At 35.0% G+C, this 72089-nt stretch overlaps 1 long non-coding RNA gene and 4 other non-coding genes across 5 annotated transcripts; 4 read left to right on the forward strand and 1 right to left on the reverse strand.

Annotated features, from left to right (window-relative positions):
• Window positions 1–17728: 17728 nt before the first annotated feature.
• On the forward strand, window positions 17729–18134 carry LOC119189490. Its single transcript, XR_005112439.1, has 2 exons — window positions 17729–17787; window positions 17913–18134. It is a non-coding gene; the product is annotated as an uncharacterized LOC119189490 (long non-coding RNA).
• Window positions 18135–40490: 22356 nt separating this feature from the next.
• On the forward strand, window positions 40491–40562 carry Trnac-gca. Its single transcript has one exon. It is a non-coding gene; the product is annotated as a tRNA-Cys (tRNA).
• Window positions 40563–41799: 1237 nt separating this feature from the next.
• Window positions 41800–41871, forward strand: Trnac-gca. Its single transcript has one exon. It is a non-coding gene; the product is annotated as a tRNA-Cys (tRNA).
• Window positions 41872–44783: 2912 nt separating this feature from the next.
• Trnac-gca lies at window positions 44784–44855 on the forward strand. Its single transcript has one exon. It is a non-coding gene; the product is annotated as a tRNA-Cys (tRNA).
• Window positions 44856–47729: 2874 nt separating this feature from the next.
• Window positions 47730–47801, reverse strand: Trnac-gca. The gene has a single exon. It is a non-coding gene; the product is annotated as a tRNA-Cys (tRNA).
• Between the last annotated feature and the right edge of the window lie 24288 nt (window positions 47802–72089).

Genomic DNA, 72089 nt, shown 5'->3' on the forward strand with positions numbered 1-72089 from the left:
TTGGCTCCATCTACGGAACTTTATTTAGGGGATATAAGACTTGAATGATGATGATAATGTACATATATAGTTAGGTTAGTCGAGGGACTTGTATAAGAAGGGTATTCAATTCCATTCTCGTTCTAAATATACGATTCCTTTCTAACCGAATTTCGGCCAATCTCAACGGAGATCAGCCAAGTACGCAGGAAATATTATAGTGCACAAGTGTGTGCGCAATACACAGGTGCACCGGTTACCGGTTAGGCAGTGAAATAAAATGAATCAAGGAATTGATTTGAATATGCGTAATATTAAATATATTCACATTCAATATTACTCTAACCTCAGTTCGGAAAGAAGTTATTACAATGTTAACATTCGGGAATGTGAGTTTATCGTTCGCTTTAACGGTGAAGGAAAGCATCGTGAGGAAACCTGCACATCTGAGAAGTTCTCTATAGGAATTTCGAAAGTGTGTGAAGTCTACCAATCCGCACTAGGCCAGCGCGGTGGACTAAGGCCTAATCCCTCTCAGTAGTAGAGGAGGCCCAAGCTCAGCAGTGGGCAAGTATATAATACAGGGCTGATGCTATTATTATTATTAACATTCGGGTGGACGTCCGACGCTGCGCTTGCCAGTTTGCGACCTCCACTCCAGAACCTTCTTGCCCCATCGTGCCAGACACACTGCCACTTTAGCTTGCTAATCCGATAGGCTATGTCGATGAATTTCGTTTTTCAACGGATCTCCTCATTTCTGATTCGATCACGTAGAGAAATACTGTATATTGTATAAATAATCCACCTCGTGGGTGGACAGATGACCTCATAAACGTGGCAGGAGGTCGCTGGATGCGGGCCGCCTCCATTAGGGCGATCTGGAAACCTTTGGGAGAGGCCCATTATCAGCAGTGGACATGCTACGGCTGATGATGATGATGATGATGATAACATTCGCGTAATAAGAAATATTACGTAATGAATATTTTATATCGGAAGAAATTCTCACTCCAAACCGAGAACACCTAATATTCCATCAAATTTATAATCAAAACATTTGCCTGATACCTTAATCTATTTTGGTTCAAAAACTAATTAATATGTTCCACATCACGGCAGGCGTTGGACGAGACAATTAAATTTATGACATATTTTAATTAACGGCAAATTAACACAGCCATTTCTAATTACCAAGTAACGATAGGTTATTGATTGAAACTAGCAGGTATACGTATGGCTTCATGCGGAAGAGATGTTTTCCATAATTCAAATAATTATTCCGAGATTGTCAAAACAAATACGTATGACACCTTTAACCAAACAGTAGGCAGAGTAACTAGGGCATTCATTTCCGCCATACGTGTTTCTTCCCATGGTGTGACTGAGGGCAAGTCTATCGCCATTTCGGGCACAAATTTTAAACTACGAACTGATATTGAGCAGAAAATCCCAATAACACTGCTCGACCCGGGATCCGAACCCGAGCCCTCAGAGCTGTAGTCGCACTACAACTAAGCCACCGAGGAAATAATTAGAAGTGTTATTTATCCAGAACATGATCTTTCTATACGCCGAATTTCATTCAAATCCAGTAATTTTTTTACCGTTCATTAACTTTCAAGAAACATCCAAACATCAAACTTTCGGTATAATATTAAGATAGATAAGTCTAATAATACAGCTATATAATAAAACTAAATATCGACACTAATTCAATTATCTTAAAGTTTAAAGTCCTTCAAGGCAAGACCATTGGGTCTATAAACATCTTTATTACCTCCAGGGAGTCTGGCACTCCCACTCCATTTAGACTTGGCATTGGCTTAATGAACTATATAAACAAACAGCCTTCAAAGTTAGTCTGACTGTAACTATTTCAAATATCGAACAAAGACACGGTGTTTTGTTACAACGCAACGAAAGAAAAATACTGGTTGAATTGAGGACTTCCTTTTTTAAAGTCAATTAAAAAAGCTACGATTTTGAATTTTATGAAATTTGGAACAAGGATAAACCTTGCTGACATAATTGAAAATAACAGGCATTAAGGATAATAATTTGGGTTTTCTAATATCTTATTAGTGACAGATACTAATGATTGATCAATAATATGGTTATAGAAAACAGCAATTTGTTACTTCCTTTAATTGGCAGGTACTTCCGTCTAGCTAACAATCTGATCTGCGATCTCTAAAAAGAACTAGTTGTTACAATTTTCTTGTATCTAATGCTAGCCTTTATAGACAACTGAGAATGCATTCCGTTCCTTTGCCAGAGATGTAGCTTCGAGCACTACTGAGTAGCCTTATTGATGTCGGACACGCTACTCTTAAAGCGAAATCAGTATATAAAGGAAAAGGATTTATTGAAATTCAGCATCTATTTGTATATACTTTAAGCATGCAATGATAAATCAAAATAGATCTAAGACTGCAATTAGTGAGGTTTATATTAAAGTAGAAAGTAAACGGTGATAGCCTAGTTGAGTGTGGAACGGACTACCGAGACGAATGTCCGCAGATTCGAATCTCAAGGGCACATGCGACTTACTTTTCTAAAACGATGTGTGTATTCTTTGTGAAGTATCGCTTGCTTTAACGGCGAAGCAAATTATCGTGAGGTAACCTGCATACCTGAGAAGTTCTTTATAGGAATTTTGAGTGTATGTGAAGTTTACCAATCCGCAATAGACCAGCGTGGCGGCTAAGACCTTATCCTTCTAGTAGTAGAGGAGACCCGTATCCAGCAGTAGAACAGTATAAAATACAGTGCTGATATTATAATATATTATTATATTAAAGTACTAACTTTAGATCGCGACTCCGCCCTAAAAGGTTTTCCGGGATTAAAGTCCCGCTTTATACTTTCCCGGGATAAAAAGGAGCCTATATTTTAGGTTAGACCTCTAGCACTACATCGGTGAAAACTCCATCCAATTCCATGCAGTAGTTTTGCATGGAATATCTGAGTACAATGGAAATTTACCCGTGTATACAATCATAAATCTAATAATCGAAAAACAGAACTAAAGAAAAAGTAGCCCTTCTATCGATGGCACAATGTGCATTTAAAATTTAACTTTATTGTAAACTTTGACCTATAGATAATAACAAGACGATAAATATTTCAAAAGTTCATAGACATTATGATTGAATTTTCTACAAACAGAGACATAAAAATTCTAAAAACTGTTGTTTTGGCTTCTGTTGTTTTAATAAAGACCGCCATATTAGTTTTCTTTCAATATCTAAAATGTATAGACTTGATTGTTACAATTTTATTACATGACGTGTATATTTTATATGTTATTCTGTATGAACAAAATTTGTTGTAGCGCTGCAGTTGTATCGCAAGAGCATTAAGCTGAATGAGTCGACCATTGTCGGCACATTAATATAATTGTTTGTAAAAAATTACTTTATTTTTTATAACTGCATTTTGTCTATTATTTGTATTCTTTCTTTCTATTTTGAAAGAAAGATATATTGCTGGCGTGAAAACACAGAACAAAAGAACAATACGAATGGCTATATATAAATAAGTATTTATGTTTCTTTAAGTTACTTACAATAAAAATAAATAAACAAATACGGGGCGGAAAAGTTAATGCTATAATCTATTTTTGAATTTCATTGCGATACCAGTTTCAAAAGCCATTAAATACACAAATATTTAACACTAATGTATAAATATTGAATTAACTAGGTTAATAGTATTGCGTGCGCGGTACGACCTAAAGTCCTGGGTTCGAATCACAGATCGGGCAAAGTGAGATTCTATTTTTCTGCTCAGTTTGGGCTCGGGAATTTGTATCCAATATTGCGGTAGCCTCCTATCACATCATGGAACAGAACAGATACCGCGAAAAATGGGTGCCCTGTTTGCATCTCTCTCTTCCCCTTAAAGTCGTGATGTGCGTTTATTTTGTTTTCTTTGTATAAATCTGGTGCCGTTGGCTTATAAAACTTCCATACTGAGTCTCACACAACAAAGTAATGTTTGCACAATTTAAATTAGATAACCAACCCTTTTACCAACACAAATGTATCTGGTTTGCAAAAAAATAACGCAACAACTAAAAACTAATAAAAAATTATTACATAACTCCACTAGTGTTGTACATTATCGACTCGTATCGATATCTCACGCATCACTAGCCCAGCGGTGCACTAGTTGAAACCAATTACCTAACTTCGGTCAGTGCTTACTATGGCATGAAATTTCGGCTGATTCAAACCGAACTCCGGCTAGGTACGGTTTAAATTGAAATGTATTGATGGATGGATTTATTTCATGATATTCGTATCTGCAAATTTGTATTTGATATTAATTTGGATTATTTTTGTGTTTTTGGAAGATGCGATAGCCTAGTTAGTTATGGAACGGACTGCCGAGACGAATGTCCGCAGGTTCAAATCCTAAGGGCATACAACTCTGACTTTTCTAAAAAATTATGTGTGTATTCTTTGTGAATTATCGCTTGCTTTACTGGTGAAGGAAAACATCGTGAGGAAACCTGCATACTTGAGAAATTCTCTATAGGAATTTTCGTGGGTGTGTTAAGTCTACCGATCCTCTCAGTAGTAGAGTAAGCCCGTGCCCAGCAGTGGGTCAGTATATAATACAGGACTGATGATGATGATGATGATGATGATGATTTATGCATATTAGTACCTGTATGTTGTGTCTAGTTCCTTTCGCCACTGAAGAGATGTATGCTAAAAACATACTGATACCAAGTAATTGAAGCTTCATAATGTTTAAACTAATCAACTAACTTCGATCCCTAGAGATATGCTTAAGAATAATGACCCTACATTACTATCTCTACTAATATCATTAATAGATAAAGTTTTTAACTTTGTGTTTGTTGTAGTAAGCTTTGGAAGTACTGAATTGAAATTTTAAATTTTTCACTAATAGGAAGCTACATTACTGAGTGCTAGAAGCTACTTTTTGTACCGGGAAGACATAAAGCGGGATTTTTATCACTCAAAAACATTCTTAAGGTGTGCGAAGCTACGGGCAATAACTAGTAATTTTGCTCTACTAACAAAAAATGCTCAAAATGGCAACAATACAAATAGACATTATGTGGAGATCTACCGCCTAAATCTGTATTTAATTAAATCGGAATATAAGTACCACCAAACAACATAAAGACAAAATAATTTGCTCCACAATAAAAAACATTAGTAACCTTCGAATAGAAATCAAAAAGTTATAAGTCGACGACAAATCAAGCACCGCGAACACGATATTTCGCTATTGAATAAGTTTTATTAACTGAAACAGTATAGTGTACGTGCGACAGTTCTCTAAAAAGCTTGGGTGCACGCCACGTATAAAGTAGAGAGCCAGGATTTTCAGGCGAGATTGAAGCAAAGACTTGGCGTGAAACTACTGAAATTCTGGAAGCGACATACTTGCTAGTACTAATGCGAAAATAATCCCATATACATATAATACTAGCTTTTGCTCGCGGCTTCGCCCGCGTGCAGGAATTTTCCGGGATAAAAGTCCCACTATAAATTTTCCCGGGATAGTAGCCTATAACCTTCCCAGGGTCTTATACTATCTTCATACCAAATTTGCTTTCTTATACCACGTCTTATGTTACGTCCCGTTCCCGTGGGAACGGGATAAAAAGTATCATATGTCCGTCTCCTGGTTCTAAGCTACCTCTCCACCAATTTTCAGCTAAATCTGTTCATCCGTTCTTGAGTTATAAATAGTGTAAGTAACACCACTTTCTTATATATATATAGATTTGATGTATGATAACTTATGTATATACTAACACATTATACCATGTGTGTTACGTCCCATGATGTGATAGTAGCGAGTCTATCGACATATCGGCGATAGCCTAGTTGGGTGTGGAACGGACTGCCAAGACGAATGTCCGCAGGTTCAAATCCCAAGGGCACACACCTCTGACTTTAACGGTGAAGGAAAACATAGATAGTGAGTATATGAGATATGAGTCCAGGCTGATTGTGAGCAGATAAACCCAAATATCACTAACAAAAAACTTGTGACTGATACTAAAAAAAACACTGGAACATGATTTATCCGTGTGCCAAACATCACACAAATCCGTTCAGCTCTTTCGGGTTTTCTTCTAACAAACATACGAACATTTTCACAAACATTTTAAAATAATAATTAAGATAACCATAGATATCAGCATCCTCCAAAAACAAGCAGCAATTCATACGTCTATAAATTGAGCCAAGTGTTAGGGGACACGTTTTTCGTGCACGGGGAACAACAGGGAGACTGAATCACTACTTCCCTGAAGGTATCATTACAGATGGTCAATAAACCCGGGTAAAAAAGCTCAAGTCAGAGAAAACACTGAAAGTTGTGGTTTAAGATAACATAATAAAAATAGGTAAGACAAATTCAATATTAGGTATAACTAGGTTTAACCAAATCAAAGCAACTTTCTCACAAGTTTTAGCCGCTAGTCGTGACTTGATTTAAAATTATTAGTTATATTTTGTTGTTCATAAAGGCTGTGAACTGAGATTCAACATTTTTTATACATCTAAATAGTGAAGCGATGTCGCTCGCCTGATGGAGCGTAAGTGCTAGATTGTGGGGAAGTCTGAAATGATGATCGTAAGTCCGTTAAACGTTGCCGGGTCGTTAAATAAAATCAGTCCGTATTACGTTCACAAAAGAGTTTATTTTCCACAACACAAAAATAGAAGGAGAAGAGAGCGAATGTACAGATAGTAACAAATAGGAAAGAAGCGAACACAAAATTAAGCAGCTACGAATTAGCTGGGCACAAGAAAAATGTAAGGCGTCAAGCGATAAGCGTCTCGCGTCGGAACCGAATTAGCGCTGACTAATTGTTCCTTCCGAAAACGCATGCGCGTGCGCCGCGCTGGCCGTCGCTCGGCGCGGCGGGCCAGGCCCAGGAGCCGAACGGTGCCCGAAAGCGAACGTTCGGCCACGCTCGGCTACCGCTCAGCCGGTCGGGTCACTGCGTCATCCGCTAACTATCTAATATAAAAATTGCGTTGACCCGTTCGGCTGTTCGTTGACGCTAATTATTTTTACAATTATAAAATGCGAGATTACAAATATTATTTCAATATGATTATTGTTATTAAATATTAAGGTTTGTACATATGATTTTTAATTATGAATTTAGTATAAGACTAGATATAATTTATTTATAAGTTAAGATAAATTTAGATATAAGTTCCGAGAAAATTTAGACTAAGATTTTCTATTGTAATTTTAATCTCGCTGAATAAAAGTAGCTCCGCTACACCACCCCCCCCTTGAGACCGTCCTACGGGCGATAATAGTCGGGAAATCTTACCCTGCGTCCCGACCTCGTAGTTTTGATGTTGTCTTCGGTACCGGTGTGACGTTGATGTGGTGTGCATGGAGGAGTGTCACTGTTTGTGTGTGATGTAGTGACCTTTGTTTGTGAGGTGTGAGGTTGTGTGTTGTCGGTGTGTGAATGTGTATCGCGCAACAGATAGGCAGGTTTTAGTCTATCTATAGACACTGTGACAGTCTTACCGTTCAACACGATCTTAAACACCTTATCACCTCGCTGTAGGACTTCATGGGGTCCTGTGTAAGCAGGTTTTAGGGAACCAGGTTTTATGGAATATATTATATGACTGGCTGCAATGTCTTTTAAACCAGTGCATAAAATGTTTTTGTTATAATCGGTTATGCTGGACATAGGCATCCTCTAATATTCATCATTTCACCCGGTTTTTGTATTGTCGTATACAGTTTCTGTTAGCGAATTTTTGCAAATCATTACTCCACAGCTAGAAGGCACTCTACACTACGCTTGCCAAGAACTCTTTTACCCCAGCTACTTTCAGTTCTTTAACGGAGATCCAGTTCATTGCAATTCAGTACGGTTGCATCTTAACTATATAATTCGAAGTTCTACGGACTACCGTGTTAAAACGCGCCATACTGGTACACGTAAGCGTGTCGCGTTCCGGAATCAGCCTGTGTATATCCGGTTCCAACAGGCCGGCATAATTGTGTCGACTACCAAGTGGTAACCATCTCTCATTAGTCGACATTCTATTGCCATCAGGTGCAGTGAAGTAAAGCCGCGCTTGTATAATAAACTAACACTTCTTGCAAGCTCTATGTCGAAGGAAACTGAGGCTTTGTAGATGTAATAAGGTGCACATTGCATCTAGAAAGTATTTCTTTGAAAACACTATGACAATACTGCTTTCCTTTGCATTGATAGAATGTTCAGATTAAACTTGTTCCAATAAGCAATGCAGTTCAGTTCGGATTTTTAGTTTAAATTGAAATGCGAATATTTGGATGTTGAATAATTTCTTTGTTATCATCTCATCACGCATTTGTCACCGAAGGAGTATGTAGAGGCGCAATTTATTTCCGTCCCATGATGTGATGGGGGCCTATCGCCATATCGGACACGAATTACAGACTCCGGGCTGATACTGAGCCGAAAAACCTAGATATCACTTTTCCTGACCCGAGATTCGAACCCAGGACCTCAGAGCGCTGCCGTACCGCGCATGCAGTACAACTACGCCACCAAGGCAATCAAAATTTTTGTTGTGGGTAGATTAATCTTTATGCGAATTTGCAAATGCAAGTAAAATACGTATTTATATCTAAGTCACCGCGTAGACGTTGTCAACTTGTTATAGCAGACACAGGCTATCAATATTCGTGACAAATCTGACAGTAGTTCAACAAAATTGTTCAACTGATCAATATGCCATTTTTTTCTACTAAACTAATTAGTCTTCAACTGAAGCCGATAAATCAATTCCGCGAAGTGTCGCCATTGGTTGGGCTTCTGCCTATTTATTAATTGAGGTATAAACTTAAACAAGGTCATATTGACGTCGTTTTAATAAATGAAAATAAACGTATTTACCTCAGCTAACATTGTGCCAAAAATCATCCATGAGTAACGAATATTTTCACCATAAATCCCAGTTTTACTTTTCTGTTTTTTTTTTCATTTTGTAGTTTAGTGCGACTATGGCGTATGCGTGAGTGTATTTCTGACTGAAAGTGTGATGTTGCCGGTGCGACGAATTTAAATGGCTTTAAGACGCGTAAAATTAAAATAACTTTTAAATGATATTTATTTTGTTCAAAACAAGATAAACATATGTTTTTATTTAGTAACGCATATCAAAGTGACCCTATAAGGAATTAGTTACTATCTTTTATTCTAATGTTAAGATCCGTTTCCTATATATACTATAAAAATATGATTACAATATAATTTGTGTATTCTTTACAAATAATAGGTCATTTAATAAGACAGCCTACAATTACAACTAAATTTAATCATGCTATTATCTCCGGAGTTAGGCACATGTGCAACCAGTGCACAGACTTTACGCCTGCGTATTCTCTCCTATGAGTTAGGAGGAAACTTATCGAATACAAATGTCAGCTCGGGCTGATATTGAGAATAAGAACCTAATATCCCTGACCAAGGATTCGAACCTAGAACCTCTGGTACCGCGCATGCAGTTTACGCCAAGGCAACAAATTCTCACAACCAAATTCTCCGTAATAATATCTCGAACCGAGACAGTTGCATAATCCCCAAGCAGTTATAATCATAATGCACGGACGCCGTACAAGTTTAAGACGAAACGCTGAGGTTTCAATTAAAACTTCACAATTTTAGCAGAGTTCGGCGCCTACTTGCGGGCTAAAGTTCGCGGCGGATCGAAATATTTTCCACTCCTCGTGGCGAATGATACTTTTTGTTATTGTTTCGAGTTTAATTGCTATTTTAATGAATTTTTGAATGGATAGTTTTAGTGATTTAAACAATGAGAATGCTATTTATAAAAGTCATTTAAATTAATCTATTTTTTGGATTGTATCGCCGTTTTTATATTATAATGTTTTCCGACGTTTCGAAGACTGCCTTCATGATCTCTGGCCGAATTGATGTGTAGATCGTCCGAAAAGTCAAATGTAGGTAGATATTGTATCTTAGACTTGCCAGACGACCAACATCCCAATTTCCTCACTGACCATGCCTTTGTGGTTCGACGTTGACGACTGTAAAGTCTTCGAAACGGAAGATTTTTTTTTAAAACCGCTATAAAATCCAAAATATAGTTTAATGAAAAATATTTATGACATTACGTTCTATAATCAAAATAATAACTTTTTTTTCAATTTAAATTAAAAATAAATTATGGTTAATACAAGAACCCTAATTCATTTCCAAAGTTTCGTCCCAAATGTTAATTTTAAAAACGGTGCGAGTTGCTTTAAAATATATAGCCATTTACCATTTTATAGTTTTTGCACATAGTTTGCCTGAGTTTTCCCCTTTTTTCTCCAGAGAGTTTCCAAGCCAATTGCTAAAGCAAAAAATGTATTTTACAGAGTTCAACGCATAATATTTGGAGTAGTGACCCAGCTTTATTTGTTTTTAAACCGCCAAATAAGCTAGGGGTCACTGTTTTGTTTTCAGGTGGAAGTTACGTTGTTTACCACTATCTCTAAATTTTAGGGTCTGACTGGATGGTGATGGCTTCAACAGCCTTACCGAGGGTTGAGCCGCTCGATAAGACATAAAACTTCAACCACGGAGCCGTCTTCTAATACTAAACTCGCCAATAAATAAAAATAAAATAAAAAAAACCTTTTATTTCTTGCTAAAAAAAGTTACAATTGAAATTTTTAATTGCAATTACAATTTTATCAGAATATAAACATCACAGGAATTCATTATTTATTGTGTTATATAATCATTCTATGTGTATATAATTATTATTATTTTATTTTTGTTGAACTGCAATTCATTGTATGTAAATAATATTGCAGGAATCCCTCTCAGTCGAAGGTAAAGGCCTCCTCCAGAGACGACCAACGTCCTCTATCGTTTGCTATTTGCATCCAAGAACCTCCAACTATTCTTACTATGTCGTCTACCCAGCGTGCCAAAGGTCTTCCTCTATTTCTTTTTCCTAATGGGCCAGGCCACGACATCGTTTCCGTAGTCCAACGTTTGTCGTTTAATCTAGCTCGCTCTCTCTCTTTAAACTCGCCAATACCAACTAAAATTTCACGGCTGCCATAACGCATTAGGGTCAGCTGCAGGTTTCTCCGAACCTAGAGCTCATCTGATGTTAAATTCCGGCTGGTTAGCTCAACCTAGCTATCATTTGTATAAAACAAAAATATAAAATTCATCACTTCATTTTTCATCACCAATGACCTCACAAGAATAGTTGGTATACGCATGTGTTCTGTAAGTATATTATCCCCAATTTTGGTTAGAAGATTTAATTTTGTATAAGAGAAAAAAGTATTTCCTCTATCCAGTAGTTTTGATTTTTAGAGGTATTTTTTTATTACTTTTGAACTATTAAATTGATAGTAAATTATATAAAAAATATTTTTGATCAAATCATTAGTAATACAATTACAAAATACTTAAAAACATTGTTGAAATATTTAAGAGTCTAATGTAATAGAACAGTGAAGCGATAAAATTCAATAATGTATTCGGAAACAGAACAGTTTGAATAAATCGTGAACAAAACCTCAGCAGTTGGCGCCTACGGCTACTTCACGTAATGTATTGCAATTTTAGTAATAGCTTAGTGGAACTTTCTCGAAGGGTTCGGGAACTATTTTCAAGGTCTCGTGGAAGTATGGGAGTTTTTTAATTTACCCTCTTGTTTTGTAAATAGCTGATAGCGGGATTGATATGACGATATGCTCACTCACTATCACACATGGACGGTATGGGACATAACAGATATGAAAAATAGTAAATGCTCGAATTGTATCTCTGCTCACCCCTTCGGACTTAAAGACGTTGAGTTTGTTTTTAAAAGCCAGGATTCCGTAGTTTTAATCATTAAAAAATGGGATATAAATATATTAAATTTATTTACTTTGTCCACGTAAAGATCCATCCTCAGGTATAAAGAATCGTTAATCACCCAAGAATTTTGCAGCTGTTCATTGGTGAAATAAATAAAACAAATCGGAGTAATAGTTTTACAAATTAGCACGTTAAAAATAAGAAAATATTTAACATTTTATTACTTAAATCACTTTCAAAAAAATCTTCAATGTAATAAATATTAGTTAAAAACTAGCATTTGCTCGCGGCAACGCGCGTTTTAATTCTTTTCCTTGTTTAAAGAAGTGAGATTAACATAATTTTACTTCTCACTAATATGAAATTCACCAAAAAGAAGTCTCATATAAATGGAAGGAACAAGCTCTTTACATTTTCCTGTTGTTTTTACACTTCACTGTGTACGGTTGATAAAAAACAGCGCAAGAAATAAATTCAGTAACAAAACACACTTTACCATCTTGTTCATATTTTACAGCGGTCGTAATTTTGCATCGAAATTCTTTAATATTTCTTTATCAACCCTTTATGACAATATATTATTGAATATATTAGGACGTTAAGTATTTTTTTATCATTCTAGACACTATCAGTCTTACTTATAAACTTTTTCCAAAACTATGCTTCGTTGAAACACAAACTTACTCGATCAGCTGTAAATCAAAACCCGCCATCTAGCCTCTTATTAAGGTTTAAACTAGGTAATTTGGTGGTATTTTTGACAACTATTTACGCAATGCTTAATCACCTTTTAACGCTAAAACAAGTTAATAAGTAAAACTATAGATATGTAAACGCATTTATGACTGAAGTGATACATATACTCTAACTTTTTTTCGCCGGGAAAAAATGCGTTGTGGCTACCACCGCTGAGTGTAAGTAGAACGGTTATATTAGTTTCATCTTACGGCCCAATGTCGACACTCGGGAGTATAGCATCGTCAGAGCGACCGTTCGACGGCAAGCATGAGAAAAAATTTAAGTTGCATACTCCTAACCTATACAACTTACATTTCAATCTATGCAATTTATATTTTCCTCATTAGTGAGATTGAGTACGCATCCAATGTAAATAAGATATGCAAACTGATCTATCTAATATTTTTCTCCTTAAAGGAAGAATACTAATCCCGGACATACCTAAATTATTTTATAGTTTTTTTGTTTCACAAATTGTCTACCTTAATATCAGAACGTTTACGCTGCCGCCAACCGAAGGAAACTATCCTACCATTTCCAAAGCTATTTAAAAATAGACTACACGCCCCTATGCAATCATACATTTCAAAACTAATCAACTCTGGATCTAGAAATTGATATTCAAAGCAATAAGATATGAGAGACATGCCTGCAATAGCATTCTATCTGTCCCGGCGTGTCCACTGAACACAAAATTGGATACGTGCCTTCTCGCGTTTGAGGTTTTCATGTTTTATTTTCAATAGTCGTATTGAGTCCGTATCGTAACTTTACAATATGCGTTATGTAAATCTTTGCTGGTCGATTGAAATATATTTGGAAGGTAATATTTTTGTTTGGTTGCTGCTGTTTTGTTTAATAAGCCTAATTAACTGGCCGCCATTTCCAATCGCTTCTTAGTCGTGTACTTCATTATTGGAGGTCGCGTCCCTGAAAGGCCTTCGTGGTTTGATGTATAAGATCTTTCCATTTTGTTCGATTTTCGGCTTCTTTTAAAGCAGTCGCAACAGACAATCCAGTGAGGGCAGTCTTGATGTACCGAATGGCTGGGTGTTCGGACGCGAGTTATTCCTTCTTCTACTTTGCCCACCACAAATAACTTATCAAGGATAACCTTAGGCAGATAACTGCCTAACGGCAGGCAATATGTCCGAAATAACAAAGAATGCTTTGGCAATAGATCAGTGATAGTCTAGCCCTTACGCGCAGTTGCTCGAAGATGGATTTGTGCGTTCTCATCGCGATCCATGGTAGACGGAGCCATGTCCAAAATACGATTGCTTTTTTCGATCTATCTCAAAAATAAACCAATCGCAACAAAGGTTTTTTAAAATGTTTACAAATTAGTTATTTTGATTGGTTCATTCTCGGATTGGATTAAAATTTTAGATTGGGATCATTTATTGAAAACATGTTGTTAGTCAATATCACTGAAACTAAAATTAAGTTCAGATATTGAAGTTGCTTTGATATTGCAAATAAGATTACTAAAGCTCTAATAAATCTTCTTTCTTAATAAATACATCTATATTACTCTAAGTAAAATCTGAACTAAATTTCCAAGGGTGACCACGATATAACCATCAAGATAACCTGTTTATTTATCCATAAATAGTATATTACTCTGCAGTAAAACTAGATAAATCAAACCAAAAACTATACAACCCCAGTAAAACGAAGCAAAAATGTTAAAACAACCACGAAGCAAGTATTTTAAATGCATTCTGTCTATTGTAAAGTTATAAAGGCGGGTCATTGTTTCCACGCGAATGGGGCCCGCAGTGTATTCGCAACGGTAAGCACTCTAGATACCGACATGATAATCTATAATAAATAAAATAATGTCGCAGCGGTCAAACATTTCAATTAAAACTTGATCTTCTAGAGTAGGGTGACTATGCTTATTTAGTGAAGGAATACTTACTGTCAGCCGTATTAACACTGAACTGAATTCCTCCTAGTCGAGTTTCGGCCACGGCGGCCAATCTCAACGGAGATCAGCCAGGTGCGCAGGATATATTATAGTGCACAAGTGCGTGCGCAAAACACAGGTGCACTCTCTGTTCCTTTACTCTCATAGTACGGTGAGACGGCAATCCTACATGACCGGAGAGAGATCAGGCGCAGGACCAACAGCTTTACGTGCTTTCCGAGGCACGGGGGTATCCATACCGCCAACTTCCTGACTCCGAGCTGCGACTGAGTAATTTTTAAGATGGCAAAACCCAGTCACAATTATTTTGGCTCGACCTGGGATTCGAACCCAGGACCTCAGCGCGGTAGTCGTACTTGTACCATGTACAATTACAACTGCGTCACCGAGGCAGTCAATACTATAAGGATTTTCATACGTATTAACAAACAATACTATAAGGATCCACAGTGTACCCGAACGTATAGTGTCAATTTCATAGTTTTATTGGCTTTAACATTCAACTGAAGTAAAATTATATCGCGTTCGCCAATCGCAGTGCCTTATGCAACCCAGTCACAATTATTTTTGGCCAGACCCGGGATTCGAATCCAATACCTGAACGCGGTAATTATATTAATACCGCGTACGCATTACAACGCCATTGCGTCAATTCTAGTAATGATAGACTTAATATAAGTCAATTGTCGTGATTTGTTTAAAGTATAGAAAAGTTAACAGTCAACATATTCATCGAATTAATTAACAATTGATTTTTTATACATACACAAAACATTATCCCATTTCACCTGATGGTAAGTAGAGTGGGGTCCAATAGATGTCGGCTGACGAGAGAAGAATACCCTTCGGCAGTCGACACAATTATGCCGGCCTATTGGATCTGGATATACACATACTTACGCGGGCCACTATGGCAGGTTTTAACACCTTGTGTACTGTGGAAAATTGTATTCAATATCGTAATTAATGTAATCAAGTTACAATTTCGTCTTTACTAAGTTACAAACCCAATCCTATTAACCATGTGTTACAATTTAGGGTACAGAACTAAAATTGATGGCTTTGTTCGCCGCTCGGCTCATATGAAAATCTTTTCAAGAATTATTTTTCATTAAATATACTTAATAATTATCATTATCGTCCATACATATTATAAAACAAAGGTCCCCACAGCATATGTCTATAAACAATAAACTCAAAAACTATTCAGATGAAGTTTGACTTAGATAGTTTGAGACCGTTGGAGGGACAAGGTCTATTTTTGTCAAAAAAAAATATATAGTGGTCCTTTTATTCCCAAAAAACTCTTTCACGTAAGCAAAGCCGCGAGAAAAAGGTAGTTTTAAGTGTGACGCTCATTTTCTGTGAGCTAAAATATAGGTTTCTTAATTACATTTAATTTTAACAAATATACTATTTCTGCCTCGTAATAATATTGATATAATAATGGCGGCGATAGCCTAGTTGGGTGTGGAACGGACTGCCGAGACGAATGTCCGCAGGTTCAAATCCCAAAGGCTCTCACGCTCAAACCTCTGACTTTTCTAAAAAAATCATGTGTGTATTCTTTGTGAATTTATCGTTCGCTTTAACAGTGAAGGAAAACATCGTGAGGAAACCTGCACATCTGAGAAGTTCTCTATAGAAATTTCGAAGGTGTGTGAAGTCTACCAATCCCTCTCAGTAGTAGAGGAGACCCGTGCTCAGCAGTGGGCAAGTATATAATACAGGGCTGATATTATTAATATTATTATAATAATATTGAAACATTAAATGAGCCATTTATTGTCGTTTAATTACCATACGGCTGTCAGCAGCTATTTGAGAGCTATCTTTTAGGTATATAATAAAGGCTATTTTTGTTCTTTTTCTACAACTCGATCGTACATACGCAACAAACTTTATTATCCCAATATAGGACCCAACTAAAACGTCAACCCTCAAAATGAGTTAAAACGGAAGACATTTTTAATTCGCCCCTCGCCTTACCTTGGCTTACGCTATTTGCTTCAACTCATTGTCCCACATTCCCCAGTTGTTATCTCGGAAACCAGATGTGAGTAAAATGTAAAACAGTAGTGCTTTTTACACAAATAACAACACGTGCAAAATAGGCGAAATGTGCGTGGGACATGCAAATTGTAACTTTACCGTTTGCTGTTTTCGTGGCTTTTGTGCGCACGAAATTCTTTGGTGGGAATGTTGGTGTAACTCTTATGGTTTGCCGTAGGGATCTTTGACCCGGCTTTACTAAACAAATTACATTGTTCAAATTACACCTTATTAAAGTGTGTTATGAGTGAAATTATCGCGACAAGTTGTACCTTTAGCATTCCTTTGTCTACTGTCGTAATGTTGTTTTATCAAACGCTAGTCGCCACAGGATCTTACTTAACATTCTAAATACAAAAATTTGAATGTTCGGAGTAAACGCACGCAGAAATCACTGAACAGATTTGGATGAAAGGACAATGCCCAAAACCAGGCTATCTTTGCGTCAGTCATGCGTCTTAACCAAATAACCATGTAAAATCATAATTTTAATTATTACTTCATTTGTATTTATTTCAGTCATGAGCAAATAGGGGTTTTAAAGATATGAAAAAAAGTTGTTTAATTGTTGCAAATCAAACACCGGATAATTTACTGCCAATATGGCGAATTGATACCAATTTATAACAAATTCCCCTTTTAAATGGAATAAAAAAGTTTATATGCACAATAAATGTGGTTGTACTTGAATCTATAATATATGGATTAAATATATTATTCATTAAACAAAAATATTGTTATAAAAAAAATATATTTTACTTAATAATTATGATCAAACTCCAAATAGCTGGTAAAAAAAAAAAAATATTAATCCTTCTAAAAACAAACAAATGGCGACTTGTACTTGCATTGACAGAAATACTAAAGTCAGCTAAAACATGTCTGGACTTTATTTTTAATTAAATGAATATATGGGTACTGATTTTTATTACACTGGCAACTGAAATTAATGACATTTTGACACTTTAGATTTGTCTGAATGAAAATATTTTTTAGTGTTATTCTTATGTATTTTAATGTTGAGTCGAGAAATTCACTGTTTAGAAACAAGGTGTATAGTATGTGTTCCGAACTTTGAGACGGAAGGCTTTTAGTTAGCAGCACAATGTCGTCTAGACCCTAGACCCAGGACAGTTAATCGAGACGGCATATCCCGGCGGCGTATTAACTGCACCATTGCGATGCCACAGCAACGACTAGTATATTTCTTAGACAAGCTATCCAGTTTGTAAGTTATGTAGATTATTATTAACCTACCCGCAATGTGGGAAAAATCTTGCAAAAACTAAAGAAAACAGTTTAACAATAATAATAATCTGAACATGTTTACTCAACTTCTATATTCTATTTTAGGTTTCAAGGCTGGAATTAATTTGTGCTGCCTGCTGGAGATCAGTTAATAGAGAGGGTCACAGACAACAGCAACATGACATGATCCGACCAGCACTGCAAGAAGTCATTCACTCACTTCGGCAGTATTATAAGCGTGTTGCGGCCACATCAAGTTCTTGTTTGTTTTCTGGGAAGCCAAATCTATCAAAAATACACATCTATATAAAAATATACATCGGATTTCGTATTTCTTGTTTTATTTTTCTTTTCCTATGATAAGTAACTATTAGCCTAATCAGGCTGTGAAGTTAGTTCCTGGGTTCCTGTTCGATTTCCAGGCCAAGCAAGATTTTATCTCGGTGTTTCTAACATGACTTGCCTGGGATCGGAATCCTCCAAAGGGGGTTGGCGTCAGGCATAAGGCCGGTCATAAAAACTAAGGTGAATCTGTTCTACAATATGTGTTGACTCCATATTGAAATGAGATAATGGTAGGTGAAAATAAAGATTAAGTTAATCCACGTAATAGAATAAGTCATAAGTCAGAAAAATATGTACTTACACAAAGGGTCGGGTAGTATATGCTCAGTGGAAAAACTAATATTCTGCTATACTATCTTAGAAGTTTTATTGGAGCTTCGTCTCATCAGATATGTTAATACCTATCAGTTTCTTATAAGGGCGATTAAAGCTAAGTGAAAAGAATGTCCAATAATTGTTTATAGCATTATCAAGTAGCTACTGCAATATTGAACTTAATTAGGCACGTAGGTAATTTCTACCGTACATTATTGCACTCCATACTTAACCTCAAAATAACCGAGTTATTAAAATTCTGATTACTCCGAACTCCCATCGAATATCCAATTGTTTTCAATTTGTATAAGATTTAGGATATATTCCCTATAGTTTAGTGAAGGTTTTGTACAGACGCAAGCGTAGCCCAACTTTCATACAAAAATGGGCATTCTCCTTTAGTTTACGGTTAGACCATATCCTTGAGTAACATTTTATATACTTTCATCGCGCTTATTTGCTCCCTTAGGAAATACTTTGACATTTTATGTTATTAGGAATTTGAAATAGATGCCGCAGTCCAATAGCCCTAAAGTCATTCAAGGCCTTTTGCAGCAAACTTCACGCAACCAGAGCCGCGAGAGCCTAGTTACAAATAAACATCATCAAATAATAAATATTTATTCAAAAGAAAACAGATCTAAATAAATGCAGCATCAACCCCACTAAATTCTGATTCATTTACGTCCGATATCTGTTTTATAGCACGATCAAAGCAATGAATCTCTCGAAAGGTCTGAGCGTTTTATGGTGACCCTACCGATACCCACGGCTAGCCGTAAGCCGCTGTATTTGATTCCATTTACCGAACGAATAACACCTTACTTATCTCCTAATGGATGTAGTTAAATTAGTTTCTTTTAGTTAAAGTTCGCGTAATGATATTTCGTGGTAGATCTCTTTACGACATAGCTATTGTTTTATTATTTCAGCCGCAAAGGAATGTGGTAACTTACTGTATTTAAAGGCTATTATAGTTATTTTGGTAGTGTAATTATGAGCTTTATGAAATAAGGAATATGTTTGAACATTGCTTAGTTGGGAATGGAATAAATTGCAGAGAACAAAGTATGTATATTCAAAACCTAAAGCAGATAACTCTGACTTTTGAAGTTATATTTGTATAATGAATTAACTGTAAATAGTCCATTGAAATGTTACATTTTTTAGGCCTTACCTTGCGTTTTTTAGAGGACGCAATTTTATTTTTTAGAAGTGTAGGGGGGGTCTGTGTTAAGCTAAAACCAAGTTTGTGGGGTCGCCACCCTTGTCCCACGGCCGCCATCTTGGTTTGAAATGGTTTTTACGATGTATCTCTTAAACTATTTATCTGACAAAAAAAAATTATAAACATTTTTTGTTGCAAATTAAATTCTCTACAACTTTGGTCTAGTAACTTTTGTCGTAGAACTATAAATAAAAAAAGTTATAAGCGAAAATGTTAAGAAATTCAATGTTAAGCAATGTCCATTGCAACGTCATCAGAACGTGTGTTTATAAGGTTCATAATACGTACAACACAAACCCGCGGTTGTCGGCTTGTACGCGAATTACTTGGATCCTGAATCGCTTTGGGACAGATGAAGCAATTGCTTAACATTTTTGCTTATAACTTTTTATTTATAGTTCTACGACAAAAGTTACTGGACCAAAGTTGTAGAGAATTTAATTTGCAACAAAAATGTTTATAATTTTTTTGTTAGATAAATAGTTTAAGAGATACATCGTAAAACCATTTCAACCCAAGATGGCGGCCGTGGGACAAGGGTGGCGACCCCACAAACTTGGCTGTAGCTTTACACTGACCCCCCCTACACTTCTAAAAAATAAAATTGCGTCCTCTAAAAAACGCAACCCCAAATGTAACTTTTCAATGGACTAAAAGGAAAACATTGTAAAGAAACGTTACTACTATGAATTCTAAATTTGAATTTCGAAGGTATTTGAAGTCTGTCTACCCACACCAGGCCACCGTGATGGACTAAGACTTAACGTTCTTAGTAGTAGAGGAAGCCTGAGCCTAAGGCTTAACCTTCTCAATAGTAAAGGAGGCTCGTGCCCAGCAGGGGGATATATAATACTTGACTGGTATTATTATTATTTTTTTGAATGGCCAGTGCATAATATTTCTATGTGGCGTTGCTTTTTATAGGCAATCGTCGTGTCGTATTGTATTGTATTGTATTATACGTGAAGGTGGATTATATTAGCATTTTCCACCAATAGACCTGAGATAATACAGAGATAAGACATTTACTTAAATTAAAAACTAATTACGAACTGAAACTTCGTGTAATGAGTTTTGAACAGAAGTAAAATACCTGTTTTATAGTTTTATTGTTAGAAAGACTACAGATGTTTAGTTAGTAAAGCCTTTTATTGGATAGTTGTGCGTATTATGAAGTTATATTTTATTAGCTTGGCAAAATTATGAAAATAGACCTTTATATATAATAGTGGGTTACAACTAAATATAAGATTTTTAACGTATACTGAGCTGGAAACCCTTCTACCACACATAATAATAAATCCGTTTCATACCTAAAATTGTTAACTGTATTTTTTAGTTTATTTATTTTTGTTTTTATGAAAAATAATTAATTAAAAGTTTTAAATAATTTGTTAAATGGTTTTAAATAATTTTTTTAAATAATTTTAAATAAATTGTTTATATGGTTTAAAATAAATGCTTTAAATGGTATTAAATAAATTACTTAAATGGTTTTAAATAAATTGTTTGAATGATTTTAAATCCGCGAGCACACATAATTCAACAATCTAATTATTCACGTATTTCATTCAATGTCCACCTTTGAGTTAACGCAGCTTAATCACCAGCTACTAATCAATAGTATCGGTGGCATTAACTTGGTTCACGCCAGTTAATTCGCTACAATATCAAATAATCCGCTTAATTGCGTACAATCAGTAATTAAAGCGTTTTGATCGGTTTAGGTGGCTCTGTTATAGATGCACTGTTTGAAGGTGTCCTATGGGAGTATAGTGCTAGGATTTGGGTCCTGGGGCGTGTTGTGTCTTGAAGTCTTCGGATTTTTTGTATATTCTGAGTCTTAACTCCCGGGAATTTGAGATTGACGAAACGTCTCGAACACCAGCGCTCGGGCATTATCTATTTGCGACAAGCAACTGTGCTCAAATGTGTTTTAGTTTCAAGCAGATTTTAGTGTAATTTTTTGTAGTATAAGACTCGTTAAGTCTGAGGTTGATGAGCGCAAGTTAATGCCATTTTATAAACATAAGCTTTTGCTCGCACTCGAGTGATGGAGTTTTCTGTGATAAGAGTGCTGCTATATATATTCACGAGATAGCAAGTAGCCTATAATCTTCCCAAAGCCTTAAACTATCTCCATACCAAATTTCATTTATAATTTATATAGGTATATTTTCAAAGATCAGGATGGTGTTACTATTGGCATAAAGCCTTATTAAATATCGCACTTACCAAATTTTAAAGAACATTAATTAATATGTGTAATAGTGATCGAAATTCGACAGTCGAATTTAATATATTTGTATAATATCATCATCATCAGTCAAATAAAGTTCACAGCTGAACATAGGCCTTCCCCAAAGATTTCCAGACGGACCTGTTGAACATTTTGTAATACATATTGTTCATAAATTTTATTTTTCTACATTTCTCTATATGAACTTAAATCGTACCAAATGTCACATTCTTCCGCGCGCAATGTGCTTAATAAGGATTGCAAAGTTTTGTTCACGTATTAATATAAAGATTTGATATAATCCAAAAAATAATATTGGCATAAAATACCCAGGCATAAATTAGTTTTCACTCCTATCCCAGTGACAACTCAATAATAGACGTTAATGAATGGCAATAGAACTGCTTATAGATTAATCTACACCGGTCATTATACAGGATGTTGTGACCAATTAATTTAATTGAAGGCACATTTCGGGCACGGTTCGGATTTGTGCCGGTAATAAGATTATACGTATGTCAATTTATCATGCCAGTCTGGTTGGTTTATAAATTGTGTACTTCAGTCGATACAAGAAATTAAATTTTAATTGGCTTAATTACTACAAGTGTAAAGTTTAATTTGCTGTGACAAAAAAGGGTTGTTCGATTTACAAAAAAATATTACCGATTCCTATATTTTTATTATCAAATATAAATGATAAAGTTTATAATGTGTGGATTGTTAGAATTAAACACATAAAATGGTGAGCAAATTTGGATAAAAATTGGCACAAAGATAGAAATTACCCTTAATCAACTACCACTTTTTTACACATGCTAATCTACAAGCAATACTTAGTGTTTGATTAATCGAACCGCATAAGTACATAGTTATCACTATGTTTGATTGAAGAAAGACAGCAAACAAGTACCTATTTGCTAAAGTAAGATAGATTTTAAAAGTATATCCGCCCGGATAGCGTCCACCGTATACAAAGTGTTAAAACACGCCATAGTGGCCCACGTAAGTTTGTCGCGTTCCGAAATCGGTTTGTGTATATCCAGTTCTAACAGGCCGGCATAATTGTGGCGACTGCCGAGAGGTAATCATCTCTCGTCAGTCGATATTCTATTGGACCCCATTCCACTTACCATCAGTGGTTATTTTACCGTTCTCGTATAAAAAAAAGAACAACAAATCTAGTATCTATTTTCTGTAGCTGATTTTTATAAAACTTTTGGTACACTTATATTGTAATATTACTTTTAAATGTAGTCAATAGTAAATAACTAATACTAAATGAAAAACAAATAAAAGCTATTGTGAGTACATAAAACTCTGATACTAACCATGACTGTTACATAATTTGTTCCGTGCGTAAAGTTTACACCAACGCCATCTCTTATTCGATCCCCGTAACAAGCCATAAAACAAGGCAATTAATTTGTATTCAAATGTGCCCCGAATTCAGACGTACGACACAAGATACCAGCCTAATGAATTGTAACGTTAACTTATCGGAACAAACCGTACTGAATTCTAAAACGTTTTGAATAGTGAATCGATAGGTGTATTTACTCGGTTTCGAACAGGCATAATAGGTTATTGGGCTTATTTTTATTTATAACTTTTATAAAATAGATACGTCGATAAATTCTATAACAGAAGAAATCATTGAAATGTAGTGAAAAATCTACAATTTATAAGCCATTAAAATTAGGTAATAGGGGTGAGTGTCAAAAACAAAAAAAGGACGAAATACTTGCGTGTGACGTCAGCGGGCATTACGATTCCTGAAAGAAAGAGATGGAGCGATATTCCTACTCCATTCCCGTTCCTGCACGTAGGAATATTTGAAATATGAATTACTGCCTCATTTCGTATTGTATTTTAATGCTGTTTTCACAAAAGGATATTTTTGTAGGTACTAATTGCTGTTATGTATTAAAAAATGCACAAAACAAACATACCCATTGTGTGGGAGAGAGATGATCCCTATAATATATTTGGACATAGGTGTAGTGGCGTCACTTTGCTGTGTCCGCATATAAACCCTAAAAATTGGTTTAGAAGGAATTATTAAAGGTTTGGCGGTACAGTTAGTGCATATACCGCCATCTTGTCAACATCGCCGGAACTGCAAGAGGGGCCGCGGCCGGTCAGGCGCAACATCTGCCTGACTGGGAGTCTTCCCCTTCCATAGAGGAACGTAACCATCTGTTCCTCTACAGCGGCTTCAACCTTTACGCCGCTAAAAAGGCATGAATTAATTCGCCTATCTATGGCTCAAACTAACCACCGCTTTGTCTATGTCTAGTTATTTGTTTTGTTGTTCATGTACTAGATAACGTTAAGTAACAATTAAACACCGTTGTATTCGTGTTGTCATAACCTATAAGTTTTTAATTTGGTCACTTTACATATTATTGTCTATATTATTATTTACTTAAGAAACCTCATTAATCTTCTGGCAAAATAACTATAATCTGAGCACTATTTTATTTAGATTATTGGATTGTCATAAATATATGCTACCTATAAGTTTTTAATATTGTTCTCTTTGTCCCATATTATCATCTACTTTAGAAACCTCATTAATCCTCTAGCAAAATAACTATAATCTTCCTCATCCCCATATCTAGATTGTCTTTTAAAAGTCACAAAAACTTTATCCATTGAATCAATCAAAGTCCCAACCCGAAACTCTCAAACAAGCGTTCAATTATCTTCGACTGGAAACTAATTAAGATGAACAATTTCAGAAATAACTAAAGATAAATGTAAAATGAATGTTGACGTAGCCGAGTTTCGCAAAGTTTTGTGACAATCGACTTGTCTGGGCCTAACTTGTAATTTAATTAGGTATTTGTGTATAATTTTCATTAGTAAAGAGAAATGACTTTAATAGCTTAATGAATAAGAACTTAAGTCCTGTGTGTTGGTCACGGATCTTCTCTACTACGTGAGAGTTTAGGCCTCAGTCGACCACGCTGGCCCAGTGCAGGTTAAAAGACTTCATAAACCTTCAAGATTCTTGTGAGAAATTCTTACGCAACTTTTTTTCTTTATATCTATTTACCCAAAAACAGCTGAACCATTTGCAAGATTTTATTCCCTAATACGATTCTCACATAGTAATTTAAGCTATAAATAAATCAAGTAAAGGAAAAGCGAACAAATCTGCTATAACTTATAACGTAAATAAGAACCTAGTAAAACCGCCGTCAAACTCAATACTAGCGGAAGGCAAAAAACTTTATATTCTCATATAATCCAGCCAATTTCACCATATTAGCCATTCCATTCGCCATAAATGTCGGCAGTCTTAACATAAAATTACTGTTTAATTAGTTGGCGCCAGCTTTTGTCCTATTTAAGGCTCAAGGGGAGAATCTTCTGATCCAATTTTGTTTGAACAGGTATGACTGAAAAATGTTTTAATGAATCCTTGTCGCTCTCTTAATAAAATAATGACCTATTCAAAAATAAATAATTTGTGGGAATCATCAAAAAACTAATTTCTGTATGCGACCTTTTTTTTAAGTTGCTATAAAATTGAACTTGTTAAAGGAAAGTCAAAAATGAAACCGATAGCATGAAATAAAGGAAAAATAAAAAAGGGTCGCAAACAGAAATGACTTTTTGGACGATTCCCACAAATTATAAATTTTGGAATAGGTCATTTGTTATTAAGAGAGCGTTGTAGTCAGTATAAGAAGTCGCTGTAACCAGGAATACTTTAGAATGCGACTTAATATTGATGAAAGAGTTTCTTTAGTATTGGTTCAATATATAATAAATTACCCTAGGATATATAAAATAGGCCTTTGCTAAAATATAAAAAGTCATCTAAAGTATTAATTGAAGAGTGTTCAAATAATATAACTGCTTAATACTATTGTAACATAATGTAATACTTGTAATGACTGTAATTTTAGATATTAAATAATATCATTGAACAATCTAATATTTGTACGCCTTAATGGTAAATCATAGAGCTCTTATTCATGTTGTAATATGTACCTATGTTTAACTAATATATGAATAATCATTTAGAATAAGAAGAATCAGAAGATTTTGAAGAAAAATTATATCATCATGGGTACCTGTTTTGTATTACAGTGTAGTGTGAGTAAACGCTAATTAAGAGTATAATATGGGGCGACTAATGGTGCTAATAAGAGGTAATCGAAAGAGTAATATCTTATACTGATTTATTTGAACAATGTGAAACAGACCCTAGGAAAAATAAAGTCTAGCCCACAATACACAATTATGTCAAAAAATTCTTACTTTCATATAGTTGAACATTTCAGAAAGGCTTCTCGAATTCCGTCCATTTTAACATACCTAAAAGTCTAGAACTAAACGGTTTCAACCTAATGACCTACATTTTTGAAGTGTTTGAAATTTTACCAACTTATTAAAATATTACGGCTAGCTTTTTCTAAATTAGGCATCTGTCTGAATTCTGGATCGTTGGTAAAATAAGCGAAATAATGATGTTAGTAATTAAATATTTGAAATAATAATGTATGAATACAAAATAATATATAATGGAGGAGTTTATGACTGAAACGTAAACGAAGAACCCGCTGAATAGACTTGGATAAAATGTAACACAAGTGTTATTTTTTTCTAATAATTAACATAAACTTCTTTTTATTCGAATTGATTATGGAGTACTATTATTCTGAAAATGTATTTAAGGTAAATAACCATAAACAATAGACTGCTTTCAATAAGTCGATCTGGAAATCTTTGGGGGAGGGTGTTCAACAGTGGGCATGCTGCGGCTGATAGTGATGATGATGACGAATGTGCTGCCGCGGTGCAATGCTGAGGTCTCGGGCTCAAAACCCAGGTCGGGCCAAATTGATATTGGGTTTTTCTATTCACATCAGCCCGGGGTTTGGTATTTGTGGCCGATATGGTGATAGGCTCGCCCCTTATCACATCATGGGGCGGGACATACGGCGGAAAGTGGGTGCACTAATTGCGGCTCTATCAATCTCTTCAAAGATAAAAGGCGTGATTGATTAACATTATTAATAACCTGACTGCCTCGGTGGCGTAGTTGTATTGCACGTCCGGTACAATAGCGCTCTGAGGTCCTGGGTTCGAATCCCGGGTCGGGCAAAGTGATATTTGAGTTTTTCTGCTCAGTATCAGCCCGGAGTCTGGAATTTGTGCCCGATATGGCGATAGGCTCGCCCCCTATCACATCATGGGACGGAACATACTTGGCGAAAAGTGGGTGTCCTAGTTGCGCCTCTGCATACCCCTTCGGGGATAAAATGCGTGATGTTATGTATGTATTAATAACCAGAAGCTTTTTTATACGTCCACGTCATAGTGACCCCACTGCACCTGATGGTAAGTGGAGTGGAGTCCTATGTCGACTGACGAGAGATGATTACCCCGCGGCAGTCGACACAATTATGCCGGCCTGTTCGAACCGGATATACAGTATACACAGACTGATTCCGGAACGCGACACTCTTACGTGGACCACTATGATGGGTTTTAACACCTTGTGTACGGTGTTTGCTATCCGGGCTGATATTAAACATATCCTACCACCAACGAAATCTAGAGGCATAATTAAGATTTTTAAATTTACGAATCACCACACAAAACTCTATTAAAATTTTAATAACGTCGTGTGCGTAAGAGCCGATAGAGGTAAACCGCACTGAACCTTCGAATGTCAGATATCTGACATTCTTGGTAAAGGCCGGGTTAAAAGTACCCAGAACCGGGAGGAAATGCATGAAAAGATTGATGAAGGTAGAGGAAGCGAGAGAAGTATGCCAGAATTGTGCAGAGTGCCAATCCACACTCTCTGCCTAGCCCTATAGGATAGAGGTGTGATCCTATGTATGTATATGTGTGTGCGTTGACCCTTAGCAATAAACAAACAAACGCACATTACATGTCACGAGTAGATAATATTCCAACTTTTTGACAATAAAACCGTTACAGCGCCATTGTTAAACATCAAGCATTACCACGAGACACGGAATATCATTTACCACAATTATTTATTATTTTGTAAATTTGTAGCGGTTTTGTTTGCGGTGAGTTCGCCGATTTGGTTGTTGAAAATATGACTTACTACCAAAATGTATACGTACAAGCTCTCCTGATGCCAAAGAAAAAGGTGAAATTTTCTGAAAGGGAGCCCACACACATATCACGCATTTGTCTCTGAAGGGGTATGCAGAGGCGCAACCAGGGCACCCACTTTTCGCCAAGTGTGTTCCTTCCTATGATGTGATAGGGGACGAGCCTATCGCCATATCGGGCACAAATTCCAGATTCCGGGCTAATACTGAGCAGAAAAAGAAAAGGAGCCCGACAAAACATATGGGTACCAATATGAATGCGGTCTTCAAGTTGTTCTCATGATAGATTCTACATAAAGAGACCCTTCTCTACACTTTAATTAATCATACTATCAATTTCATCTTGCTATACGCAAATCTTCAACTTCGAATTCCATATAGCAACATTAAATTAGCCAACCCTAACACTTTAAAACTAAATAAAGCCTTTAGTTTGAACCATGACAGCTTACAAAAAACCGTATAGGCGGACCAAATTCCCTGGCCACAAAGGCTGCGAACCAGTCAGCCGGCGTAAAGTGAACTTCCAAACGTAATTTCTCCCGCTAATAGGTAAACAAGGCGAATTTTGAAGCGAGGTCACGACGCCACAACACTGACACAGTATATTGGTAACAGATAGTTTGATATTTAAATTATAAAAGATCTACTCACACTGATTTCGACTATGATCATCTATTGCTATGGCCTTCAGCTCAAACGTCAAAAAGTTTTCCAGAGTAAAAATTACCCTATAGCATTAAAAGAAATTAATATCAGTTTAGTATTTCCTGAGATTAAAGCTTTTGTAATTAAAATTCCACTAAAATTGTTAATTCCTGCCTCGTGTAGTTTATATAATTTTAATTTGAAACCTTCACTACCTTACCTTCTCTACACTATTAGACAATTTAATAAAAAATATTTTAGTTGTTCAAATTTTTCAAAAACACTTAAAATTTATTTTTTAAATAAATTATTCATAATTGTTTGCGTGTTCCTGTCCGCAAAAGGTCTCAAGCGCCATAAAGGTAGGAATCAAATGCTCATGGCTGTATGCTCGAGAGAGGGCCGTAAAATATCTAAACTGATCCATTGTCATCCATTAATGTATGATACGCTTGAAGCTGAAAATAATTCAAAATCGACAATATATCTTTTCAACATGTTATTAATGATTGTCAAACAATGTTTACCGTAATACTTTTTTGATACTTAAATCGTGAAAACATTTTATTGGTATTTAAAATAATTTTCGTGAATCTATTATGTTTTGTCTCTGCACATCAGGTTGACCAACAATTCCTTTGGTATTAAGTTCACCTTTAAATAATCTGTATAAAGTGAAATAAATAAATCCTTTTTATGGACTATAATTTATCATCACACGGAATGTATCTTGAAGAAACAACACAAATAATTACACTCATTCTTCTCTCCTCATTAAAACCTCCTCATAAGTGTAACAAAAAATTGAACACTCTCAAACCTCTTTTCTTGTACATCGTGGCCACGAAACACGCTCCTCTGAGTAATTAGTTTGTCGAGGGAATTTTGTGGACATTTTTAGACCGGCCTCGTTCGTTAATGCGTCGAAATGCGTTTTCCCTGTCCATGTAATATGATATAGGCTTAAGACTTAAGCCTTAAGTTCACATCCGATCCACTTAGAAGTTTCTTGGATTGCTAATGTCTCGCAAATGGTGGATGTTGTGACCGCCTTAAACAGTGCTTTTAAATATTTTTTTTGGAATTATTTATTATGTACTTAATATTGTAAATACTGGCTGTCGTAGAATAATAAATTAATTAATCAAATGATTCTTAAGGGCTTATTAATATGAAGTAGATCTTCTGTCTTAGAGTGTAAAGTTCATGTTATTTTGATAACATGATAGGAGGTTTTTGGTTACTCTTCTGATGGCTTTCTGGCTTATTCGCGACGTATTGTTTAATATAATAACTGTCAAATAATTTTATTTGAACTAGTGAAACAAGCTCTTGGTGTTTCTCAGCAACAAGTTTTATTTATTTATTTTTATTTATTTTATTTATACATATATTATAACACCGTAACAGTTGAAACTAATGCGATGTAAAGTTGGTAGCGTCTGCGCGACGCCTAAAGAAATATTTGAAATCCGCCCAATCTCAATTTCTCTTTCTATAGTTAATTTCGTGAACTTTTTGCTCAGTACAATCAACTTCTGCCGCTTTATACCCAAAGTTGTAACAAAATAAAAGATTTCGCAAAAAATGTTTGAACTTCAAATTGACCTGACAAAGAAACCTATATAGTATATACATCGTAATTGAATATTTCAAAGACCGCTGCACATTTCGTGCCGCCACGAAGGAAAATAGCCCCTGTTTAAATTTATTAGATTTTGTACTTTACAACAACGATTTAAAGTTTATTGTCGATTAAAGTGGAATTAAGGAAGACGTGGAGGTAGTGGCCGATGTAGATGGGACATTGTTTGTATACTTTATTAATAACAATGAAATTCTTTTGTTTAGTTTTGTTATAGCGTCACTTGATGCGAAATATACTTCCAAAATATATACAAAGCATGTATTGCCCAAAGCAAAGTATATATCGTGAGGAACCTGCACATCTGTGAAGTTCTCTATAGGAATTTCGGAGGTGTATGAAGTCTACCAATCCGCACTATACCATCGTGGTGGACTAAGGCCTAATCCCTCTCAGTAGTAGAGGAGGCCCGTGCTCAGCAGTGGGCAAGTATATAATACAGGCTTGATATTATATGTATTGCCCACAGCAAAGGTTCAATCTGGTGATGGATATATTTTATATTCACCCGAATAGCGACCACCATACACAAGGGGATAGAATCCTCTATATTGACCCTTGTAAGTGTGTCGTGTTCCGGGATCAGCCTGTATTTACCCGCTTCCAACAAGCCGGCATGATTGTGTCGACTGTCGAGGGGTAATCATCTCTCGTCAGTCGACATTCTATTGGACCCCACTCCACTTACCATCAGGTGCAGTGGGATCACTTTGACGTGTACGTATAAGAAAACGAGTTTTAGTTTTAATAATAATAGTAGTGAAAAGAAATACTTTTTTTACTTATTAGTTGCAGTGGTTAAAAAGCAGCGATAGCCTAGTTGGGTGTGGAACGGACTGCCAAGACGAATGTCCGCAGGTTCAAATCCCAAGGGCACACACCTCTGACTTTTCTAAAAAATCATGTGTGTTTTGTTTGTGAATTTATCGTTCGCTTTAACGGTGAAGGAAAACATCGAGAGGAAACCTGCACATCTGAGAAGTTCTCTATAGGAATTTCGAAGGTGTGTGAAGTCTACCAATCCGCACTAGGCCAGCGTGGTGGCCTAAGGCCTAATTCCTCTCAGTGGTAGAGGAGACCCGTGCTCAACAGTGGGCAAGTATATAATACAGGGCTGATATTATTATTTATCATTGTTATTAGTTGCAGTGGGGACATTTTGACAAGCACATATGAAGAAAAATGTGTTTGAGATTTGAGTTTTAATAATAACAATAGTGAAGTGTAATAATTTCAAAAGAAAAAACTTCCAACCCAAACCTTGCTACATCCAGCTACATTAACTCTACAGCACGAGAATTAAATTTACTCAAAGACAGGATTTCCAACGTTTCCTACGTGCACATTCTTTGATGCATGCGGCATGCTGATACAGTTTACCATAATGTGCTCGATGCAATTGCATTAGCTGAGTTAAGACATTTAGCTCGCACGAAGGATTACATCAAGGTGAGTAGCAATTGTGTTTTAAAGTTCAAAATAGCATGGCAAATTATTTTGATGTTTATTAGTTTAATTCTATTAGGGTTTTTTTTATTATAGTACCGTAACGTAATTGCATCGGTAGTGTAGTATTACGAGTACAGTCAGCCACAAAAGTAGTTGAACAATTCCAAAATTTCAAAACACTTCTACTTTTTAATTTTTCTTTATATAAAACTAAGTAAAGTTTTTGAAGTTTATTTTAGAGAAGAAAAAACTATTGTTGATATGGACGGCTTTTGCGGCTGACTGTACAGTTTATCACATAAAATACCTTCATGTTGAGGGAGTCGCGAACAGCCTAGTCTACAATGAATTACGAATTTAATTTAAATAAATCTATCCATATTAAAAAAGTCTTCTTTTCTGTATGTATGTTACCGATTTTTTCAAAATCTACTGAACGGATTTTTATGAAATTTGGTATGTCGATAGTTTAAGACCCTGGTAAGGTTATAGACTACTATCTATCCCGGGAATCACCATCACGCGAGAGAAGCCACGATCAAAAGCTAGTATTATCTAAATATATGGAGAGAGCAATCGTCTGAATTTATTTATCAGTGTTGAATAAAACACGAGAAGCCACATTTCTAGATGTCTTGTAAATTTATGCTGTAAGCAAAAAAGTGATAAAAATATAATATTTAAAGAAGAGCCGCGGGAGGAACCGGAGCATTCGTTTTATTTCTGAAACGACAGCGTCTTAGGGTTGGCGGGCTGAATATAGTTTTTATATGCATTGCAGATTTTTTTTTACTACTACTATCACTGGGTAGAAAAGTAATTAATTTATTTGTTGAGTTGTAGATGAGTTGAGTTTATCACTTAGATGTAATATGAAGGAGAATAACGCATCAACGGACGCCCTTTCCCAATCTAGGGTTGTCAAGTTTAAAAAACACGAATTTAATTTCCCTCATTTGTTGATCGAACCAAAATCTTTACTAGTTTTACAGTATATTCTATCAATAACCCAAAGGAAATATAGTCTTATAACGCTAGTAAATGAAAGAAAGTCATAAACACATCGGTGTATTATTCTAACAATTTACAAATACCTTAAAAGCACATAAAGCTAAATACTACCCAAATCCACCGGAAAGCTTTCGCGAAACCACTCGAGAAAATGGATACCTGGTTAGACAACAATGCGGGCGCAGTACACAACCTTTATAACATAAAGCTCAAATCGTATTGATGCCTAACGTGTCAGTGGCGTGTCAGTGTGCTGTCAAAAAAAATGCAAAAAAAAGACAATTGTAGCGCCTTTATAACATAAAGCTCAAGTCATATAGATACGTAACGTGTCAGTGGCAGGTCAGTGTGCTGTCAAAAAAAAATTGAAAAAAAGAAATTTGTAGCGATCGTTGATGAGGCCCGTTTACGGCCGATTACAATAAATTGTCGTAATGTTCATCATTGATCTGATTTTGAGAATAAATCAAATAAAATAAGTCATTTGTAAACTAACCTTGTTCTGATTGGTCCGTTTTTTCGATGGATTATACAATCATTTGGGACCGTTTATTAAACACGGCCGCTAATCAATGCCATATTTTAACTTAATTCGGGTAGAGTATAGAAGAATAAAGGGTTTCAAGATACTGTGACCACATTCTGCGTAAATCATAGTTCAGACCATCAACAGCAAAAAAAAATTGTATCATTGTATAATGTGGGTGACTAATATAACTTTGGCTTTTTGGACGACAAACACAGTCCATCCCGTGACCATGAAGGTTGCAAATCTTCGAAACGTCGAGAGAAAATTATATAAAAACCGTGATCCGAAAAATAATTTTATTTCGAAGAATAGGATCTGAATTCTAGGAAATAAACAATAGTAATTGGCTGCAATAGTGGCGAAAGGTAAAATTTTCAAAACGGGATCCCGCCACAACACATAGATACTAATATGCATAAATGTGTTCCGCAAATCATTCTAATGATAGTTCGATTTTACATAAATTACGAAAGGGAAGCCGACAGGAATCTGATTATATGGACCCTTCGCCACAGGGACGCATTTTCAATTTACTTCTCACTCTTGCATTCATTTATACAGACCAAATAAAATTTTAGTAACACATCTATATGTAATTAATGTGTTACTGTAGTTAGTCGAGATATGTGTATGTTGTAATTAAATACTTACTATCAATATTTTTATATGACACGGCCCGGCCCCTCTCCGGACCCTACGAGCGAACCTTTGTGCTGCATTCGTATGCTACTCGGTTTTCAAATATCGTGAACTACGGACGATTCGTACCTTTTGTTTGAATATTGAATAAAACACTGTCTGTCAAAGATTCAAAAAATCTCTGCAGTGAATTTGAATTCATTTTATTGAAAGCAAGTAAGATATCATATTTTTGTTTGTCTATTATGCCCGCGACTTCGCTTGGCTGAAAATTATTTCGACGTCAAAAAATCAAGAAATAATTATTTAACCCAATACCGATAATAAGCTGGATATACAAACCGACGTAATTTTATTAAAACCATATTTATGATTTACCATAATTGTTGAAATTAAATACATAAAATACATTTCGTATGAATAATTAATAAATGTAATACAAATAAATTCGTACAATAAATTTCGGCAAACAATCCTTAAAACATTTCAATTAAAAAAGGTTTCATACAACTGGATTTTAATTCGCTGTTACGTCAAAAGGACTTATAATCGTAAAACCAACAGAATTAATAAAGCAAACCGAAAATTGTCGATTCGAATAATAGATTTTTGTGTACCAGAGATTTGAAATTACAAACGTTCAGTCAAGCTCGTTGTTTGGTTCGTGCAAACAGAATAAAAATATGTTTGCGCTGAGCCTTATCACAGCGGTGCAGAACATTTGGTACAAGAATATAAATTAGGTATGGATATGGACATTGTTAATTAAATGTTTGTTAAAACAAAGATAAAAAAAAAGTTGGTAGGTGTCTTAAATCAAAGGCGGTTGAGTAGGCATCATCGCAATGTCTATTTGTGCCGAGCACCATTTAGCAAGCAGATATATGTTCTGGTTTGCAGAACAATATCTTTATATTTCCTGGTAGTAGGATATATTTTATATCGTATAATGGAATAAAATGTATCTTCCTTTAATTACCGTTAGCTTAAATTCAAATCGGCTTTGCCTACGGCGTAGCGTCGTAGGCATTCGTAGCGTAAACAGCTCGAGCATGTTCATGCGATTTTGAACTGTGATACAACTATATAGACGTATGTTATTGTTTTAGCGAGTTTCGAATAATTTAAGACATGTTTTAAATCTATGCAATAAAATTCTATGCCTACATTATCTATTATAATTCCGTAAAAAATAATATAAAAAATAGAGAACTTAAAATCAGTAACTTTATCCACAACTTTATTATGATTTTTTTTCTTTCCTTCTGGTCAACTTAATAAGTATTGCTTTACTTCTCAATGATTTCCACCTAAAAAACTGAGTTTTAGGCGCCTTCAGGTTTTAATCAACCTGTTATTAGAATTTGTAGCCAGTGTAACTACTGAAGATAATAAGATTTAACATCTCATGTCTCAGGGATGGAGAGCGCAGTGGAATATCAAACAATACTTTATAATTCGAGGTGTTGGATGGTGTTTCTACTATTTATGGACGGTTGTATCGCCATCAGGCGAATGGAAAGCTCATCTCATCATTCAAAGCAATAAAAAAACCGACTCTAAACTCTAAAGATAAATTTACTTGACCATCACCTTTCAATGGCGAAGCGTTCCACAAAACCTGATTCCTATCGGCTTTCCTTTTAGTTTAATTTACTTTTTGTTTCCTGTTAATCAATTTAACATAATATTATATTAATAATAATAAATAATAATAATATCAGCCCTGTATTATATGCTTGCCCACTGCTGAGCACGGGCCTCCTCTACTACTGAGAGGGATTAGGCCTTAGTCCACCACGCTGGACTAGTGCGGATTGGTAGACTTCACACACCTTCGAAATTCCTATAAAGAACTTCTCAGATGTGCAGGTTTCCTCACGATGTTTTCCTTCACCGTTAAAGCGAACGATAAATTTACAAAGAATACACACATGATTTTTTAGAAAAGTCAGAGGTGTGTGCCCTTGGGATTTGAACCTGCGGACATTCGTCTTGGCAGTCCGTTCCACACCCAACTAGGCTATCGCCGCTTAAGCCGCTTTTAATATTATATTAACTAATCCATTTTTTTTTGCCTCGGATTACCGTTTGAAAAATGTCACCCTTCGCAACTGTCACCTTTAATTAATCAGATCCATTCAACAAAATAAGCCCAATTTAAAAAACGATTCGTATGCAGTACGAATTCAAACCACAAAAGTGACGAAAAGTGTTCACTATACAAAAGCATGCGTGCGGCGAAACGTGTACAGTTTTGTAATTGTGTACAGCGGCGTGCGGAACGCTGCAAACAATAGGGTTCCGTCAGATTACGTCTGAGCTCTGCGCTTACGTGTTGGGAATTGTGGATTGTTGATCGTCAGGTGCGGATTTGTATGTAGGTGTATCTTCATATAATGTGAATTCTAAGCAATTAGAGCCTGTATTCACAAACACCGGTAGCGGAGGGTGAAGTTTACCAAAAACCCTACAAAACATATAGGTACACACATAGGAAACTTACATCTCTTATGACAACTCAATAAAATAAAGAAATATAGATTAAACCTATACTAATGCATAAACCTGAAGAGTTTATTTGTTTATTTGAACTCGGTTATCTCAGGAACTATTGAACTAATTTTAATATTTTTTCCAATAATTGGAAGCTGCCTTACACCTAAATGCTACAGGCTGTTTATCTTTGGAAAATATAAAGCGAGACTTTTATCCCGGAAAAACTTTTTCACGTTGGCAGAGCCGCTGGCAAAAGCTATCAATTATAATGTGAGCTTTAAAATAATCATGATATAGCTTTGATTTTCATATACCTGCTCGCATATCTATGCGGGGTTATCATAATTACATTTTTCACACATAGTCAATTTTTTATCGCTTTCCCATGACGCAACGAGCATGCCTCTTGCCTGAGAGAAATAAAAACGGCCACCCAAAAGCAGTAGCAAAATTATACAGAATTAAATTAAAAAGTACTATATTGTTGAATTGCTTTAAAACATCTAATTATAGTACTGTCGACGAAATATTTTGTTAAAAGTGCGTAAAGTCATCAAACGCGCAACCAGCTCGTCTCGTTTAAACGAATCCATATTCTGTACGCATCGTCCATAAAAACGCAATATTTTCCGTCCCATTCAGCGATATTACTCAGCAAATAAACAACGGATCATCCAATGAGAATTCCGCGGGAGAGCGTCATAAATTTCTTTGCGGGTTTTAAAAATATCAACACTTTTTTCAACAAAAGTACCAATTTTACGTTTGTGCGTTTCATCTTTTGTATCACGTTTAGCGTTACAAAACAGCCTAACTTCACCTAAATTGACGCGATAACCTGCCTTACTACACTCATATTAAAGAATATAATCGTAGACAGTGTTCTTAAAATAAGGGTGTTTTTACACACGCCGGCTGGCGTAACAGATAAAGAAAGTTTCACGCATAATTTTCGAGTTTCAAGGTCCGAGATTTAGGTGATACGTAAGGAATGCCGGCTGATTGTACCTTTCATTGTTGCCGTTTTATATTTAACGTGGGATGTTATTTGAATTTGGAATCGTGGTTTGAATGTTTGATCCAACGTTGGACTTAAACAATGGCACAGGATTTATAGAATTAACGTATTATCAGTAAGGCGATAAGATTCCTAAATTCTACAACAAATATGGCTATTGCTATACAACAAAAGGAGCATAGTATGCTAAACAATGTAGTCACAGCTCAAATATATCAGGAACACAAGCTCAGTTGGGATGCAAGGCTTTATTATTCAGTCTTGGGTAGGTTTGCAACAATTTATAGAGTCGGGGCGTTTTCAATCACGTTTGTCTTGTTAAAGTGTAATAAAAAAGTGGTGGCATATTATTGGGTGATTTTATCGCTTCCTTGATGTTGTCTGTGTATATGGACTGAAGACCGATTTAGAGTTTGATTATGAAGTCAAAATTTAGTGAAGCTGTTTAAAATTGTCTACGATTGGATACTTCTGAGGATGTTGGCTGGTGGTTAGGCAAGTAGCTGGTTTTAAAAACTAAATCAAGTTTTCCCATGCTAGGCATGGAAATAATTGGTAGAAGATATTAGGCAATTTCTAGGACGTTGATTGTATATTCATTATTACATACATAACATCACGCATTTTATCCCCGAAGGGATATGCAGAGGCGCAACTAGGGCACCCACTTTTCGCCAAATATGTTCCGTCCCATGATGTGATAGGGGGCGAGCCTATCGCCATATCAGGCACAAATTCCAGACTCCGGGCTGATACTGAGCAAAAAAACCCAAATATCACTTTGCCCGACCCAGGATTCGAACCCAGGACCTCAGAGCGCTATTGTACCGGACGTGCAATACAACTACGCCACCGAGGCAGTCGGTTATATTCATTATTAATCTTATGAAATTAAATTTGGTCTTCACAACAACAATAACTACTGCGGCATCTAATGTCAAGTGGAGTGGGGTCCAATAGAATGTCCACTGACGAGAGATGGTAACCCTTCGATAGTCGACACAATTATGCCGGCCCGTTGGAATTGGATATACAGAGCGGCCTCTGATCTTCAGTATCCCAGAACGCGACATACTTACGTGTACCACTATGACTGGTTTTAACACCTTGTGTACGGTGGTCGCTATCCAGGCGGAAAATAAAATATATCCTACCACCAGCCAGAAACAGATCGGATTGATGACCTCATCCAATCTTTAAAGTCGGTTAAAGACAAATACTACTACTATACAAGACTACACCCTAGAATCTATTTCAGTTCTAGTATAAATTATACAAGTTAAATGAACGAACATTTAATTGTTTTGATATAAAATACTTAAAACAATAACTAAAACAAACTAAAACGCTTTGTGTTGCAATAAAACGTGATATATTGCTTTAAAATTTAAATACTAGCATGACTACGTTAGGCGAAATAGGCGGAATTTAGACTGCAAGGCGGGTGTTTTGTAAAACAATTTTTATTGGGTAGCAATATGGTTTATATTCGGAAATTTCTTCAAATACCTATCTCTTATGAGTAATAAGGTATTCGACGTTAAGCAAAATAAGCAGTATTTAAACTGCAAGACGTAAAACAGCTTTTATTGAGTAGCCACAAGGTTTATATTTTTTAATTTCTTTAAATACTTGTCCGTAGTAAGTTATTCGATATACCTGCTTAGTGACCGTACGCGTGAATACCACATGATATAGTCAAGGGGCCCTATTCCGTCTACGGGGGCATATCCTTCTTTTTGCAATTATAGTCAAGGGGGTCTATTCCGTCTACGGGTACATATCCGTCTTTTTGCAGTTATAGTCAAGGGGCCCTATTCCGTCTACGGGGGCATATCCGTCTTTTTGCAATTACGAGTGTTCTAATTAGGGAGAGCTTTGATAGCCATACCTATATAGGTAAAAGAGTAAAAAATTCCCTTATCTATATGGCTATAAAGTATAAACCATGAGTATAAACCTGTTCACGATTAGAAAAAGAAATTATACACACCCGGATTTGAAACGGGGACTTATCGATCTGCAGTCGATTGCTCTGCCACTGAGCTATATCCCCGATGATGTTGTATGCTTAGTTGGAGCATATTTTCGACTTAGACTTCAATCTGGCAGCTTCAACTAACTTTTAAAAGAATACTCAGAATAATTTATAAACAACCTTCTAGATAAACCTATTCGACCTTCTAGAAAATCCTTTAACATTAAAATTAAAATATTTTTAGGATTTTATTGCGGTTTTAATATTTTGGTTTTCTCCCGACGTTTCGAAGACTCTGCAGTCTTCATGGTCACGGGACTGAGGTCAGCCTTCCGTGGGGGGGTCAAGCTTCCACGAAGGCTGCAAAGTCTTCGAAACATCGGGAGAAAACCAAAATATTAAAACCACGATAATATCCGAAAAATAGTTTAATTTTAATGTCTAACATTCGCGTAAACATTAGAAATCCTCTAACATTAGCTATAAGACAAAATAATTTATCATTTCACTACATTTTACGCATTAAAACAATAACAAATATATGAATTTAAAAACACATTTCTGTTTTAAAGATTAATCAGATCTAACTAGTTTCTCACCATGCTATACTATTGAGCAAATGGCAGATGTACTAAAATATGGATTCAGAGAATATCTACTCTACCACTAGTTTCGAAAGTAATTTCCACCTCAGAAGAACGAGCAAGAAACTCTAATACCCTTTGTTTAGTGTATTTAACTTAGTGTATACTTCAAATAGCCCTGGTGTTTAGTATATTTAACTTAGTCTATATTTTATATAGGCCTGGTCCGATGTTATCATGTTCCAATTCACCCCATGTTACGTTTGCTAAAAAATATTTCAAAACATTTAAGGATCATTAAATATATATGGTAATTTATGAAACCCAGTTTGGATATTAAATATTATTAGAAACAGCTTCAAACCACGGTGCGTTCCAGAAAAAATAAGGATAAAATAGGAAAGAAAACAATAAACTTATCCAGTAAATACGTTTAAACATCTGTCGGGGACATAGCTCAGTGGCAGAGCAATCGACTGCAGATCGATAGGTCCCCGGTTCAAATCCGGGTGTCCCCTCTACAATATCCATATACTCGCTTCTTTTTATTATTTTTAATAATGTTTAACGGCATGTTTTTTCTTATTAAAATCAGCATGCGTACTTTATATAAACTTTCTAGTTTTCCTTGTATATCAGTGTATAATAGTTTTTGGTAGACAAAATCAACTCGCCATAGTGGTCCACATCAGTCTGCGTATATTCGGTTCCAACAGGCCGGCATAATTGTGTCGACTGCCAAGCGGTAATCATCTCTCGTCACTCGATATTCCATGAAGTGCAGAAGGGATAACTTGCCGTAGCGTATAAAAAATAAAAATAAATCCGCTGTCGCCTTATTAGGCACATGCAGAACCGCCATGGGATATTTTGTGGCACCAAGATAGCTACAAATAAGAGTTCCTGACAGAACTATAACTGTATCCTTCTTAGCCGAATTTCAGCAACGACAGCCAATCTCAATGTAGATCAGTCAGTTACGCAGGAGATATTATAGTGCACAAGTATGTGTGCAATAACCAGATGCACTCTCTGTTCCTTCACTCTCATAGGCCGGTGAGACATCCGACATTACCGGAGAGAGAACACTATTGTTACTACCACAAGCAGTATAGTTTCTGTTTGTACTGATACAATTACAAATTGGGGATTAAATATTTGCTTGAATAAGAAATTCAAACACGCCTGACTGCATTAGGATGATGTTAAAAATATATGCCGAAATATATTTTTATAAAATATTTATTTTCCCCTTGTGACTGAAGGATTCACAGCATTAAATTCTGATTAAATTACGAAATTATTTCTTTGCATTAAACTTTTATTTTTGCGCAGCGATATATACGTACTAGATTTAGCATTACGAACATTCACTGTGTTCAACTGAATTGAACTGTAATCCATTCAAACTGATTTTAGTATGGTGTCAATATTGATCCTTGTGGTTGTGTACGGAGTGGCGCTCATAATATAAAACACGAGTCTTAGTGCAAACCTGGATGTGAATAAAAAATATTAGTCAAATAAGTAAAATTATTTGTTGTTCAAGTGAATAAATAAGTTTAACAGTGACGTTTTGCTTGCCATTTTAGTTTAGATTTTGAACAAATAGTTTATATGGACGTTCGTGTCTATAGAATATAAGTCAATGTTTTTGCCAGACTTGATGCATCATACAAAGAGAACGTATGTTATAAATAATAAAGGGTGTTTATCCCAGAAAATATATATATTAAATAAGTAAAACTAGATATCGGGGATATAGCTCAGTGGTAGAGCAACCGGCTGCAGTCCGGTAGGTCCTTGGTTCAAGTCCGAGTGTCCCCTTTTTTCGTAAAATCGTTGTTTTATATTGTTACCATAAACAGTTTATTTTTATATTAACAAAATGACAATTAGATTTTGTTGTAAATTAGGACAAACTTATGTGTGTTACGATATAGCCAGTTTTATCTAGGGAATAACCCAGCTCGACCGAGGTGATACCACTGTCTTAAAGACTTGAGGGTAATATTCGATCAGATTATACAGGACCCTTTTAAATATATACCTGCTCCCCATTTCATTGTACTAGTTTTAATTCCATAAAAGATCTAGCATCGCATAACAATTTGTTTTAATTATTTAATGGAGTCTGAAATAAATTGCGAACAGAGCTGTCTGTTGTGAATGACTGTAGACTACAATTTTATGAACTACAAACGATAAACATACTTATTTACATGATCTTGTTGACCAAATTGTAGACTTTCTTTGTTTTATTAATACTATAATCTTTTGGCGACACGTGTCCAAAATAAATTTAATTAACAATAATTACTGAAAAAAAAATTGTTTTTGAATCTGGTAAGTACTCTGTTAAATCTTATTTATCTCTGTACCATCCTAAGGTTGACTGCGAAAGAATGCCTTTGGTATTAAGATCGCCGATATATTATGTATATAAAATGCATAAACAAATAAATAAATCTTGTTAACAACCTCAGGCATAGTCTATCACTTCTTACTAATATTATAAATGCAAAAGTATTTGAAAATGTTTGGATGTTGGTTAAAAGTAAATAGAAAAACGGCTGAACGGATTTGGATGAAATTTGGCACACATAGAACTTGTTTCCTTGAAGACTAAACTTTTAAGTCTGATTTTGATTAGATGGTGCTGGCGTCGTGTAGATGATGTTGTGTATCAGATCAGTAATTTCGGGACTTTTGCTGTAGGAAAGTCTTTTAACACGGACCGTGAGCAAACTAGTGTAATATAAATGATACATTATTTTATACTTTATCAATGCTGTTATCATAAAACTTTATTTTTTTATTAACAAACCTATACACTTATTATCTAGTTGGTTCACTATTACTAGGTTCTATGCTATAACTAACTGAATTATATTTTTCGAAAAAATTTATACCGTTTATATAAATAAAGGAGGAACACTAAATTGTCGTATTTTTCAAATTTTACCAACATGAAAATTAACAAACCATTTTACTGAAACTTCTGTTGCTATTAAATTGTAGCAAATCCCTTAAAATTTAAAAAAAAAACAACGCCAGCTAAAATATGTAAAACCAAAGCTCTTAAACATCTAAGCAATAGGGCACTACAAAGCTCTGAAGTATTTCGTGAAAGCTCGTACAAACATTCTGGGCGGTTACAAAAAAGCTCACTTTCATCATGAAATTAATTTTTGCGAAAAATTATATGAGTTTAGATTATTAAAAAGCTTTTCAGTCTAGTTCAGACTAATAAAAATATAACATTTACTGAGTACATTTTAATAATACTTATAATACGAAGCTTTACTCCTAGCTTTACCTGCGTAAAAACCTGCCTCTGGAACAGGATTTATTATAATAATAATATCAGCTCTATATTATATACTGTCCCACTGTTGGGCACGGGCCTACTCTACTACTGAGAGGGAATAAGCCTTAGTCCACCACGCTGGCCTAGTGCGGGTTGGTAGACTTCACACACCCTCGAAAATTCCTAATAGAGAATTTCTCAGGATTTATTGATTATTCTAAATTAAAATTAACTAAGAATATTAATTCTAAGCTTAGCTTATGTCTATAAAATTCCACCTAAAACCATTCAATAATTAATGCATTTGTGTCCGCGCGATACTGTTGTGGTTTCAGTTTCGCTTCCAAGGTCGAAAAATAATTTAGGATGATGTTTCGGGTTCGCTTCTAAGGTCTAAAAATAATTTTAAGAGCCTTTTTTATATATAAATGTAACATTTTTTACCTTTTATAAACCGAAAAAAGTTTTTTTTTAATGTGAAGTTTTAAATTACACACAATCACTCAGAAAGCTCTAGTATTATATTATAAGTTATCCTATTTTTATCTTTAAACTTTACTATGAAGTTTACATTATCAAGTTGGCGTTTTTTTTATTCCCTAATAGTCAAATGAGCAAGCGGTCCGCCTGATGGTAAGCATAACTATATAAACTATATAAATCATATATTATATAGTTCTTCTGTACTTGTATATGACTTACTGAACTCCTAAAGCGTTTAACCGATTATGATGAATTTTTATGTTATTGTGGGGCGCTGTACTCGGGTCCTAGGCTTTTATTTCCTTCTTAGACAGGCAGGATAACGTCTTTTGGTACCGCTGGTAGTAATACAATGTACGTCTTGCTTCCTCTAACGTTAAATGTCATTAAACTTATCAACACACAAGATTTTCTTAAATCTATATTGCTGCATCCACCGCCGATAAATTAAAGCAATGCCAGAAGCGCAGGCAAGTTAATTGCGGATATTGATTATAAAACATTAGCTTTTTCTTGCAGCTTCGATCGCGTGAAGCAGTTTTCCGGGATAAAAGTCCCGCTATATGTCCCGGGATAGAAAGTAGCCTATAACCTTCCCAGGGTCTTAAATTATCTCCATACCAAATTTCATAGAAATTCGTTCGGTCAATTTTGAGTTAATCGATAAACAACAGACTGACAGAAAAGGGGACTTTGTTTTATAATATTATGTACAGATAGTAATTTCAATTAAATGTATTTAAATTAACAAATTACCTGTCCAACACATTAACTAACATTCACTTGAATATTGTGGAGCTAGCGATTGTTCTAGCAATTTAAAGCAAAATTTAATAACATGAACAGTATATGCTTCACGAGATTGATCCTTATTATCTAAAACTTAAAGTTCTAACAGTCATTACATTGTTTTATACTATACAGTAAATATCTCAAGTTCTGTATCGGGGATATAGCTCAGTGGCAGAGCAATCGACTGCAGATCGATAGGTCCCCGGTTCAAATCCGGGTGTCCCCTCTACAATATCCATATACTCGCTTCCTTTTGCTGTTTTTAGATATTTTTTTAGCATCAGATTTTACAATGTAACAATTTTTTTACAACTAAATACATGAGACGAATATGCTTTTTCTTTCTTGTTCTTATGGCTGTAAGCGTTCTCTTTCAAAAACCGTAGATACGTTATATTATTGGTTTAAAACTTAAAAACGATAATGCAACTGATATTAGTACTTACTTTTGTATGATTAGTTACTACACTGGTTACTATGTGTTGAGATCTCCACTACAGTTATACACTGTTGCCGAGCGCCAGAAATTTATTTTTCCATCTGCCTTCATAGCAAAACCCGTGAGCTTGGAAACAAATTAGTAATAAGTAAAATGCATATTTTTTTTTGTACAGGCTGGGCAAAGTGACCCCACCGAAGGTCCAATAGAATGTCGAGTGACGAGAGATGATTACCCCTTGACAGTCGACACAATTATGCCGGCCTGTTGGAACTGGATATACACAGGTTTATCTCGGAACGCGACACACTTACGTGGGCCACTATGGCGGGTTTTAACACCTTTTGTACAATGGTCGGTATCTGGGCAGATATAAAATATATCCCACCCCCAACAAAAGGGTTATCTTAATAGGTAAGCTACTGAAGCTATTTTCTACAAACATAAATTTCTAGATACGAGGAAATACTAAGTTTTTTTTATCTTCTAAGTTGCTGTTACGTTAGTAGTTTATTCACTTAGTTTTTCACTTACTGGGGTTTATTATTACTGTTCTTAAGTAGGATTGAATAAAACAATTTATTTCAAATGAGTTTGCGCATAAAAAATATATTTTGTAATTAACTTTATTTATAAGATACTAGCGACCTGCCCCGGCTTCGCACGGGTGCAATGCTGACTATTTAATTGATGTTATTATTATGCATATAAACCTTCCTCTTGAATCACTCTATCTATTAAAAAAAAACCGCATCAAAATCCGTTGCGTAGTTTTAAAGATTTAAGCACACATAGAGATAGAGAAAGCGACTTTGTTTTATACTATGCAGTGATTATTTATAATACACAGAAGTTATTTAACTTTTTTTTTGTAAGTCATTTAAAATATTTTTTTGTAAGCACTAGTGGCGACGGGTGAAATTTTCCTTAAACCCGACACAATATATAGGTACTAATATGTATAAATGCAGTCTGCAAATCGTAATGATAATCAGATTTTACATCAATTATAAAAGAGAAGCCGGCATTAATCGGCTTCTATGTACCTTTCGCCACTGGTAAGTACGAATGACCATGGTAAATTTGCTTGATACAGACTACTTTATAAGTTCTAGCCGTTATACCGCTGTTATAGTAAATGAAACTCTATCGAAGTTCCTATTCTATTATCCGTGGTTTCATATCCAACTAGCTGACCCGATAGACGTTGTCTTATCTTACCTATGAATATTCAATTAGAACTGTGACTTTTCGTTTAGTTTCAACTCAAAACCATTTTGAACTGAAGTGATATTTTAAAATTCAAATTTTTCAAATGCGCGAAAAGAGCGCGAGGTTAAAATAGTCTAATATATGATAGCTTCTAATTTTCTGAGCATTTTTTTTTTATTTTTTCTCTCCGTAAGAACCTTCTACGAAGTATTAGAGAACTTCAACAAAGATGAATGAAATGGGGTAAGTCGTTCTAAATTTATGACGTGACCTAAGAAAAAAGAGATACATTTTTATTAATTCTGTATAAATGATGAAAACATAATAATATAAAATTCAATTTTCAAAAAAATATTTGAAATTCGAATAAAATATTTAAAACTTTTCGAAGACTTATTTTTCAATCTGGCCACAAAACTAGCACAGATAACACACAAGCGGCTCAGTCGACCAATGCGTTCGCTCGATGAATGGGTTTGCCAGAGCGAAATATTTACCGGTAGAGGCACAAAACGCACCGGTTTTGTCGATATATTTCGGCGTCATATTTATCATGGAGAAATATTTAAAAATTCTTGTTTTGTTGCTGTAATAAGCAAGGTTTTTATGTTATATTATTGCGACGGTATTAATAATGTAGCCGCAGAAAAAAATCTATATTCATAAATTATATGATGGACATAACATAATAATTTGTTACCTCAGAACTCGATAATTTCTGAATCGATTTGACTGCCTCGGTGGCGTAGTTGTACTGCATGAGCGGTACGGCAGCGCTCTGAGGTCCTGGGTTCGAATCTCGGGTCGGGCAAAGTGATATTTGGGTTTTTCTGCTCAATATTAGCCCGGAGTCTGGTATTTGTGCCCGATATGGCGATAGGCTCGCCCCCTATCACATCCTGGGACGGAACACACTCGGCGAAAAGTGGGTGCCTTGGTTGGGTGCCACTGCATACCCCTTCGGGGATAAATGCGTGATGATGTGATGTGTGCGATTTGAAAAATACTATTTTTATTTGAAAGAATATACCTCCAGATTGGACCCATATTTTTTTTTAATTTGCTTCAGTCGTTTGGTTTTAAAACAAAAATAACTAATGTCATCCAAGTAAACGAATTTTGAATTGCAAATTTTGCTTTCTTATGACGTTTTTAAGTTATGTTTTTCCGTTACACACGATTTTACGGGATTGATTTATACCTAGTCTTTAAATCGCCCTTTATTACGTCACAGGACGGAAATAAGCATCCTTGAGAACCCTTGATACGAGTCTACCTACTCCTTAAAGGATAAAGGGCGAAAGATTTCGGTTATTTGAAGAAAGAAGTTCAAAGTAAATTCAAGATGAACAAACAATTTATACAGAGAAATACTAAAACCGTGTAATTTTTTGTACATTTTTATTTCAGTATTTTTCTAATTTAAGTAAAAATAAACAGGATGTATGAAGGGGACACCCGGATTTGAACCGGGGGCCTATCGAACTGCAGTCGATTGCTCTACCACTGAGCTATATCCCCTACAATGGATGCTGCGTATCTATCGTTTATATTCAGGTTTATTGTGAAAATTGTTATTCAGCCAATTTGATCAAGTTATTTTCTTGTTGCCGCTTACAATAGGTTGATCTGGAAATCTTTGGAGGAAGCCCATCTTTAGCAGTGGACATCCTGCAGCTGATGATGATGATGATGTTTTTGTATCCCTTGTGTATTTCTGCATCCTTAATTTATGATTTATTAATTACCCATTAACAATTTTTCCTACCCTTATCCTATGTTTTTAGAATTTATGTAGCAATAATATTGAGGACTGATTTTTACTCCTACCCTAAGTTTATAGTACTTACTTCACAATATAACATTCTATATTAAGGGCAGTTTTTTTCCTTAATCATAAAATTTATAATTAGAAGAAAACGCAATACAAAAAAGGCAGCTGTGTGTATGAAGTTATCAATTTGTCTTTTATATTTTGTCAGGTCATAATTTATTTACTGGATGAATTATATCTGACAAATGAAAAATTAGTCCTTGAAAAATTTATGTGGTTATTAGGTACTATTTTAATTACCATATACATATTTCAAACTATAGTTTACGTTAAAAAAATAGCATACAGGCTGGTTGAACGCTGTTCCTTTTTCAAATATCGTGACGCATTTTCTTTCATCGAGTTTCAAATAACCAGAATCCTACTATCTACTTAGTCTGGCCATAAATACTGTTACACTTAATTATAAAAAAATATTACATTTGAATTTCGAATCTGTCATTTTTATACGATTGTTCATTGTGTTTTCTCATTTTGGCGCCAATACATTGTAAAATATTTTGCGATATTAAAATGGTGTGGGGTGATAAAGAGAACCGAATCGCTGTGATAGCATTACACAAAGTAGGTATGGAGCCAAATGCAATTTTTAAAACTCTCCATACACTTGGTATTAGTAAAATGTTTGTGTACCGGGCTATTAATAGGTACAATGAGACCTCCTCTGTTTGTGACAGAAAAGATCTGGCCGTCCACGTAGTGTTCGTACGAAAAAGGTGGTCAAAGCAGTAAGGGAAAGAATTCGAAGAAATCCTGTCCGAAAGCAAAAGATTTTATCTCGGGAAATGAAGATAGCACCTAGAACCATGTCGCGTATTTTAAAAGATGACTTAGGACTTGCAGCCTATAAGAGACGCACTGGCCATTTCTTAACTGATAATTTAAAGAAGAATAGGGTGGTAAAATCGAAACAACTACTGAAGCGGTACGCAAAGGGAGGTCACAGAAAAATTTTGTTTACGGATGAGAAAATTTTTACAATTGAGCAACATTTTAACAAACAAAATGACCGTATTTATGCTCAAAGCTCTAAGGAAGCTTCCCAATTAGTCGACAGAGTGCAACGTGGACATTATCCGACTTCAGTGATGGTTTGGTGGGGTGTTAGCTATGAAGGAGTGACTGAGCCATATTTTTGTGAAAAAGGTATCAAAACATCGGCACAAGTGTATCAAGATACCATTCTTGAGAAGGTAGTTAAGCCCCTTAACATCACCATGTTCAATAACCAAGTATGGTCCTTCCAGCAAGACTCGGCGCCGGGTCATAAAGCTCGGTCCACGCAGTCTTGGTTGGAATCGAACGTTTCGGACTTCATCAGAGCTGAAGACTGGCCGTCGTCTAGTCCCGATCTTAATCCGCTGGATTATGATTTGTGGTCAGTTTTAGAGAGTACAGCTTGCTCTAAACGCCATGATAATTTGGAGTCCCTAAAACAATCTATACGATTGGCAGTGAAGAATTTTCCCATGGAAAGAGTGCGTGCTTCTATTGATAACTGGCCTCATCGTTTAAAGGACTGTATTGCAGCCAATGGAGACCACTTCGAATAAGCTTTTTATATTTTTTAATTGTTTTATATTTATGTATTAAACTGACACACTGTAAAAGTAATAAATGTTATTTGCAGTTAACAATTTTCTTTTTTCTTTATTACAATATTTATGGCAAGACTAGGTATATATAAAAATGAATCCCTATTTCTCTTGGTCACGCCATCACGTGTGAAAGGCTGGACCGATTTCACTATTATTTTTTTTTGTTCTGTTTGTTATAGTCAGGAGAAGGATCTTATGAAATAAAAAATTAAGGAAGTTGAGCGGAACGTAAGAAAATTTAAGAAAAGTTAATTTCAGCGATTGACAGAATGCGCGCTGCAAATTCATTGTTAAGACGGGACAACGTCTGTCGAGTCAGCTAGTAATATTATAAATGCGAAAGTTTGTGAGGATGGATGTATGTATATTATTGAGCTTCTTTCACGAGAAAACGACTGAACGGATTTCGATGAAACTTTACAGTAATATTGTTTACACATCAGAATAACACAGAGGCTATAATTTATAATGATTGTGTTATTTGGTCATAATAATAACGATACATATTAAGTAAGTCGGAAAAAAAATATCCCGGAAAACTCCTTCACGCGGGCTAAGTCGCGAGCAAAAACTAGTTCTAAATAAGTTCTAAAAACTGACATCGAAGACCAGTTCAAATGCAAATTGTTTTTTCATTCTATACAACTAATTTGAATGTAACTTCAACTAAATCCAAGTATAAGGGATACGAACTGCATACATAACGCGTTGCTGTTAGTTTAATGCTCCACTACCGCAAACTAAGTGTATAACCGTTAGATGTTTACCATTAATATTATGAGATGCAAATTCATGTAGGAAACTTGATAACGAGCATTAGATTAGTAGTTTTGTAGGTAATTTTATGGGTTGTAAACGAATTTTGTAATACAGGAGTATTTCTCAAAACAAATGAGTTTAAGGAAAAGATTTTTAACATTGTTACGACATAGTTTGTACCTTTTTTTGCTCTTAGATATTTGTTATATTATTATTTTATTTAAACGCCAGATTTATAACGTGTCTCATGAACGTATCTATGCATAAAAATCAATCTGTTGTCTGTTTTGTACCTTGTAATAAAAATGAATAAATACATCGACAAAATTTAATATCTACGTAAAAATTTACTTTGTGTAAAACTTTTGCTACATTAAACCTAAATAGAACAATAGGGTCAGTATTTGACTTAGTTTATATATAATTTTTATAAAATTATACCTATGTACGTCTAAAGCAGAACAAAACGTTGAAATCTTGTGAAAAATCCATATTACAGGCCATGGAAATTAAGTAGTAGAGATGATTGTCAAAAAACAGAACAGGGACGAGATACTTGCATATGACGTCAGCGGGATTACGATGCGTGCGTAAGAAAGAGATGGGGCGATGTCCCCACTCCACGCCTACACGCAATAATATTTGAAATATAAACTACTGCCTCATTTCTTATCAAATTTTAATGCTGTTTTCTCAGAAGGACTTCTTCTTTGTACTAATTCCTGTGACATATAAAAAAATGCGCAAAATTAAACATAGTCAAATAGCCTATTCATTCCAGACCAGTCCTATTCCTATATACCTAGATTCTTATGAAGAAAAACCAGCAGAAACCGTAACAGAACTTTTGCTTCTAAACAAAACTATTCAACAAACAAAACTAATTCTTAATACCACAGAAATAGTGCCCATTAATCACTCAAGACCAAACGGCCACAATAAACTTTCATTTTGCACGTTATTAACCAGAGAATGAAAACATCGAGCGTCGATACTTGATTTAGTGTTATTGAGCTGTCATCCGCCAACCCGAGGGGCCCGTGCGGCCCCGAACAATGGTCGATTAACGCGTTAACATCCACGTGCATGGTGCAGCTACAAAATGTATCTGCTCTGGGTAATTGTATTTGGAACTTAATAATATCAGCCCTGTATTATGTGTCCCAATGTTGGGCACAGGCCGCCTCTACTACTGAGAGGAATTAGGCCTTAGTCCACTACGATGGCCTAGTGCGGATTGATAGACTTCACACACCCTCAAAATTCCTGTAGAGATCATCTCAGGTATCCAGGTACCCTTACAATATTTTTTCCTTCACCGTTAAAGTAAGCGAAAGAAAAAAGTAAGTAAAAAGTAAGTAAGTAAGTAAGCAAAGAATATACACATAATTTTATTACAAAAGTCAGAGCTATGTGCCTTTGGGATTTGAACCTGCAGACATTCATTTCAGCGGTCCATTTCACACCCAACTAAGCTAACGCCGCTTTCTATTTAGAACTTGATTGGTAAGATTACAAAAATTTTAGCCAGTGTACTGGATAAAATAAGCCTTAACATCTCATGTCTCAGGATGGCTAGCGCAGCAGAATACCAAACAATACTTTGTAATTCAAGGTGTTGGATGGTGTTCCTACTGCTTATGGGCGGTCGTATCGCTTACCATCAGGCGAACGGCTAGTCGTCGCGTCATTCAGTTTTAAAAATGAAAACTGAAATTGGAACGAAAAAGGCTGAAAGTGTGCGTTTATTTGGTGTTTAGTTTTATGTCCGCGCTTGTGTATGTATTATAATTTATGGATTCCGTGGCTAAAAGGAACCCTTTCGCTTTGTTGTCCTTCTGTCCGTCTGTATGTCAAAACCCTTTTTCTCGGGAACACGTAGGTATCAAGTTGAAATTTATATTAAATACTCGGGTTTACAGTCTCTTTCAGCTATGAAAATTACTTGTTGTTAACGGGTATATGTATTATTCATGATACAATTATATATATTTTTTTTTATTTTAAATATTTGCTGGTATTGTTTCGATCTACGTAGAGGGTGCTCCCGTTTTTTTTATTCGACGTAAGAAATTCGCGTAAATATTATAAAGCACTTGTCAGTAAAGTTGACTAATAATGTGCTTTTCTTTTCTGTTTTTTTGTTTCTGCGTAACCATGTAATCTAGACTAAATTTATTTCAACTGATCTCACAAATCTGAAAGCTGTCTTTATTTTGGAAGAATTTTCGTGGAAACTGTTTTTGGCTGGAGTAAAAATTATTTTATTTATTAAATGTTATAATTTTGTGCTGTTTGTTTGCTAAATAATATGAATATAATTTGTAATAAAATATTCCTCAATATTATTACTGTTTCATAAGAATTTGTAAATATGAAAATACTTTATAGTTTAGGTGAAGTAACGGAAATATAGAAAACAACTATCATCGTAAACAAGTTAAAGAAAGCGCTTGCCCACTCAATTCCTTTTTTCTACCACTATTGAAACATTAATGCAATATTCACTGTTATCATAAAATACAATGGTCCGAATTAAATATACCTGTTTGCGGTGCGCTGCGGCCTGGCGAGAGAAGCGGAACCAATTCATTATTCCGGTTCCTGGGTAATGACATATTTGATGATGTAATTTGACATTTAATTACATTGCAATTAAAAATGTGGTACGTTGAGATCTAATACGCAAAGGGCTTCCGGCAGCAGTACTGATGAAAACCAAGCTAATTTCATTCTGCAAACAGGTTTTGTAAAAAAAAAAAATGTGTTAACCCTAGAAATTTCAATAAAGATGAAAATACACATAACTTATCTACACAATTGAAGTATAAAGAAAAACAAACACACACACGCTCACGCCTGCGATCTCCAAAGGGGTAGGCTGGTAGGTAAGTGAGGGGTTCCACCCTCTTGCTGTGGGCTTGCTTGCTTACTCCGTCCCATGATGTGATAGTGGGCGAGCCTATCGCCATATCGGGCATACTGATTAGAAAAACGAGGAATTTTGAGGGTTTGTGAAGTCTACCAAATAACTAGGCCAACGTGGTGGACTAAGCGCTAATCGCTCTCAATAGTTGAGGAGGCCCGTACCCAGCAGTGAGATAGTATATAACAGGACTGATATTATTAATAAATTGCTAACTTCTGTTATAAAAAAGATAAGCCCATCTTTCAATAACATAACATCAAAATCTGAAACTATTTATCGGTTTACAAGTCACTACTCACTACTAAAGCTTTGAAATACATACGATGGCTACAAACACCGAACAAAACTCAATTAAAACAAGATACGTCGGGAGGCTTCGCGTAAGCTCACAACATACGTCATAAGTTTTAGAAAGTTGCGCTTTGTTAAAGCTATCTAGAACTTGTCAAAGGAAATGCAGGTGGAAATGTCAGACGTATCACTTGTATGATAGTTGTATTTATTTTGTAAAGTCTTAAGTAAAGGCTATATTTATGACAGATGGAACTCAGGTTTGGTCTAAAGTGGGATATCAGCTGAGATGCTGTTCAGTGAAGGTTAGTATCTTAAGATCAGAACCGTTTTAATAACTCAAACTCTAATTTGAGTAAAATCTCAAGTAGAGATTTAATGTATTAAATTATTTTATTCAAGAATTAACCTAATATAAGACCTTATAAAAGTCGGTGGAGGTTGCTGGATGCGGGCCGCTTCCAATAGGTGGATCTGGAAATTTTTGGGGGAGACCCATGTTCAGCAGTGGACATTCTACGGCTGAGGATTATGATGATTTCGTAAACCAAGCCTAAGCTGTCTAAGCGCTTGTTCCCAGCTGAGTTGGCGCTGTTAAACAATAATAAAACTCTGCTGTCAAAATCCGTCAAATATTATAATACTTAAGACATCGTTTGAGCTTATGTTAATACGGGTTTATTTAATAGTGACTATCTTAAGACACTGATCTTAAGTTGACATCATCTCAGATGATATCTCAGTTCAAATTAAACATAAGGTGTAATTAACATGGCCCCTAGATAAAAAAAAGTTAATGGTGTTCAATACAAAGTAAAACTAAATTGCAATTAACATGGCCCCTATGTACCGGATTTTAATGGTGAAAAAAACATTACAGTTCGAAATTTAAAATATTTTTTCATTTTCAGATTTTATATAACTTAATTTAACTAAGTTCTGTAATTACTCAGTTATACTAAGTTGCAATTAAAACAGATCTAACTCGATATTGGAATTTGTGTTCAAAATGGCGATACGCTTGTTCAATATCGTATTACACAATTAAACTTGATATGAGAGTCCAATATAATTGTTGCATTTATGTTTACCTCTTTGTTAAGATCACTTAATCCATTCAGATATAAACAAATATTAACCACTAGGTATTGTAATAAATGACCCTGCATGTTGAGACGTGTTGATTGTTTCACTCATAATACTAACTTAATACAATAGGTTACATGCCTTATATAATAAGTACACATACTACAACTTCCTCTTTTACGAAAAAAAAACGTTTACACATTTTTATTTTTTTTTACCTTAGGTATATAAAGTTATTATATCTATATATATAAAAATCAATTGCTGTTCGTTAGTCTCGCTAAAACTCGAGAACGGCTGAACGGATTTATCTTATCTTGGTCTTGAATTATTCGTGGAGGTCTAGGGAAGATTTAAAAGGTGAGAAAAATTCGAATAATTGCCGGGAAAATCCTCAAAACAGCATTTTTCTATTTCCCATACAAACGTTTTCTAACTAATACGTAGAGTCAATTTGAGCTTTATTGCTATTAAGTATAAAGTTCACTGTTGTCTAAGCAATGTAGGTGTGTTCCTAACATCAAAACAGTGTGCGTTGGAGCACAGAATATAATAATGTAATGTCGCGTTCTGAAACTCAACAAAAGTGATATCGCGGACCCGACTAAATTGAACAGTCACAAAATTTAATATATCATTTGTTATTTGGTTGGCTTCACGATATAATTTCTTTTGTTTTACTTTAAAATGCATGTTTTCGTTATGGACAATTTTGAGCTACTTTTGCATATCTATACTTATAATAAATCTGTAGAGAGGTCAATTCTGTACATGAAATATATTTCCAAAATAACTCGGCGTGATAAGGGATCGATACTGATGCCAAAAATGCAATTAGTAAAATTTTTGTCTGTCTGTCTGTATAACCGTTATAGAAACAAAAACTACTCGACGGATTTTAACTTAACTTGGTACAATTATTTTTCATACTCCTGAGCTGGTTATAGTATACTTTTCATCACGCTACAATTAATAGGAGCATAGCAGTGATGGAAAATGTTGGGAAAAACGGGAGAAGTTACTCCATTTTTAAGCTTCCGTCATTTCGTGTGCAACCTTAATGGTTAAAAGTTCCTTCGATTTCACCAGGATCCCATCATCAGACCCTGACCGGACAATCGGACCACCTGCATACCACCATAAATTTAAAAAACATCCCGACAAATTGAGCACCTTCTCCATTTTTGAAACCCGAAATCCACGCGGGCGAAGCTGCGGGCGAAAGCTAGTTATTTAATATAATATACTAAGTACACACTACAGTATTGTTCGCGGTTTTTCTAGTGTGCAAAATCTTTACCGCTAAAAAATCCTTAAGGCTGGTTCTAGTCTTACGCCGAAGGCGCGCGCACCGTCAGCGCTGACGGCCGAGATATATGAACTTGAATCGCACAAGCGCCTCTGCTTTCAGTGAGCGTTCTAGTGTCGAGAGGAGCGGACGTCGTCAGCGCGTACAGTCGTCATCTACTGTATACTGGTCGTCGTCTGTACAGTAAGGCGGTCAGTACGATACTAAAATGAGCCACGCTGAGCCTCAGCGCTGACAAACTACGCGCTGAACTATGAGCGCTGACGGTGAGCGTGAGCCTAAAATCACTGTAGCGAATGAAAGCGGTATCTTTTGCCTAGGGCTCCGTACGCATGAAAAAGTTTTTCTGCGATAATAAGCAGCTTATAGCACTCAGATGTAATAGAGTTTCTTTTTGTGAAAAACAATCGGTTCAGTAGTTCTTGGGATTAACACGTTCAAAATAAACAAAGAAACAAAGTCGTCAGCTTTACATATTACTATAAATTTCCTTCCTTGAATATTATGATATGGCAACACCAATTCCTAGTTATTATCGAACCATTCAAATCCATAATACAGCTCTTTACTAATTCGCCAAATAATGACTACCAAAAGGCCACAACGAAACACATCAAAGCCAACAATACTCTTTAAAGTTCATAAAACAGGTGCAGAGCGCACCGGATTACAAAGCATCATAACCCCTAAATCAGACAATATGAGGCAATTTTATAATTTTGCCTCGTCGCATAGAAAACTATAGGACATGTTCGCAGATAATAAATAGTATAATAAACAAGATTAACGATGCATAAGGAGGCACGTTTGGGGGACAGTGATGCAGATGCAGCAGCCTGGATGCGATTGCACAGACGCGAACATTGGGCTGAACAATTACTCTTAATTATTTATTGTCTGGATATATATATATTTTTTATTGCTTTAAATGAGGAGACAGTTTGCCTGATGGTAAGCGATATGACCGCCCATAAACAGTAGAAACACAAACACCTTGAATTATAAAATGTTGTTTGGTATTTCACTGCGTTCGCCATCCTGAGATGTTCTCGATAAACATATTACTTATAAAGCACTTTGTATTCCATAAAACAAAGTGAATTCAAGGAATCACAAAAACAAGTGGTTATAAAAATTGTATATATTGAAATCTATTCTTTCGTTTTATGTTTTTTACTTACGTTTTTCTTCTCCGATGGTCACGATCCTTGGTGATGTTACATTAAAACAATCTCAAAGGGCCGTCTAGAACAGTATACATGCATTTAAATGGCATAAAAATAGTATTTGACAATATTGCTTGGTTAAACATGAAATTTGTTAATGAAACACATTCAGCAATAAGTTTTTGCGTTTTTTAGATTTAATTTTCACTAATTAAATAGCGGTTGGTTGGTTGTGAAACGGATTGCTGAGACTAATGTCACAGGTTGTAATACAAGATAAGTACATACTTTTCACAGTAACGACTTCACGTTTTTTATTATTACAAATAAAAACTTCCTAAATGGAGGTCATTGGTCGTTTAAAAATATATTTTGAAAGGGAAGTTTTTTGTATTTTTACATATATTTTATAAATATCGATGCATATATAAAATGATCCCCCTCCGATGGCGAAGCTCAAGACCCAACTGGTGGTTAGAAACTCAAAGTGAGGAATCTCTTCACACTTTACAATGAGTGCAAGATTAAATACTATATTTTAATATTCCAGGGACCAGGTTGTCATATATTTTGTTCATTTATATTTTTACTGTAAAGTTATATCAACTTTGTTACTGTATACAGTTTTTATAGAAATGAAAGGTTTCTTTCTATGAAACTTTTAAATCTCTATAATGTGTTGGCGTCAAATGGTTCATTGTTTTTTATATTTCGCTCCGAAATTTACCAACAGACGAGCCTTTTTCAGTTCAACATAAATATATAATTTCATGAATATATTCTCCAAACCAGTTTCAAATCAAGAAAGTTAATCGAAAACATTGCAAAATGTAAGAAAAATTTTCAAGAAAAATAACTGTTTCGTACGTGATATAAAGATAGCCTTATTTCAGAAGATCCAGCCATCACGGTAATTCTCGTGGGACGCGACGTGTACCGGGTGCCAAGCTGGCAAATCCGGCGGCATACCATCGCTTCATCATCACGAACTACATAAAAAACCTTTTTGAATTTTATATAAATTTAAAACTGTATTCTAATGTCATAAAGTTGATTTTGCCTTAAAACCTTTATTTTTGTTGCCAGTCTAAATTTAAACTGTATTCTAATGTTATAATGTTGGTTTTACATCAAAATATATTTAAAAATATAACTCATTTAAATTTTAAACTCTATTCTAGTGTGATAAAGTTGATTTTGAACTTGTTCATTTATAGCCTGTTCTAAATTTAAAACTGTATTCTAATATTTTAAAGTTGCTTTTACGGTTATAATATTGGGTAATGTTCGTAATATTATGTGTTTGAGTTAATATGTTTGGCTTCCTTAGTTATAAAGTAGAGTGCTAATATTTTTGTTAGAAGAAGCTCCAAGTTACGTATAAGTCATTAGATAGCATATTATATAACATTACAGGTAATAACAAAAAATGTAATTTAATTTTGGATGATACTTATCTCGATAACCGAGACAGAAGAAAACATAAGATCAAGGTCTACAAAATATATCCTTTAACCTTCATTCCAATACTATAATACTTATTTTCTGTAAAAGCGGCGATAGCCTAGTTGGGTGTAGAACGGACTGCCGAGACGAATGTCCGCAGGTTCAAATCCCAAGGGCACACACCTCTGACTTTTCTTTAATCATGTGTGTATTCTTTGTGAATTTATCGTTCGCTTTAACGGTGAAGGAAAACATCGTGTGTAAACCTGCATATCTGAGAAGTTCTCTATAGGAATTTCGAAGGTGTGTGAAGTCTACCAATCCGCACTAGGCCAGCGTGGTGGACTAAGGCCTAATCCCTCTCAGTAGTAGAGGAGGCCCGTGCTCAGCAGTGGGCAAGTATATAATACAGGGCTGATATTATTATTATTATTATTAGTAAAACCCGAATGTTTTTTAGACACGGCAAAATAATTCCACTGCACATGACTCAGAGTGTAATATTGATGACGGAAATATGTCTACATTCCTGTAAATATAATAGCGTGATGTTATTAGGTTTGATTATTCAAGATCTTAATTACATCATTACTTTACATGGTAGGATTCATGTGTATCAGGGGTGGCCAACCGGTCGATCGTGGAAGGCAAAAATATAAATACGTAGAACAGACCGCGCAACATACCTAATCACTAACTGCTGCAGGCATCGTCTTGTATCATGTTATAATCAAAATAATAATAAATTGTGTACTGAACTATGTTGTTTCATTTAAGATTACAAGATGTATGTAGCTTGGTAGATCGCTCAGAGTATCATCAGTGAAAAGTAGATCTTGGGTCTTACCAAGTTGGCCACCCTTGATCTATATAGAGCGTACGTAACACCGTTGCCTTTCTAGAACAACTTAATTCACACGACGGTGTGATATACAGCCGTGGACACACACAACGCATGCGCACTGTGCACACAGCTTAACTTCAAATATTTATACTGGCTCGCCGCTTGCTTTTAAGCAATAAAATTTACATTTTTACAAACAAACAGAACCGGGGCTTTTTACCGTTTCCACGTAAGCATTTGGCGTAAAGCGATTTTCGGCAGTAAGGTAATATAAACTCTAACAATGGGTTATAGAATCTAATGGACTTTGATTAGGATATAACATGATAAATTGAAGTGCACAGTATTAGTTTAATTAGGTGGACAGAGCTTGTTTTTTTTTCTAGTCGAATGATTCGACAAAGGGACTTTTTATTATCGAGTGAGAGAGACTTTGTCGCTATTAGTGTTTAGATTCTAGTTTGTCAGTGGGGGGGGGGGGGGGCTATTGGATACGTTTGTCGTCCGATAGAGCATGGTTAGTAGGTGACCTCATAAAAATCGCAGGAGGTCGCTGGATGCGGGCCGCTTCCAATAGGTCTATCTGGAAATCTTTGGGGGAGGCCCAGGTTCAGCAGTGGACATCCTGATCATAATGAATAGTAGGTGCATATTATATGGCAATTTTTATACATTATACTCAAAAAGGCCGGCATAATTAAGTAGACGGGCGAGGGATACATGTCTCGTCCATCGATACTACATCCGGACCCTACATACCATCAGATGCAGTGGGGTTGCTTCGGCAAACTTACGATACTCTATTTGAACCCTACTTTACTTACAATCACGACTCACTACTCGTCACACCTCACTAGGTCACTTTGACAAACTTATAAAAATACTTAAATGTTTAACCGAACTTAAAGTTTATATCGGATAAGTTTATGACCATATTCTTGCCATTTCAATGCTCCTCAAGACTTCAGATATGTAGACATATATACTGGCAACTGTTGCACCAGACACACGACACAAAATGACGGTAACAACACAAATTTCTATTGTTTATTATAATGAGAGACTACTCAGTGAATCTTGATATGGTATTTCTAACTTCACAAACTCCAGTGGATATATATACCTTCTTAACTTTATATTGTCTAGGTATTTAATAAATTGATTCTTAATCGAATTTCGGCCACGGCGGCTAATCTCAACCTAGATCATCCACGCAGGAGATATTATAGTGCACAAGTCTGTGCGCAATACACAGGTGCATTCTCTGTTCCTTCACTCTCATAGTACAGTGACGGCAATGACTGGAGAGAGATCAGGCGCAAGACCAACGGCTTTACGTGCTTCCGAGGCGCAGGAATATCACATCGCCAACTTCCTGATTTTGAGTTGCGACTGAATATTTTTTAAGATTGAAAAACCCAGTCTCTATTATTTTTCGATCCAACCCGGAATTCGAACCCAGGACCTCAGCGCGGTAGACGTTATCGTACCGAGTGCAATTACAACTACGTCACCGTGGCAGTCATTTCAAATTTCATAAATAAAAATAATACCTAAAAGTAACGTAGTATTCAAAATCAAGGCTTCAAACCAAAATACCTAATTACACGCACTCGCGAACAGAAATTCCGGTGAAACCTAACTGCCGTCGCTTAATCCTCGCAAAATCCACAAGAATGAACAATCAGCAAAATATGAGCAACGGAGGAAACAGAAATTCCTTTGAAATTATAACGGGAACAATGGCAACCGACTTTAAAACCGGGAGAATAGATCCCGGATTAAAGTGTGTACCGGGAAATCCCGGTGCGTTCGGTCTGATGAATGAATTAAATAAGTTAATGCTTAGCATGAATTGTTTCAATGTTTGTAAGAAACTTTGTGGAGAGCAATTATTTGTATTATATTATATTAAAAGGAGTAACAAATTAATTAATATGTTTAAAATCAATTACATAAAGTAAATAGTAACACAAAAAAAATGTTATATAAATCTGGAATTGTTCCTCGCAAAAGCAAATACACTTGCCCCCATTACATGGGACATAATATGTTGGAATGTAATTGAGAAAAAAAAAATGTCTACCTACCCCTGTAAGTTGCAAAGCGTGATGCTATTATGTCTATTTGTTCATTTTAATTACCTCATTGTCTCTTCCACATGTCGCTGAGATTTATGCAAAGTTTACGTAAAACAAATTCATCAAAATACGAAATAGGTATAGGACGCAATGAGATTCATAAATATGTATAAACCTATTGAGGAATATTGGTTGGGCGCAGGGACGTATTAAGTATCAAGTACAAGGGGGTGTGGACCCATTACATATAATTTCTTTTTTAACAAGGTTAGGTAATAAGAAGTGTTCATGTTTGTTTCTAGGACAGTAATTTTAAGCGTCCGATTCTCTACAATTGACTGTTTTGTTTTAAAATGGACTTATAATATCCTAAATTAATGCAGAAAATAAAATTTGCGACTTTATATTTTTGTAGATAATTTTCATATTAATTCATCATAATAAGACTGACAATTCCAATGAAAATTACTGTTTTTCTAATAAAATACAACTTAAAATTCCCATAACTATATGCCCCCATAATATGTCCCAAATACGGTCCTGTTAGGAAGCATTAAATATTCAAATGCATTCGATTGGCTGCAATATTAGGAAACGGATATTGCCTCAGTATGACAGTTGATATGTCTCAAACCCCATAGGGATTTACATGAAGACCTTATTTAATACCTTAAAATATTCTTGAGAGACTGAGAATTTAAAACCACTATGATATCGTGTTGGGAAAACCCTAAGTGCAGTACACGATTACAATAAAACATGCAATGTAATGTTTAGCATTAATTCTTATGTTTTAGAAATATAGCATCCATTGCTCATAAGATGAGCTTGGTGGTGGCGAAGCGTCCATACAATCAGATTCCTACTGGCTTTCCTTTTAGGCCTATTTACATTTGTGTTTTCTGTAAAATTGGCCGTGATAGGTTAACTAAGCCATTTTTTTTTATTACGAGTTACATTTTGGAGAATTTAAACCTTCGCCACTGCCGGCTTTCCTTTTAGGTTTTAAGTTTGTCTTAGTTTTTATTTGTGTTAAATTAGCCGAGTTAACTAGGGCATTTTTGCATCGGGTGTTTTGAAAAGTTTCACCACTCTTGGAGTAAAACGAATGGCGGCGGGTTCTATCGAAGACTAAATAAAAATATTTACCTGACCAAAACCAGGGTTTTGGCGTAGCTAAGCTAAACTAACTTTCTCTTGTTCTTGGTCTATGACCGGCTTTCAGATCCATGGGAAATACGCAGCCAGGCTTCTCAGCCGTGGCTACGGCATGGATCAAATCCTACCAAACTATCAATTTGATATAAATTTTGACAGTTACTTTCAGAATATTCTGCCGCATAATACCCACTTGTATTAATCGTAGACGATGTAGCTGCTACGTCGTAGCGAGCGGCGTAGTCGCCTAATTTGCGGGGAACTAATCAGCAAACGTATGCTACGATTTTGGCTACGAGAGTAAGCGTAGATCTATAAGTTACTTCGAAGCTGTTTTTTTAGGTCAAAATACTTCTACTCAAACAAAGCCGCGAATAAAGCTAATATATGAACTGACAAGATTACCAAACAAATTTCCATTTCGCGAATTACGCAATTACGAGTAACAAGTGTGAGAAGAAACAAGAACTTCAAATCTCTTTGAAGAGAATAATAAATTATCAAATGTTGCTTTGTTTTGTACTTAGAATAAAATACGCAGGGACTCTCGTTCATTATACGGGTGTTTGGTTTTACACGTCTAGATACAGCGAGATGCTTTTTAAAGAAAGAGCTAGTTACAGGCAGATCGATTTACAATACGAAAAGCACTTTTTAATGTTAATATTTAGTATAGTTCAATGAACATTAAAAAAAGATATTTATTTTAAATCTAATATAATTTTAAAGGTATTCGATGATTCGTAAAATTATTTTCGTTGATACTGTACATGCTACCACAAAATCTATGTAGTAGTACAATACAGATCAGATAGAGAGGTATCAATCTATGCACAAAATTGCATTCATAGAAAGATATTTCCACGATAAATAATTGATCTGAATTCAAAAAAGTTCATAGGAAGTACTTAACTCTGATGTTCGATAGAAACAGTCCATCTAGACGTATACAATGTATGGGTGTTTACATTCACAGAACAGTTTCCTAACTTAGTTGATCCGGAGATAAAGAGCACACACGACCCACTTTAACGAATAATTAATTAACAACAACGTATTATTCAAATTTCAGCCTTAAGTCGGAAGTATTCCGGTTCCTACAAGGAAGGTAGTTCACAGGTTTTGCCTTAAGAAAACTAGATGTCGTACGCGAAAGTCTGCAGTCTTGTTTCGACTATTTAAAGTCGAGAATTAGTTTAAAAACTTCGTAGACAATTATGTACAGGGTGTCGTGTAAATTTAACAAAGTTGAAATTATGCTTACCTTATATAGGGTCATTTTGACAATGCGATAATAAATGAAACCACACAAACATATCTACCTCTGCTGATATTTTATGCAAAATCATTCACGAATAATTAAGATTTTTTATCAAATCCTAGTTTTACTTTTCTGATTTTATTATCATTTTGTAGTTTAGTGCGAATATTTCTTGATGTGAGTGTATTTCTAACTGTATGCGTGATGTTCCGCTGCAATCAATTCTCTTCGAGTAATAGTTGTGGCATAACGAAGTCTACAATTAAAATTACTTTTCATTGGTATATTTTTTTTTCAAATCTTAATATTTTTTATTTTGCATCTACGGTTCGAGTAACTTCTTGTTATGTTATTTTTAAGATGAGTATGTGGTTTTATTTAGTAACGTAATATCAATATCAGTATGTATGTACACTTACTGTATGCATTATATTAATTATAAATAAAATATATGACAAGAATATGGAAATTAATTAAAGTGCTATATCACAAATAATAAACACGTTGAATAAATAAGCCCTATTTTTTAAATAGCTATTAAGCGTATTTTTTTTTATTGCTTTAAATGACGAGACGAGCTTGCTATTCGTCTAATGGTAAGCGATACGACCGCCCATAAACGATAGAAACACCATCCAATACCTTGAATTACGAAGTATTGTTTAGTATTCCACTGCGCTCGATATCCTGAGACATGAGATGTTAAGTTTTATTAAGTCTAATAGTTTATTTATTTATTTATTTATTTATTTATTCAAGATCTCCAAAAAAGATTACACATAATATATAAATGGTTCATTGGGTACAAGTAACATAAATATACAAACCTTGTGTATCTTTAATTCTAAGGAGATACAGCATGCATTAGTCTAATTAAAAATTCCTACAAAGAATAATGAAATAGTAAATCACAAATCAACATATTTTGTATAATTAATTAAAAATAAAAATAAAAATAAAAATCTACCGCTAAATAATCATAATAAAAATACATTAAGAAGTAACATCATCATATCGTAAATCACATGTCATAAATAAAATACCATAAAATGTTATCACAAAACATTATAGGACTATATAATTAAAAAACAATTATTTACAAAATATTAAAAAAAAAAAACAACATTATTAATTTATATTCCAATTATCCAATAAATAATCATTATAATTCCATCAATATTAAATTGTTAATTTCTTCCTTCTTTATTAAATATTTATTTATGTAATTATAATTTACAATTTAAATTTAAAACGTGAATTTGGATTTTAATTCGTACGCAACATTCACACATCAAAAAGGACTTCTTTTTAGTTGCACTGGCTACAGTGTTCTTCAAACCGGTATACAACAGTGACGACACACTGCAGCTTGGCGGCAGAAATAGACATTGCGGTGGTACCTACCCAAGCGGACTCTCACATATGAGAGCTACCACGAGTATTACTTTGGTAAAAGTGTCACCATATTCATATTATTAATATATGAGTTAAAATGTGTGTCTTTCGACTGACAAATGGTAATCTATTATTTTTTATTAAATTCCACATATCATTAAAATTGTTTTCTTTAAAAATGATAACATTAAAATTATGTTATGCTTATATTTGAGATATTCGATATGAATTCAAACTTTTTGATATTAGAATATTGTGGCGAGCTTTGTCATGCGTTTTACGTGAAAATATTTTTAAATTTCGAAGCTGTTTTACATGAAAAAAGTACTTATTAATTCAAAGCAATAAATGTATTTATTACACGCGTTCTTTTTTCAAATTTCCTTTTTAAAAACGATGTTCTATTATTAATATTAATTTGGTTATTAATAAACTTATATTCATGAGACATAGACAATAGACTGTATAATAAATTTTATATTCAGTAGAATAAAAACAAAACATCTGTTGACCCAAAATGCTAATTATGTCTTATAATACCTAGTAATTGCATTGATTAGGTACACAGTGCTTCAAACATTGTTGGTTCATGATAGAAATGGAGAACGCACTGCGACTTATTAATATAGAAGTCAACATACAGGGGATATATTGTTTGTAATACAATATACTAAACGTTTTCAATATTTACAGGTTAAATATCACGTTGTACCTTAAAATACACCCTAACTATATTAATATATAGTTTAAATATGCTTAAACTTCTGCAACCTAAGTTCGTTATCACTATAACCCAAATATTAAGCGACCGACTAAAACTCAAAGCTCCATTATTACCGACGCCAACACAATTCGCCCGGCTTATACATACTGACAGGTAATCACATCTTCGGGGATAGTAACGAAAATAATCTCTCAACCTGCCAGCCTATTTATTGGCAGATGTCAATAAAGCCCAAATTCCAACCGAGCATATCGAGATTTCTATGAATATCATATTAATATGGCATCACGGGGCTGTCAGAAACATCTTTCCTTGTAATACGTATAAAATGTAGATGGTCATGCATAAATGATTAGGTTTATTAAGAGGCTCAGTTGTGAGAAAATAAGGGTTTAGGTATCAGAAGTAATCTAGTATCTAAAGTTCACATCTTAGTAATAATAACAACTATTATATTTCTCGCAGGTCTGCCTGCGTGAAAGATCTTTCATCATCTTCATCAGCCTGTTGCAGTCCACTGGTGGACATATCCTCTCCCAAGGTACGCCACAGAGCCCGGTCCGCTGCTTTATGCATCCAGTCGCTGCCGGCCCTCATGTGTAAGTCCTAACATTTGTATTAGTACCTATATGTTGTGTCGGGTTCCCTTTTGCTACTGCTATCAGTTAAAATGTGCTCGTTAGCCTTCTATAAAGAATAAAAAGATCTACAAAATCTTTAAATGCCAGCCATTATAAAATTGCAGTCCGACACAGCCAAACGTCTCATTCAGAACAAACTATAAACGGAAATTTTGAATTGTTACTGTTGCAATTCTTTTAAAACTCCACTTTTATGTTTAATGCCTTTGTTTAACTCGGCAATGGTTCCTACAATTTAAATTTTATCCTCGAGTCACTTTTCATAACTTCAGTTTGAAAGGAATGCATTTTGTTACACGGTAAATTATGGCTGGAATGGCCGTGTACACTAAAAAATAATAAAAATATGAAGATACAGACCTTTTTGACATTTTTAGTGGTTAAATCGCTTCCTCATTTTAGGCATGGATTAAATGAAGATATATATAAAATGACGAAATATTATATTTATAATAATAATAAAATGGAGATTGATGCAGACAAATATTGTAAATTGACGTCAGTATAATGGAAGCTCTCAAAAGGAATAAATTTTCTCCGTTTTTGCAATATTTTTCATTAATGCTTAACTCCTTTTAGTCATAGCGTGATGATATATAGCTTTCGTCAATAAATGGGCTATCCAACACTAAAATATATTTTTAATTCGAACCGTTATTTTCTGAAATTTGCTCGTTTAAACAAACATACAAGTAAACTCTTAAACTTTACATAATAGTACAGAAGTATACGACTGGATTAAATTAAAACTATTTTGCGGAGTTTTCGCTGTTTTTATGTTATAATTATCTCCCGACATTTCAAAGACTGCAGCCTTCGTGGACCAACATGTCTAACATTCTCGTAAACATAAAAAATAATATAGATAAAGTATTAAATTGATTGCCCTTTATGAAAATTGCAAACTAATTTATTGATATATGTTTTTTTCTGTCTATGACTTATACTTTTTCTTTATTATCTTTACCCATTGACGTATATTCTATAGACACGAACGTCCATATAAACTGTTTGTTCAAAATCTGGACTAAAATGGCAACCAAAGTCACTGTTATAACCTATTTATCCTTTTGAAAAACAAATAATTTTACTATTTGTCTAAATTTTTTTATTCACATTCAGGTTTACACTTATACTCGAGTTCCTATTCCTATATTATGACTGCCACTCCCTACATAACCGCACGCTGTCAATGTATGAAATCATACTAAATTCAGGTGTACGGATTGCAGTACAGTTGAGTTGAATAAGTGTACAGAACGCCAGATCTAGTAAGTAGTACATATATATCGATGTCTTTACCTATACCATTTCAGTGACATTTTCGTCCAAGATAAAACGTTCACTCCACTGCAGTTAACAGCAACTCATGACTATGATTGTATACAATATGTCGGAACCCTTGTCAGAGAAACTAATTATAGGGCTGATGCGGCGGGACCGCAAATTATCGAACTATCGACTTACAATATCCAGTTGAGTGAAGTGTTCTGTTTCATTACTGACCTTCGCGAGTCATTGTTTCAATATGGAATCAATGTTAATGACCTTGACCTTAGATTCAGGTTTTAATATCTGAATATTTTCTGATACTAGTCGTCATTTTAACGATTTAGGATTGCCATATTCTGAAAATGTCTTAGTATTCTGTTTCATTACTGACCTTCGCGAATCATTATTTCAATTTAGAATTAGTTTGTTAATCACTTTGACTTTGAATTCAGGTTTTATTATCTAAATATTTTGTGATACCAGTCGTCATTTCTAACGATTTAGGGTTGTCATATTCTAAAAATGTCTTAGAGTTAGTATTCTGTTTCATTACTGATCTTCGCGAGTCATTATTTCAATCTAGAATCAGTTTGTTGACCTTGACCTTGGATTCAGGTTTTATTATCTAAATCTTTTGTGATACTAGTCGTCGATTCTAACGATTTAGGGTTGCCATATTTTGAAAACGTCTTAAAGTTAGTATTCTGTTTTATTAGTGACCTTAGCGGGTCATCGTCTTGAAATCAATGTTGTTCATTATATGTTCAAACCTTATTCGACCAAGTGTTGAATTTTACTACCTACCTTAATATTTTGTGATTCGATACAAAAAAATTTAAGTCTGTAAATTCTTCTTTTTGACGACGGGAAAGTGACTGAACTGCACTTGATGGTAAGCGTAATAGGATTCATACAATGTCGACTGACGGTACATTATGACCCCTCGCCAAGTCGACACAATTATGCCGGCCCGTTACAATTGGATATAGACAGGCTAATCTCGGAACGCAATATACGTAGGCCACTATGACGGGTTTTAACACCTTGTGTCTGTATACATGTATTCGGTCTGTCGGTATTCGGGCGGATACAAAACATATCCTAACACAAGTAAATGCTTTGATTTAAGCGGTAATTTCCCACTGATCTCATTCTTTCTAGTAGGAAGCTACATTATCCCTGAGCTACAGACCGCTTTTATCAAAACAAGTTCGTTATAAAAATCTACGGAGCTTCATAATCGCAATTGCGATGCCCGTCTACAAAGTAATTGTATGTACATTTAGCCCCCCATCCTCTCAGGGGAGAGGTTATAATGAACCACCCCCTCCCATACCTAGCCTAGACTCACGCCATCTAGAAGTATTGAAAATAAACTCATTAAAGCTCTCTATTTTTAAAAACTAAATATTAGAATAACTTTTATGAATTACTTTTAAAATGTATTTCAATTCGCTTAAAAATACATTGGTGTTTTTATAAATTGAATTCTCAGGCTTCTGATGAAAATTCATTTACAATAAGTCCTTGTATAAACAGATTCGTCGGCTTTATTGTACGTACATTTTTCAATATATAGCCAACGTCTAGAAGATAATTATTAAATAGAAAAGCAGGATAACCTATCATTGGTGAAGGTTCCATATAACCCGATTTCTGCCGGTTCCCCTTTGTGTAGAATTTATGTTAAATCTAAATATCAATAGAAGAAGTTCGCAGATTTCATTCATGTCTATTATATAGTTGCAGTGGTGCACATAATATTTATTTGTAGGTTTCATTATAAAGAATGGGAAGGGTTACTTAATATTATATTAGTACCAATCAGTGGCGAAGTGACTTTTTCCGAAAAGAAACCGATACAACATACGTATAGGTACGACTAGTATGCATAGTCTGTTCAGAACAAGAACCATCGTGGGATTTGAGGTCGCTACTGTGCTTAATTACCTCTTTCGTTTAGTTTCGGTATGTTTCTATACAAAAATCCCTAAAAACAACACGCAAGATCATTTATAACAAAGCAATAGGATATAACAATGAGTTTAACATTTACCAAATGGCAGGGAAGGGTTGCTATGTAAAATTCGAAAGTTAGTTCACTTTTCGGCCACAACGGTTCTTTTTTTTTATTTGTTTATTAAACACGAAACATATTATGACATGAAAAATAATTCCTGGACTATAATTATAACCAAAAACATGTGTTCTAGAAAGTAAAAGTTACATATAGCATATATATAAAACCACATTTCACAAACACTCTTTCTGAACACACTATAAATACGATGCAAATCGTTCGAATGATAATTATATTTGACATAAGTTACGAAAAGAAAGTCGGCAGGCATCGGGTTATATGGACTTTTCATCACCTATATAGTGTGGGGTTCCTTTTCAGAAAAATTCACCGTTCGCCACTGTTACATATGCCTCAGAAGATCACAAAGCAAAGATCGTAGAAATATTACCGTGTACTTATGCCAAAATTTTGCATCCAACCTGCTAGTTTAAGCCTGCATTTAGCAAGCTGTTGCCGAGTTAATTCGGACGTATTCATTTGCGGAGGTATTGTGCAATCCCACGGGCCTTAAAGGCGCGTGGGTTTGTGTCAAATACTTGAGATATGCTCAAGTGTATTATTTAGTTCATAACGCATTTAATGTTTTGGCTGAGAAATTGATAACGCCTGTTCGTATATTTTATTATTGTTTTGCGTGATAGGCAAAATCTTCTATATAGCTGTCCGAATTAAATTTTGGGTGCAAACCAGTATGTAAGTTTAAATAATTTTGACAAACAATAATACTCAAAGTTTCAGAAAATTCACGCATGCTACGAGGTTTGAGTCGAAGCGATATTTTTATGAAAAGTCGTGAGAGATGTATGTATGTATTTTAAGATATTACGTAGAAGTCTTGAAAGATGTTAATATCTATAGAGTATACCTTGCTTTCATACAAAATACAAGAGCAAGCTGTCACTTTAAGTCAACTTCCTGTGCAATATTGACTCAAACCAAGCTGGCGTATTGACCAACTTATAAACAATAAGGCCCTATTTCACAACTTCTAAGTAAATGCGACGTCACATAAATAGTCATCATCATCATCAGCCGCAAGATGTCCACTACTGAACATAGGCCTAAACATAAAATAAATATAAATATAAATATAAAGCCGATTGGTATTGGCAGTCAACCTCTGATATATGCTCCCAAATAAATGGTAATAAAATGAGTATTATCTACATTTGCTGTTTAGTACAACCGTCAAATAAAAAATCCTTGTTTAAATTAAACTATTTTATGGATTTTATCGCGGTTTTAATATTTAACTTTTCTCCCGACGTTTCGAAGACTTTGCAGCCTTCATGGTCACGGGGGGGACTGAAGTGTTGTACATCCGCAAAGTCAGACTTACAATAATTATAAAAAATTCTTGACCATCATTGTCATCCATCCTACAAGAATGATTGTAAAAAATCCTTGTTTTTGAAATAGGCCCTAAACATATCAAAGATTAAAATGACCCTTCTATCGCGGACTTAGATTTCAGTGAAAGTTATAACTCAGTCATCATGTCAAGCATAAAGTCAATGAGGAACTTCAAAAAGCTACAAAACTTAAAATACATTGAATTCCCAAACTAACTGTTTATACAGAGTTTGGGGAATTTCCGATTCGACAGAGACGAATATTGTGTTTAACTTTGCTTTGTAGGCATAGGATAAAAGAAACACTGGACAATAATGACATCTAAAAACCCTTTATTAAAGTATTTTAACTAGCTTACCTCAGGTTAAGTTCTTTGATTTTATTTATGTATGTTCAGGGATTTGTGATATCTGTCTTTCTTGATATAAATAGAAAAACTTTCTCGCCTTCACACCCACCACTACAACTCCTGTAAGCCAGGATCAGCAGTGGCACGCATTTTATGACACCGAGCAGTGAAGCTCGGCGAGTCTCAGGAAAAACTAATATGTCATTATCCCGCAACAAAATTAAACAGAA

The sequence above is a fragment of the Manduca sexta genome, chromosome 16, assembly GCF_014839805.1.
Source record: "Manduca sexta isolate Smith_Timp_Sample1 chromosome 16, JHU_Msex_v1.0, whole genome shotgun sequence".
Classification (NCBI taxonomy): domain Eukaryota; kingdom Metazoa; phylum Arthropoda; class Insecta; order Lepidoptera; family Sphingidae; genus Manduca; species Manduca sexta.